Genomic DNA, 72,089 nt, shown 5'->3' with positions numbered 1-72,089 from the left:
GAGAAAAGAAGAATTGCCCAGAGATTAACTACAGCTATTGCAATTAATTAACTAGGGCATATGAAGTCAGTGATCCCAGTGATGTAGGGGAATACACCATCATGGCCCTTTGGTTAGATTAGAGGTTAGGAGGACACATAATAAATGAAATTCTGACTCAAGTTCATCTCACAGTGGACACATGGGTCCATGTATCTACCCAATCTCTGAGTACATAAGTGGGATGAATATACTAAACTGTTGATATATTGCTCATATCAGTCCCTGACCTGTGGAATGAGCCATTGAAGTAGAAAAGGCTGAGTAGAATCTACAAAGCATCCCATCCTCCAGCCAAGATAGAATATCAGAGAAGTATTACCTACTAGGAGAAACTACAGTGATTAGCTACAGTTATTAACTGTATAACTTCAGTTATTAGCTATTATCAGAAACTAGCCATGATTACCTGGCAGGTCCAAGGGGTGGACTGTAGCAGATGCTTTTTGGTACTGTGTCACATTTCCATATTCCACTTTTGATTTCCACTGCAGCTGTGGTGGACAATTCTGACTCACTTACCAAGGAGAGCATCTCCCCTCAAACATGGCGAGCTGTCATTCTCCACATGTCACTCTTTTTAGCCATAGACTCTTCTCCAGTCATGGGAACCCAGTCAGTTTATGAGCAAATGTGGCTCAGTTTTCAAAAGTCTGCAAAATGTCTCCAAGGGAGAGGGGCACTGGTACATAAATGCTGTAGCTGATTGTCCTTCAGGCTATTAATTTTGGAAAGCATTCTGCTTGCATTCCAGAAATTCCAGTGCAATCAAGCCTGTTGGTTACAGCAGTAATTATCCATTTGTCAGCCCTCTCTCCTTCCTGCTCCCGTCATACTGATTTTTGGGATCTCCTTTTGCATAAACTACCTACACCAAAGCCCTTGTCTCACTGCCTGCTTTCAGAGGAAACCAAGCCATGATATAGGCCTGGTGTTGCCAGATCTTCCTACTGTTAAGCAAACTTGGAAATCTGGATTTCTCTGAGAAACTCCTGATTTTTAATGGAGGCAATTACTTAAGAAAAAATACTATGTTGGCCAATCATAATACATCTGCTATTCATTCTTGTTTTCATGAACCACTGGTGTGCAACGTTTTCTCCACAAATTTCTGTAACATGTAGAAATTTGGTAATATGTAGAGGTTTTGGTGGCATAAGTATTTAGGCTGATAAGGTGGAGTAAAGGGAATTGTGCTCATGGTCTTCTTCCTCCTCTCAAGGAAAAGGGTAGCTAAAATGAAAGGGAAAGTTATTAATTTTAAAATTTATATTTTAAAAGTTATTTATTTTCCAGTTGTATTGGGGTATAATAGACAAATTAAATGGAACATAATTAGTATATGCAATGTAATCTTTATATATATGTACATATATGTGTATAAATATGTATATACACATATATACATATATGTGTATATACATATATGTATATAGTGAAATGGTTACCACAAACCAGCTAATTAACCTATCCATAACCTCAGTTATCTTTTTAAATTAAAATATTTAAGATCTATTTTATTAACAAACTTCAAGTATACAATATAGTACACAAGATGCCCAGAATTTATCTTATTACTGAGAATTTATACCCTCTGACCAAGAGCTCCTCATCACCTTGCCATCCGCTAGTCTCATGCAACAACCATTCTACTCTCTACGTCTATGAGTTTGACTTTTCTGGAGTCTGCATACAAGTGAGATCATGCAGTCTTTGTATTTCTGTACCTGGTTTATTTTACTTAGCATAATGTTCTTCAGTTCATCCACATTTTCACAATGGCAGGATTTCCTTTTTTATGGCTGGATAGTATTCCATTATGTGTGTATATACAGATACATATATGTGTTTACACAATAATTCACCCATCAATGGACACCTGGGTTGTTTACACATCTTGCCTATAGTGAATAATGATGCAATGAACATGGGAGTATAGGTATCTCTTTGAGATACTGATTTTGTTTCCTTTGGCTATATACTCAGAAGCAAGATTGCTGGATCTTATGGCAGTTCTATTTTTAATTTTTAAAGGAAATCTTCATGCAGTTTTTTATAATGTCTGTACCAATCTACATTTCTACCAACAGTACACAAGAAGTCCCTTTTCTCCACATTCTAGCCAACACTTTTATCTCTTGTCTTTTTGATAGCAGCTATTCTAACAGGTGTGAGGTGATATCTTGGGGTTTTTGTCTGCATTTTCTCAATGATTAGTGATGTTGTGCACCTTTTCATGAACGTGTTGGCCATTTGCATGTCTTTTTTTTTTTTTTAACTGCCTTTTCAGGTCCTCTGTCCATTTTAAAATTTATTTATTTATTTGTTTGTTTATTTATTTATTTATTGCCATTGAGTCGTATGAGTCCCTTATATATTTTGGATATTAACCTTATCAGATATATGATTTACAAATATTTTCCCCCTTCTATAGGTTGCCTTTTCATTTTGTTGATTGTTTCCTTTGCTGTGCAGAAGCTTTTTAGTTTGGTGTAGTCCGACTTATTTATTGTTGCTTTCGTTACTGTGTTTTTGGTGTCACATCCAAAAAATTCATTGTCAAAGAGTTTTTTTCCTATGTTTTCTTCTAAGAATTTTATGGCTTGGACCTTAAGTTTAAACCTTTAATCTATTTCAAGTTAATTTTTGTGAGTGGCATCAGATAGGTGCAATTTATTCTTTTGCATGTGAATATCCAGTTTTCCCTGCACTATTTATTGAAGAGACTATCTTTGAGGCCCTTGTCAAATATTAGTTGTACTTATGTATGGATTTATTTCTGGGGTATCAATATAGTTCCATTTGTCTACATGTCTGCTTTTATGCCAATGCCATACTATTTTGATTACTGTAGCTTTGTAATATATTTTGAAATCAGGAAATGATTCCTCCACCTTTGTTCTTCTTTCTCAAGATTGTTTTGGCTATTTCTTTGTGGTTCCACATAAATTTTAGAATTGTTTTCTATTTCTGTGGAAAATGCCATTGGAATTTAGATAGAAATTACACTGAATCTATGTATCACTTGGGTAGTATGGACACTTTAACATTATTAATTATTCTAATCCATTGACATGGGATGTCCTTTCATTTATTTGTATGTTCTTCAATTTCTTTAATCAGTGTTTTATAGTTTCCAGTGTACAGATCTTTCACTTTCTTGGTTAAATTCATTCCTATGTATTTGATTGTTTTTGATGCTGCTGTAAATGAAATTTTCTTTATTTAGTTTTCAGTTAGTTCATTGTTAGAAATGCCATGAATTTTTGTATGTTACTTTTGTATCCTTTAATTTTACTGAATTCCTTTATTTGTTCTAACAGGTTTTGGGTGGAGTCCTTGAGATTTTCTATATATAAGGTCATGCCATCTGCAGAGACAATTTTACTTATTCCTTCCAATTTGGATGTATTTTATTTCTTTCTCTTGCCTACTTGCTCTGACTAGAACTTCCAGTGCTACATTGAATAGAAGTAGTAAGAATGGGAACCCTTGTCTTCTTCCTGATCTTAGAGGAAAAGCTCCCAGTTTTTCACCATTGAGTAGGATGTTTCATGGGCTTGTAATATATGGCCATGCAGTACTGAAGTTTATTCCTTCTATATTCAGTGTGCTGAGAATTTTTATCGTGAAGGAATACTGAATTTTGTCAAATGCTTTTTCTGCATCTATTTGGACTATATGATTTTATCCTTCATTCTGTTAATGTGGTGTATCACAGTTATTGATTTGTTTATGTTGAACCATCCTTGCATCCCAGGGATAAATCCCACTTGATCATGGTGAATGATAGTTTGATGTGCTTTTGAATTTGGTTTGTTAGCATTTTGTTGAGAATTTTTGCACGTATATTTATAATATGGTTTGGATGTATGCACCCACCCAAATCTCATGTCAAATTGTAATTGCCAGTGTTGGAAAAGAGGCATGATGAGAGGTTACTGGATCATGGGGATGGATTTTCACCTTGCTATTCTCGTGATAGTGAGTGAGTTCTCATGAGACCTGGTTGTTTAAAAGTGTGTAGCAATTCCTCCCTTACTGTCTTCCTTCTGCTCCAGCCATGCTCAGTCCAGTCAAGTTCAGTTATTAATAAGATATGCTTGCTTCCCCTTCCTCCATGATCAAAAGTTTCCTGAAGCCTCCCCAGCCATGCTTCCTGTACAACCTGAAGAACTGTGAGCCAGTTAAACCTCGTTTCTTTATAAATTACCCAGTTTCAGGTATTTCTTTATAGCAGTATGAGAACAGACTAATATAGTTTATTAGGGATATTGGCCTGCAATGTTGTTTTCTGGTGGTGTCCTTATCTGGATTCAGTATTAGGGTAATGCTGGCCTTATAAAATGAGTTTGGAAATGGTCCCTTCTATTCAATTTTTTGGAAAAGTTTGAGAAAGATTAGCATTAGTTTTTCTTTAAGTTTTATATTATTTACCATTGAAGCCATTAGGTCCTGGACTTTTCTTTGTTGGGAGATTTTTGATTCCTGATTCAATTTCTTTACTCATTATTGGTCTATTCATATTTTCTATGTCTTCATGATTTAGGCTTTGTAGGTTGTATATTTTGAGGAATTTATCCATTTCTGCTATGTTACAAAATTCATTGGCATAAAATTGTTTTTTGTTTTTTTTTTTTGAGACGGAGTCTTGCTCTGTCACCCAGGCTGGAGTGCAGTGGCCGGATCTCAGCTCACTGCAAGCTCCGCCTCCCGGGTTTACGCCATTCTCCTGCCTCAGCCTCCCGACTAGCTGGGACTACAGGCGCCCGCCACCGCGCCCGGCTAGTTTTTTGTATTTTTTTTTTAGTAGAGACGGGGTTTCACCGTGTTAGCCAGGATGGTCTCGATTTCCTGACCTCGTGATCCGCCCGCCTCGGCCTCCCAAAGTGCTGGGATTACAGGCTTGAGCCACCGCGCCCGGCCCGGCATAAAATTGTTAAAGTTTGTTTTGATCCTTTATATTTTTGTGGCATGGATTAATATATCCTTTTTTCATTTGTGATTTCATTTATTTGAGTTCTCTCTCTTTTTTTTTCTTGGTTAATCTAGCTAACAGTTTGTCAATTTTGCTTATCTTTTCAAAAAACAAAATCTTTTAGTGTTGTTGATCTTTTCTAGTCTTTCATTATTCCTGCCCTAATCTTTGTAACTTCCCTTCTTCTGCTACCTTTAGACTTAGTTTTTTGACCTTTCAAGTGTAAAGTTAGGTCATTTATTTGAGATCTTTCATTTTTTTGATGAGGTAACATATAGCTATACACTTTCTTTATAGAACTACTTTTGCTGTGACCCATAGGTGTTGATATGTTGCATTTCCAGTTTCATTTATTTCAAGATATCTTTCCACTTTCCCTTTTGATGTTTTCTTCGATCCATTGGTTTTTCAGAGGTGTGTTGTTTAATTTCTACTTATTTGTAAAGTCTTCAACTTTTCCTCTTATTGATTTTTAGTTTGATATCCTTGTAATAGATAAGATGCTTGATGCAATTTCGATCTTTCTGAATCTATTAAGACTTGTTTTGTGGACTAACATATGATCCGTCCTGGAGGATGTCTATGCATACTTGAGAAGAATGTGTATTCTAATGCTGTTGAATGAAACATTCTGTATATGTCTGCTAGGTCTGTTTGATCTGGAGTAATGTTCAAATTTGTCATTTCTTCCTTGATAGATTATTCTGTCTGGGTAATCTATCATTGTTGAGGGTCAATAGTGAAGTCCCCTACTATTATTGTATTGCTGTTTATATTTTTTTCAGTTCTGTTAGTAGTTGTTTTATATATTTGGGTGTTCCAATGTTGAGTACATAAATATTTACAATTGCCCTACCTTCTTGATGAATTGACGTGAAAGGGAATGCTTTTAGGTTAGCATATTAAGTGTGACTTTGTTCCATGCATAGAAGAATGGGGCATTTAATTTTTGTCTGATTATAATAGTACACATACAACAAAATGTGAATGAATATACAATTACATCTTCAACAGACTGGAGCCCATACATTCCCTGGGCTTGGATGTAAACATTTGGTATTGGGGCTGGGCATCTTGTCCACTGATATTTTGGGTCTGGCCCTGGAGATCAAGCCACTGAGCTGATTGTCAGAGTCTCAGGCCATGGCTACTTGAGCAAGTAGAAAACACGCAGCTGGTGCCTTAGTTTTCAATACCCATGTCCCCTGGGAGAGTCCTGTTTGGTCATGTGCATCTAAGCACACAACCTCGGTTACCCAGGAAACCAAGGCCAAGTGGATCTGGATGCTTTTTCTATGGCCCTTGTATTTAGCAGCTGAGATGTTGCCAGAGCAGCTCAGCTGTGAGCATCTTGAAGATGAAGGATTCATGCAGATTCCTTCACAAATGTGTGTGATGAGTGTGATTGGAGCAATTTGAGGTGACAAACCCACTGAACACTGGAGCAAATTGCAATGACTCTGAAAGTCTTAGGTTTCATATACAAAATGAAGTGAACACTCATTCATTCAAAGACATATGAAATGCCTACTATGTGGCAGGCAGCATGCTGATAAAATAGATGAGACAGACGAGGTCCCTGATCATGACTTTACATTCTTTTGGGAAAGACAGATGTTAATTAGTCTAACAAACAAACAAGACAAGCTCAGTTGTTAATAAGGGCTATAAAGAAAATAAAATGTGGAAAAAGGTGCCTGGCATGTGTTTGTAAGGATGGTAGAGAAGCCACTTTATAAAGGAAAGGCAGGAAAAACTTCTCTGAGATAACACTGGATCAAGATGTCAGTGCCACAAAGAAGCCAGCCAAATGAACATCTACAGGGAGAGCCTTTCAGCCAGAGGGAATGTGTAAGACCTCGAGGCAGCAGTGAGGTCCCTCAAAGTGTTGGAGGCCTCTGCCCCTTTAAACTGATGCCCCTGCACCTGAAGCCAGGTAAGGCATTGGAATAGGGAGGAACTGGAATGTTAGGAGAGTGTGGAGGAAAGATCCTTGGACTACTGGGAAAAACTACTAGATCCTTGTGGTTTGTCTGGTCTCTGTTAGCTAGGTGGCCTTGAGCATGTCACTCTTGTTGGGCATTCACTTTCCCCACCTAGACCTCAGTTTCCCCAATCCCCAACTAGAAATTAGGGTGTTGAAATACTTCAGTGATTTCCTTTTGTATTTCCAGCTATTGAGCTTTCTATTCAAAGAAAAATTTTTTTCATTTCCTTTTTTTTTTTTTAGACTCAGTCTCCCTCTGTCACCCAGGCTGGAGTGCAGTGGCACAATCTCGGTTTACTGCCACCTCCACCTCCTGGGTTTAAGCAATTCTCATGCCTCAGCCTCCTGAGTAACTGGGATTACAAGCATGTGCCATCACACCCAGCTATTTTTTTTTATTTTTTACAAAATACAAAAATGTATTAGTAGAGACAGGGTTTCACCATGTTGGCCATGCTGGTCTGGAAGTCCTGACCTCAAGTGATCTGCCCTCCTCTGCCCCCAAAGTGCTGGGATTACAGGCGTGAATGGCCATGCCTGACCCCAAGGCAAATTTTGTCTGATGGTTAGTATATAAAACAGCGAGGATACGGAGCACAGTTAAATCCTGGATGAGATGATGCTTAAAGACCCTTCCTCCATCAGCCTGGAATTTCAGAATTCCAAAGATCCAGGCCTCTTTGCTGAACTCTCAGATTCAAGAGTGACCCTGCTGGTTTCTTCAATGTCTTCATGTCAAACTGTGACCCCTAAAGCTTGCCCCATGGAGGTCCTGGCTGTCTTGCCTATATGCTGGCATAGTGTCTGGGGAGTGTAAGGTCTGATAAGTCAGGGCAAAAGGGCTCCTCTCAACTCTGAAGCATCACAGAGCACAGGCCCAGAAGAGAACTTGGTTGAGGGCAGGCGGGTGTTGCCTCTTCTAAGACCAGAGTCATATGGTCTCCACAGCGCAGCAACACAGATAGGCAAGACCTCAGCCTGGAACCATTTACTCCTGTATTAAGTCATGGAATATGACAGTGTGGTGCGAGAACGTGCCCTTCCCTGGACCATGTGGAGGGTGCACATGGCAGGTGAATATTCTTTATCCCTTCCACAGTGGAAGCGGGGCTGGGACCTCTTCGAGCTGTGGAGCTGCCACCCTCCCACCACCACCACTTCCTGTTCTCTGACTTTGCTGGTGTCAGCCAAGGAGAATGCAGCCACCGGTTGCAGGGAAGTGGGGACTGGTTCTGCTGCATCAGCAGCTTGGCTTTGTGAAGCACCTGGGAGAAACCTTCCCATCACTGCCCTGGGGCCCACATGCTCCTAGGGGAGTGATGAAGAGCCCATTAAAGGCTTAAACGTGAAATATCATGTAGCTACATTTTGAATTGGTTTCTCTGAGCATAGGGAGATCAATCTGATTATGTAAATAATGCATAAATCCCAAATGTGCAAGGTAAACTTTCATCAGCCTCAGCAACTCAGGTTGAGCTTTAGGCTTGAGATGTGAAGAGAAAGCTGATTTCTTTGACTAAACCCATTTGGTTATTTTTTTTTTTAATTGCAGTTGAGGCAGGCAGAGTGACATGGTGCAAGCTAAGGAGAGCACTGGTGTCTGGAGCCCTGCATCCTACTCCTGGCTTATCCCTTTGTGATCTTATATAAGCCCTTTACTTTTCCAGGCTTCCACTTTCCTTATCTGATTCAGAAGGGCCACCAAGCCTCAGTTTTCCTACCTCCTCAGGATGAAATACAATGAGACAATGGAGGTGGAGCAAAAGCCACTCAGGGTGTGATAGCACCCTGCCAAGTGTGTGTTACCAGTCTGCAGGAGGATGATTGCAGAAAGTAAGAGTAAGTGTTTAGAAACTTCTATAGCAATTTAATACTGTGGTGACATCCAAGCGTGTGATCCAGGGACATGCTTCATTCAGTAGATCATGAGGCAGTTTGGGTATTGCCAAATTCACAGGATACAGCATACCTGGCCTGAGTTGCATGCCAGTGGTCCATGATGGGTGAGAAATAAAAACAACAAAACAACAACAACAGAAACTTGTTCTCCTTCACAAATACTTTGAGAAACACTGATGAAGATTCCTGCTTTCAGAAGTCCCCAAACATTGGGAATCGAGTGAGGTGTGTAGCTGATAAAGGAAAAGAAATGACAGAAGGGAGTGCTGGTCTTGGCCTTGCTGCTTCCTTGCTGTGTGATCTTGGGAAAGTCACTCTCCTCTCTAAGCCCATTCATAATCTCCTTTTGAGGGTTTCTCTTTTTACCAAAGATATCAGTATAAGATCAAGGAGAACAGAATTCCTGTTAAATGGAAAGGAATCCCAAATTGGCTGATGAATTAGGCGAGGGATTGAGAGATGTGGTTGATTGCAAAAATAGCCTCCATCCCTCATTACTCCCCATATCCATGTCCTTTGCAATATGACTTTATCTAGCTCGTTCCATCAAGAGGTGTATTTTTTTTAGATAGAGTCTCCTGCTGTCACCCAGGCTACAGTATAGAGGTATAGTCATAGCTCACTGCAGCCTCAAATTTTTGGGCTCAAACAATCCTTCCACCTCAGCCTCCTGAGGAGCTGGGACTACAGGCACGTGCTACGACACCCAGATAATCTATTTTTATTTTTGTATAGACAGAGTCTTGTTTTGTTTCCCAGGCTGGTTTTGAACTCCTAACCTTAAGTGATCCTCCTGCCATGGCCTCCCAAATTGCTGGGATTGCAAGTGTGAACCACCATGCCCAGTCTAAGAGATGGAATCAATTCCTCTTTCCCTTGAATACAGAATAGCCCGTGACGGTGCCACAGAAGTGATGGTGTGCCAATTCTGAGCCTAGGCCCCAGAAGCTTTCTCTTGCTATCGTAGATTCCTGCCCAGCTATCCTATGAACAAGCAATGAGCTGCCCCACTTGAGGCCAGCCCAGATCAACCAGCCCACAGACAACTTGGCAGTTAACTGTAGATTCACTAGTGAGCTCAGCTGGGACCAAAGAATCACTCAGCGTAGTCTAGTCCAAATTGCTGACCCATAGAATCATACAGTAAATAAATGCTATTGTTTAAGCCATTAGGTTCTGGGATGTTTTGTTATGCAGCAGGAGCAAATTAATCCAGGGATAAAATACAAAGCTGGTTGTACTAGGTGTATTGGTTGAGTGGTTGGGCACCAGGCAAAATGATGGCAGAGTCAGTTTGATTTGCTCATCCTTCCAGCTCTTCTGCACCCCTCCCTCCAAACTAACCCCAAATTTGCTCCTGCCTTCCTGATCCCATGCAGGGAGTTATGCTCTTGCATGACTCCCACCACCACAGGTCAATGCCTCATCAGCATCCTAAACAATGGAACTACTTGAGAAACTGAGGAAAGCAAAGACTTTGTCCCTCAGGGAAAATGCACAACTCTACATTTATGTATGCTTTGTGTACAATTTTAAGACTCTGGGATCCAGTTGTGAGTTCCTTTGCCCAGGTTGAGTGTTCTAGGTACAGAACTCATAGTCTCTTTCCAACTCCTCTTGAATCTCTCTTCTCATGCTCCCCTGTTGAAACTTCCCAGTCCTCCACCTTACCTCCTAAGGGACTTGTAACCTTATCAATTAATTCACATGAGGCAATGTTAGAACAATAATTCATTAAAATGTAGAACCCTTGGAAATGATTTCAAAACACCCTCATCCATAGTATCCCAGTTAATCCTTTCGACAGCTCTGTAAAGGATGTGGGCATGACCCATCCTCTTTATTTTTCCAGTGAGGAGAATGAGCCTTAGTCCAAGCATGTCATTGTCTTAGATCACTCAATCAGTAATGGAAAGCATCAGGATTCCTAGTGTCCTTAGCTTTTCAGAGACATTGCATGTTGATGGTAGCAAGTACAGATGGGGAAGGTGTATCCTGTGTGAGGAGCATCTGTAAGGCCTCTGTGGCTGTATGGAGAGCAGAAAAAGAGTGGTAGGAGCTGACATCAAGTTAGAATGTCTAACAAATGTAGGATTTTCCCTTTGGAAGCCTACACACCTTGAGTATGAGCAGGGGAGGCTGTCTGTAATATATTAAATTTACCCTCGCTTTGGAAAATTCCATCATTAATTGCATCTGTCTATATATATCCTCCCCTTCTTCCTCTTCTGAAAAAAGAAGGAATCTCAAGAGTCTTTAACACAGTCCAAACTTAGAATGATTTACACTTCAACTTAAACATGCCAGTCTATACCTTTCACAGCAAAGCACAACTTGTTGAATTTTATTTTTAAAACAAGCAAGTCTGACTTTGAGACTTCATGTTCTTTGAGCCAGTTTAAGAAACATTGCACCTACTGTGTGCAATGTCCTCTCCCAGGACCTGAGATTGGTGAGCATGAAAGAAAATTCAAAGTTGAATTGAATGTTTCAAATCTTCATGACATATGAGGGGAAATAAGAAGCATCTCACTCACCTTGTAGACTTTTTCAACCTTCAGGGATGGATTTGGTGTTCTATTCTTCCATGCCTGTTCCTACTCCAGAAGGAAACATTCTGTCATTTGGATCTGTTCTCCATTGCCATAGGACTGGAAAATATATCAGTGGGAACCCACAGGATATTATTATTTGGCTATTAGTATTTCTTTTCTTCTTTTGTTTTTGATCTTTCCCATTCAGCTGTGAGCTCCCTGAGGGCAGGCACATGTCTAATTACTCTTCTGTGCCATTCCCCAATTTTAGTTTCCCAAAATCCACACAACACCACAGCTAGTTAAGAGATGATTGATTGAGCCAGAAAACCACAAAACCCACAGAACATGCTACATGTCCAAAAAGAGGTGCAAACAAGGGCCTTTAAAAGTGTATCTATGGGAGAATCTAGTTATAGTACTTGACTATTGTTCTTCTTAAGGGCATGAATGACCAATCCATTAACAGAAATGACTAATCTTAATCACTTAATCTTAAGCATTTAATACAGAGCTAGAAATGTAGAAACTACTTGAAGCAGTTGAGCTCTTGTTAGTACTCATGTTGCTACTGTTATATTAACATTACACTTTCAAATAGGAACATTTCTAAGGAAAAAGACTTCGAAGCCTTTACACACACCCTACCCAATTTATGTGGTTCAGGCTGCTGCCCCAACCCGTTCCCTCACTTAAACAGAGAATTTCCTTTTCTTTCTTAATCCAGGGAAAATGGACTGCAGAATATCCTTGCTCTAAAATTATCTTTGGCCCTGCAGCCCTGGGATTCAGTGAGTATATCTCTCTGTAGGATTCAAGGTAATGGAGCACACATCTGCACGGTTACCATGGCTCCATGGGCTCGTTTGGCTTGCTGCGAGAGCATTTGCAACCTTAGACTCCTTGTATTTAAAAATTATTCTATTATCCACTCAGGAACTGGAGAAGAGGGCATGGATGGACATAAAGAGTCTCTGTGAATGGAAATGAACTGACTAGAGACACTGATCCAAGGCCAACACACACAGCTCACTTGGTGCACACCAACTCTAATCTTACAGGTTACTAATTTCTTATGGGCTACCCAATTGATACTTGGGTCTGTTTCAACGGAGGGCCAAGGTTGAGGTTAATTTCTTGTAGAAATGGATGAATGGTGTCTTGGTTAATAAATGTTTGATTGAAAGTAACATAAACCAACTCGTGTCAGCTTAAACAGAAAAAGGAATTTGCTGGAAGGAGAGTGGGGCCTCTCGTGGAATCACAGAAAGACAGAAAAATCACATCTCTAGAAAAGGCTGGAGCAGGACATCTTTGAGTACTGTTATTTTAGGCTACCCAACATTGATTCCTCTTTTTAACACCATTCCAAACTTCCTTCTGAAAAAGTATTATTTCCCTTTCGAACACAGCCTGGTGGAATTATAAAAAGAGGCCCTGGTTAAGAAAAAGCCATATCACACAAGAGAGTCCAATTGGCTGCTTAATCCCGAAAGTTGAACCCTAATCAGAAATTTAAGAGACTCAAAACAGTTGGAATTTATCTCTTTTGGCTGTAGTGCCTGGAACAGCTTGTTCTTACCATGAAACTATTCCCAAAGTTACCACTTATTAAAGGGTCACCTGGGTTCTGTGTCTTATCAAGTTTTTTAGCTTTTCCAACAATTATATGAGATACCTATATTATCATAAATACCCATTGCAATAAACAACCAAAGTCAGTCTCTTCTGCTGGCAACAAAGGAACCCTGATCAATACATAGGCCACCCCTCTAGAAAGTTTCCACTGACTTGAGTCTGCTTACCACCTTTATTCTATATCTCACAATCAGAATGTTCCAGGAGAGAGAATTTGGCACATTTGGCATCCACTTGATCCAAATATCTGTACCTCAGGGGGGCGAGGTCATATAATTAGGAACATACCTGCCAGATGCTAATCCCTGGCAGGGGTAGGGTGGGCAGTTCTCAGAGAAGAGGATGGGTCTAGCAGACTGGACCAACACCTTTTACAAGGACAATGGACACAGAGAGAAAAGCTCTGCTGACCAAGCTGCACGTTATGTTTTGCAGAAGCAAACCTCTTACTGGGAACCAGGTGTGAGCAAGTAACATCAGAAGCCAGAAATTGATGAGATCTAAAGAAGGACAGTTGATCACAAACCCCACATATTCTTACGACAATAAAACTACATTTATTCCAGGCGAACTATTACAAAGAACTTAGCTAAAAACTGGATATAATGATGTGAATAAACTTTTTATTGAATTTACAATTCATTTTTCAATACATTTGCAAACCAGTGGAGGAACTTACACTCTATTGGGTACGATTAACTCATTATCAAATGTTATTACTAAACTCCTACGGAGGGTGCACTATTAAATTGAAAAGAGAATTCCATGAAATCAAGATGTTTACAATCTTCTTAGGACCACATAATAAAAAATGACATAATTAATCTTGGAGAATTAAAAACTATTTAATCTAATATTATGGTTCGATAGATAATTACATCCTTTAGCAACCTCTTTTTAGAACTTATTGGGTTCCCCTAAAATGGCCTTTCCTCTTCTGAGTCTTCCCCATGTGGTTTTCTATTTAGTGTGCTTCTAAATCACCTTTCATCGAATTTCTATCTATCCTCCGTTTCTCATTCATGACTAATCATTTCATAAAGTTTTCTCTTACTTCTCAGTTTGAAATAGTACTTTTCTCATACATTCACACCACTCTGCTCATGCTTTGTTTATAGGTGTTTATGTATTCTACATTATATGGCATTAGTATGTAGATCTCGCTTATCTCTACCCCTTTATTAAGGGCTACCTGGGAACAACATCTGCTTTGTTCATCTATCTATTCTCAACAGTATTTGGCAGAGTTTGCAATAACAAATAGATGTGCATTAAGTGATTATTGAATCGAACTCTGCATTTTGAGTGACAATCGAGGCTTGGATTAAAGCAGACCAGACACTCTAGTTTGAGCTGTAGTTTTCAGTGGAAAGCACATCTATATGCTGTTTATCAATAGTAGCTCTAGCCTGTGAGAGTCTAGTGCATACACATTTGTCAGATAAAAGACATGATTTTCCAGTATTAGATTTCATAACTTTGGTGTCTTTGTCCCTAAAGCTATGTTTCTTTCCCACTCTCATCTGCCAATCCAGTCCTGTAATAGCAGATATGAATTATCTATATACTCTATTTGGTGTAATTCTCTACTTCACTTAGACCAAAGTAGTCACTGGTTATTTTCTTCCAGTGGCACTTATTTTTTCCATCATTGATTAGGTCATTAGAGGAAGGAGTCTTGCAAAAATTCAAAATCCCAAATATGTTTGCCTTCTTTGGTCTGTTTTACCCAAATATTTGTTCTCACTGTCTAACGAACAAACTTTCCCTGTATGCTTGACGTATACACACTTCTTTAAGAAGCTGAGCCTCTGATGCCTTTGAAATCAAAGGCCACAGAATAAGCTAATCGTAAGTAGAAGCAACATTTTTCCTTGAAAGAAATGTCCTGGGCATCCATTTTCAGCTTGGTTGGACTGCAATTTCCAACTTATCCTGTTTTGTCAGCAAAACACAGACAATATGCAAATATACAATCTTGAGGTCATTTTTGACTCTTCTCACTTTTTCCAAACGATGCTAAGTGAACTTGAGCTCACATGATGGGCTGGTGGCTATAGGTTGTCAATATCATAGGAACCCAAAATCCCTTTACTCCTAGTATTCATGGTTAGAAACCAGTGCTTCTTTCCTTTTTGTGCATGACCTGCATGGTAACATGTATAAAATCTTTAAAATCAACATTTCTCAGTTAAAAATCTCTGTGTTTAAAAAATGAATAAAGAAACTGATGTTACCTTTTGCCTAGTCCTGTGCATTGTGGGGGAGATGAAGGAGATGCAGTTCTTGGACTCAAAGAGCAACAATTTGGGCAGCATTTTCTATAGTCAGGCCCGGTGCTTCAACTTTTATGCCAGCACTGTGGCTAGACACTACAATGATCCCCATTTTGTTGGTGAGGTAACTGAGGCTTAGATACATCCACGTGACTACTGACTAATAGAGCTGGGACTAATAGATGAATAGAGCTCAAACCCAGGACTGTCTGAAGGCAAACTCCATGCTTCTTAGTAAGTACATGAACAACCTGAACAAGACAGGATGTTGTGGGTAACTAGGGCGGGTCAGACACAGAGCACTGGGGTGGGAGGGAGGATGGCGAGGATAAGGAAGAGAGAAAGACAGTGTCGGATAAAGGAAAAAGAGATGACCTTCTGGAGGAGGTAGAGGATTTCTGGATCTTTTGTGTGTGTTTTGAAAAAGAAATAATTCAATCAACATTTATGAAAAGGCTTTACCAAGAAAAATGGATTTATGTCTTTGTCTTAGTCCGTTCAGGCAGCTGTAACAAAATACTTTACACTGGGTAACTTATAAGCAACAGAACTTTATTTCTCACAGTTCTGGGGGCTGGGAAGTCCAAGACCAAGGCACTGGTGCTGCCTAATGGGCATTTGCTTCCTGACACTGTTCTTCTAACTTTGTCCTCACATGGTGGAAGGTTACAAGGCAGCTCTCTGGGATCCCTTTTATAAGGCACTAATCTTATTCATAAGGGATCTGCCTCTGTGGCCTAAGCACCTCTCAAAGGACCACCTCCTAATACCATCACTGAGAATTTTGACATAAAATGTCAGGAAGAAGCAGACATTCTGATCATAGCAGTCTTTTTTAAAATCACATCTGGGAACCCAGAACCCCACTTCTACACCATGAGAAGTGGTTGCACTGAGTTGGGGTTCCTTCCTTTAGATGGGGTACACACTTTCCAGTTTGCCATTCAGTATCTACCCACTGGGGCTGCTTCATACATTGGCAATTCCTACCTGGCCCCTGTAGGTTTTAGAGTTTGAGATCCTCTAAAGCCTATGGTGGTTCCTTTATATTGTCTCCTCCCCACCCCTCAGTTTCATGCCAGGAAAGAGAGTTAACTAATTATGGCTCAAGGCTGAAGGACAACATTTGACCAGAGCATCTGGATGTGTATGGTTTGTGTCCTTTTAAAATTCGTATGTTGGAACTTTAACCCCAAGGTCATGGTATTAAGAGCTAGGGCCATTGGGAGGTAACTAAGGCATAAAGACTTGGCCCTTGTGAATGGGATTAATGGTCTTACAAAAGAGGCTAGCCTGGCCCTCCCATCTTTTCTGCCACATGAGAACATGATGTTCACCATTTTTGCCTTTCCACTCTTCCCCCATGTGAAGAGGGTGCAGCAAGAAGGCATCATCTTGGAAGCAGAGAACAGCCCTCACCAGGCCCCAAATCTGCTGACACCTTGATCTTGGACTTCCCAGCCTCTGTGGGAAAACAATCTTCTGTTCTTTATAAATACCCAGACGCAGGTATTTATAAATCCCTGTTATGACTGCACAAATGGACTAATGCAGGGGATGAGTAGGCACAACTGCTGATGAAAGTGGTGAAGAGCTTTTACCTCTGGCTGGTGGAATTCCTTACCTTAAACCAGAATGTGTGGCCACTTTCAGGAACAACTAGTAATGAGGTTACAAAGATAAAAGTGAATGATCTTAAAATATTACACATGAAATTTAAGCATCAGTAAGCACTCTTTTTATTGATAAAAATGAATATGGGCTGCTGTGGAATTATTGTTCTTGGAGTAAATCTTCATTCTAATTCTCTTAGCTGAACTGTTCACTACAGAAGCCCCTCTAATATCATAATTATGACAATAATGCTAATAGCATCAACTACTATTTACTGACCATTTATAACATGCTAGATCTGACTAAGTGCTTTACACACATTAGCTCATTTAATTCCCCCAACACTGTAAGGCAGGTATGGTCATCCCTATCCAACAACATGAAGAAACTGAGGCTCGGAAAGAGTCAGCAACCAGGCTAGGGCACATAGCTGGAAGGTGACAGAGGTAGACCCAGCTTTCTGAGTCCAAAGCTCATGTCTTTAACAGTAATGCCAGTTTCACTCAGCGCGTGTTGGCCACAGGTTCCCAGCATCTTAATTACCTGGAGTAGCCAAACTGTAAAAATGCAGATTTTTAGACTCCACCCTGGGTCAGAATCTCTGCAGATTCATTGGGCATTCCTTGATGTTCACTAGTTTAAGGACTCCCAGCCTCCTGGGCTTCCTTCCTCCAAGGTACTACTTCTGCCCAGACAGCATCTTCTTGTACTTGAAAGGGTCAGCCTGGCTCTCTGCTCCACTCCAGTCCAGTTCTGCAAGCTGATGAATTACTGAAGTCATTTCATGGGAGCAAAAGGAATCTTCAAAAACATCACCTTCACCTGCTTATATTTTAGATAAGGAAACTGAGGCTCGGGGAAGATGACTGACTTGATCTAGATCACAGAACAGCCCAAGTACTTTGCTTCTCCATCCAATGTGGTCTCCCCTATGCTGAGGGTCCCTTTACTTCCTCTGGCCCTTCTTTTCCCTCCTTTTGAGGCAGATGCATCTTTTCTCATTCAAGCAAGATGGACTGAGCCTAAGTTTTTCTTTGGGGCTGGCATTTACAGAGACAGAAAAGAGTGCCCACAACTGGATCACATCAGTAGAGTTCAGGAAGGCACGAGGCCTGTCTTGCACTTACGGCAAAAAGTTCTCACCTTGCGAGCATACAGCCACAACATTTGCATTTGGGCTGCGGAACACAAACAGACTTCGCCTCCATCTGAAAATTTAGAACTTCACCCAACTTGTCTCCTACCATGTCCCCATGTGAGCCTCGTCGAGTGCCCTTTGCTCTCAGCAGCCCCAACCTTAGACTTTTAAACACTAAGAAAAATCTTTAGGTGCCACATTCTCCTGGCTTTGTGGTTGTTTTTTCCTCCTCCCTCTCTCTCGCTTTTTCAGCTGCCTTCAAAACAGAGAGGAGAAGCCTCTATTTGGTTCTGACAACAAGATCTCCTGGTGCATATTTCGCCTCGTGTTTTCCTTCTGTCGTTGATCAATAGACTCAAATGCCAGGCCTCCATCACAGCTGCAGACTTTGATAGCCCAAACTGTCTTGGCCCAGCGGAGCTTGTCTGCTTGAGTTCTGATGCTGAGAAATGTCACAGCAGGGAGGGGCCAGGAGTCCCTGTCAGCATGCAAGGGAGGAGGGTGGTGACAGCTCATTCAGGCATCCCCTGTGGGCTGGAACTCATTCCTGTCTGGGGCTGTTTGCAGCCACAGGTAAAGTCTGTCACTGTGCAAGCACTAGGTGAGTAAGGCATCCCCAGGGCTCATGGTAACCAAGTCTTGTTAATTATTTTGCCATGAAATCCTCAAGGAAAAAGGACATCCACAAGGAGTTTCTTGAATCCAGGTCTCTGCTGGGATGCTTACCATCAGTGTGTCCTTTGGGCTGCCACTGAGCTTATCTGGGCCTCAGTTTCCCCAGCTCTGTAAAAGCTCCCCATCCTTGCCAGCTGTCTGAGAAATAAACAAAGCAGATGTGAAAATGATTTGGAAGATGCAAGCGCTCTATGAGTGAGGAGTGGGCCATGATAGAAACTAGCTAAGCAAGTACTTTTTCAAATCTCTGTTTCTTCATTGTCTGTCTCTACAAAAATGAATCTGGAGCTGTGCTGTTTGCAGAGCAATTCTCACTTACTAATGTACTGCGAAAGTTAAAATTATAGTAGATGTGGAAGAAAGGGGAGCTAGGCAGTTGCTAAATTATTCACAAATGTTCCTGTTCAACAATTACCTTTTACTAATCTTCACCTCCCTCTGCCTCAGGTCCTAAACTCCCCTCCCCATAAAAACCCACTCACAGGAAGATGTAGGACTAGAAGGGAAGGCAAGAGATGGGTGGTGGGAGCCACCTGCCTCCTTTGCCTGGTTGGGATATGAGTGTGCTCTTGTCAGTTTTCTCTGCCAAGCAGGGGGCATCACTTCTTGGCCAGTTGGAAGTGAGATTTCTGCTCAAATTTCATTAGAAGAAAACTTCACAACCAAGAACACTGATGCCTTCTTCAGGAAATGGCCCAGTATTCTATTGGGGGCAGACTTCAAAGCAGATATATCCAGAACCACTTTTTTTTTCCCCACATGCTCACTAACTTTCTGCCATCAAGGTTGCTAGTAGTGTCCCCTTCACCTGGCCATCAGAGACAGGTTGATAATGAAAACAAGTCTATCTGGATGGGTGGGATTTTCTCTAAATCAGAGTGATCTCCCTACTTCCCCAGGCTGTCTCTCTGATTGCAGCAGAAACTACTCACACTCCTTCTTACAGCAGGACCCTTGACTAGAATATCTGTGCCTAGCAGTTGCCCCCTACACTGTCACTGGATACAGGCACAGCCCCCACCATGAATGTTAAATGCAATGCAGAAACTCACATTATAAATCATGCTGGTGGTTGCGGGAGGTGGTACTGCCATAATTTTCAGCAGCTTCCCAGCCATTTATACGGAGTTCAGTGGAGCTGCATTCCACATACATACCCTCTATGGTAAGGAAACTATCTACACTTTATATAGAAAAAATTTCTAAAGAAGAAAAGAGCAATTTGAATGGTTTCTATGATTCTGCTCAGGAGTGAATGAGCATGAAACCAGGGGCATGCCTGGGGTGCTCCTCAGCCGCCAGCGTTTCAAAATGCCCCTTGCCACTAGGAGTGGGATTCCACCTCCAAACTACACGTTGTCTGAAACACCAACTGAGAAGTGCCACTCTCTATTTTGTGCCTATTCCCATATGACGTTGAACCTTGGGCTTAATGGATGATTTAAGCTGTATTCGAGAGTTATTTGGACTTAACTTGATTTTTACCTTAGTCTCTAGAACCCAACATCTGGTGAGAGAACCCAATCCTGTCTAAGCTCAATAGAAGGTAAGATTAGACTTCTTCTATTATTATTATTATTTAGAGCTGATGCAAACACACAAGTAGCACCCCTGCATCTTGCATCCCTTGTGATAGCAAAGACATGCTTGAGTCAGAATGGAGGGAACAGAGGTTCCATTAGGGCACTGGGAACCGATACTTCATTTACCAGGCTATGAGGTTGGCTGTGGGATTACAGAGTTGTGCTTCAGTTTTCTATTTTGTCAGGGTTTACCAAAATCAGGGGTGTGGAAATTACCCATCAAGTGTCTCAGGGAGAGAATACAATGCAAAGATCAGGGTCACGTCACCTCTCTGAGCCTTTTACTCTTTATCTTCTGTCTCCTGGGAAATAAATTGGCATAGATGCAACCAAGGGCCCTTTCCTTTGCTACCTTCCTCCCAGTGTCCCCTTCCTCTCCAGAGGCACTTTTTGTTGACGTTGTTCTGTGTTTCTCCCTTGCATAGTTTTATACTTCACTCATTAATGCTGACATAGATTACCGTTTTATGTATGCTTGCGTTTGTATAATGATACCAGACATCACATGCTTCTTTGTGGCTGGCTTTATTGCTACTTTTCTTTGCTCTACTGTAAAGAAATCTGTCCCAATTCTCTGAGCCCGTTTGGAGTCTGCAGTCTTTCAGGAGGTCCCATGGGTGCCCCAGCTCTTACTGACTCCCCTCTTGTCTGGACCCACTCGGTACTGGCTGTCCTGCCCTGCCCACCACTGGGCTCATTTGTCTTTGAGGGCAGCCACTGAGACTCATCTGTCTTTGCAACTCCTCTCTCCTACCCCACCTCACAGCACAATACCGGATTTGAGTGGGAGTTGCTAAGTGATCTCATTTAGTGGGCTGTGGGCAGTGAAGGCATGAGGGGGTAAATTGTCTCCCTCATCTAGTCTTGGGTAATTTGTACTGTAAGTTCTAGGCCTTAGGAGGGCCCAAGGGGAAGCAAAAGACACCGACTTGCAACAGCCAGCAACAAACATGCGCGAAGAGGACTGTGGACTCACTGGTGCATTCTCTCCCCTAACTTATGGCTTACTCACACATTTGGGGGAATTTTAGGAACATGACTAGCCAGAGTTGGGCTGAGATTTTCTCTCTTGGGGCAGATGTTTCCAAAACTGATGATTCTCACAACTTCCTGTACTTCATAGTCATGCAAGGAGTTTGTTCAACCTGAGGTTCCTGGTGCCACACCTGAGTCTGATCTGTATGTGAAGTTGTTCCCACTGTCAGCGTTCACTGAGTTGTATTTCTTCCTTCCATCCAACATCAGTTTCTCTGGGGGCAAGTTAATATAACCCAGTGTTTCCAGATCTTCCTCATCCTCGGATTCCCTGGGGAAGACTCAATAAAAACGCAGATAGCCTGCCCCAGCTCTACTGAACCTGAATCTGCAAGGAGAGGTGCTAGAATTTGTATTTTTAAAACAAATACTGCAGGAGATTCTAATCGGCAAAGCTTGGGAAGTACTGATTTAATAAATGTAATATTTTCTCTCAATATCTTATTATGAAAAATTTCAAACATACAGAAAAAGGCAAAATGTTTAAAGTGAACTTGAGTATTTCCACAGCCTAGATTCTACCACTGACATTTGAAGGTACTTGTTTATTACATATCTATCCATCTATCCATTTCTCTCTGTATCCACCAGGCTGTCTTTGTTTTGGGGCATTTTAGTGTAAATTGTAGGCATCAGTACACTTTCCCCTAAATACTACAGCATGCCTATTGTTAACTAGAGTTCAGTCTTTGGGTTTACAGTTATTTTTCTTTTCAGATTAAATTTATATAGCGTAAAATGCATCAATTTTAAGTGTACCATTGAACTAATTTTGACAAATGCATATACCCAAACCCTCTTAAGCTTTAGTGCATTTATTCACTCCCGAAGGTTCTCTCATACCCCTTCCTGGAATATCTCTGCCTCTACTCCTCAGTTACAATTTTCTCATGTATTCTACCATAGTTGAGTTTTGCCTTAATAAAAAACAACCCTTAAAAAGCAGTAAAACAAAAAATGGTTTTCTAGCAAACTCATATCCAGATTATCGGTATTTCCAATGACTAATGTGGAGATGCTGCAGTTACAGCTGTGTGTGAATTCAGAGTCCTGGGCCCTGGGCCTCCATGTTGTTCCCCAAATCCCTCGAGTTGTCTGTTTTATCCTCTAGTGCTCCAAGGAACTCCACGTGAAACTGCGGCCCTGGGGGCTACGGCAGCAAAGATGGTCTTAATATTCTTTGGTCCTTAGAGTGTTGCTTTATTCTTGGGAAACTTGCTTTCTCTCTCTCTTTTTTTATTTTTATTTTTGTTTTTATTTTTTTTGAGGCAGAGTCTCACTCTGTCCCCCAGACTGGAGTGCTGTGGTGCGATCTCTGCTCACTGCAACCTCTGCCTCCCAGGTTCAAACGATTCTTCTGCCTCAGCCTCCCACGTAGCTGGGCACCTGCCACCACACCTGGCTACTTTTTGGATTTTTAGTAGAGATGGGGTTTCACCATTTTAGCCAGGATGGTCTCAATCTCCTGAACTCGTGATTCACTTGCCTTGGCCTCCCAAAGTGCTGGGATTACAGGCATGAGCCACCATGCCCAGCTGCTTTCTCTTTAAGTGGGAAAAAGATTCTGGGCTCCTGGCTATAGCTTGCTACAATAATTCTACAAAGAAGAAGAAGGAAAAAACATAGCTTCAGTTATTGTTTTTGTTTGTTTTTTTTTGTGGGATGGGGAGTTTTCTCGTTCAAATTTGGGCACATGGGTAACGTAGTTTCATTTCACAATTCTCAATAAAGCTACCTGAACTCTGATTGTTTCAGGAACCTCCGGCTACTTCCTTATCATACACCCTGTAATATCAGCCTATAATTTTCACTGTGGAGCAGGGGCAGGCTTTATGGGCTGGGGGACGCAGTAGAGTTTCATCTTGCTGCTTGGTTGCCACAGGCTAGCAGTGTGGAACAGAGCTCATGCTCAAAATGTCAGAGAGAACGTGAGAACAGCCCCCACTCCTGCCCCACTGGAGCTTAGGATGAGGAAAGTGAGGGGTCTCCAAGCCCTTCTTTCCATGAGCCAACAACCAGGTTCTCCTGGCTGGGCTGCTCAGCAATCCTTTCAACCACCCAGGCTCCCTGGACAAATAATTGCTCACCCACAGTCTCCTGGGGAGTGTTACTGACCTCAGCCCTGCTTCTTAGTCACATTTTTCTGCTTCAAAGTTGTTTCTCCAAAGCAAGCTGCTAAGTCACAAAAGACAACCAAGGAGCAGGGGTTAGCTCCAATGAGGAGTTCCATCCCAATCTGGGCCCAAGTTAGGATGACCATAGAATTCAGAGTACAAACAAAAACAGCTTTCAGAATGCGAAGGGACACTATATTATGCTGATGTAACATGCAAAATTGAGAAGGAGTGTCACCCTAACTGGGAGCCCAAAGATGTGGTCAGATCTGTCCTGAGTTAGGCCAGGCTCCAGACCCTGTTTTCATCTTGTTGGCTCTTCCCTTTATTTAATTGGCCAACCAGTCTCCACTTTTGGCTCTGGTAATATGAGCAGATTTATCTGCCAAGAGGCAGGCTGCCACAGTTGTGCCTAAACCTACATACTTTGGCTTAGCACGGTTCCCAGTCACTTAGGAAGCTGAGGTGGAAGGATTTGAGGTCAGGAGTTCAAGACCAGCCTTGGCAATGTAGCAAGACCCTGTCTCTAATTTTTGTTTTTTTATTTAGTTGGGCATGGTAGCACGCACCCATATTCTCAGCTACTCAGGAGGCTGAGTTGGGAGGATTGCTTGAGCCCAGGAGCTCTAGGCTGCAGTAAGCTATGATCATGCCACTGCACTCCAGCCTGGGTGACACAGCAAGACCTTGTCTCTAAAGAAAAAAAAAATGGTCGGGGGGGAATGCTTTGAAGTAAAAAAACCCTTGGATTCCAGTCCCAGTTTTGTCTTTTATTAACCACAACACCCTAAGAAAGTCACTTTTGCCTCTCTGACTCTCAGTTTCCTCACTTCTAAAGTAGAGATAATTATATGCTTATTCCACTGAATTGCAATGAGGACTAAATGAGATCATATGTGGCAACGCCTGACAGAGTGTTCAATAAATGTTTAATACTGCCTTGTGAGGCTAACCCCTAGTGCCTCTCTCTGTGTCTCTCCCTGTCATTCTGTCTCTGTCTCTTGTCCTCCTGAGCTTTGTGTTTCTATTATTAATACACAAAGCATATTTGCAATGATTCTTTGCTGAATTATTACAGAAGAAATTGGATATATGGCACTTGCATCTACACATAGTCTCCATTCTGTGGCCCCATGCCAGATCACTTTCATTCATTTTAGGCAGTCAATTATTGCTTTTAGAACTGAAGAAGGGACTCTCTTGACCCTAAAGAGTGTGGTTTTAATCAGTTCAAAAGCAGACGACTATCCCAAGCCTCTTGCCTGTTCATTTTTGGACCTTGGTGTTACCAGTAAACAAAGACACATGGGAAGAACAATGAATAGAACAAGACTCATTCTTCTGCTATGAAGAATGACCTTTTGTTAGCTTATAGCACAGGCTGCACTTGATTATAATATTCATTTGTGGAGTGTTGACTAAGCCTGAATCTCTGGTATGAAATTCAAATGCATTTGTTACAATTCAGACATTTAGCAGGGGTAAACCTCAGTCCACAGAAGCCTGAAACCAGAAATTATGTTTATCCTTTATTTGCTTTGAACTCTGAGCTCCCATCCCACCAGGTCAGTGGGGAATTCAGTCTTGGTCAGGATAGGAGATATCCCCACATTCCAGAGTTGGCTGATCTGCTGGTGCTTTACTCATTGAGGTAGTTGTCAATACTGATTGTCAACTATTCTGCTCCCTTTTCTCTTTCTGGACTATGGCATGATTTCACTTTCTGAGTCCATTGTGCTTGGGTGTGGCTTGATGGCTCATTCAGGCCAATGAGCTGTAAGTGGAAGTGATGAAGCTGGGGCAAGGATACTGAGAAACTGATCCTTTATGAGCCTTGGCCCCATGAGACAAAACTGGCAACCTGTTTGTATCTCACCCTCTTCAGATGGTGCAGGAAACCAACATGATGTGGAAGCTGGGGCTTGAAGCAAATCCTGGCTCTAACTAACCTGTTGTGGGGCACTGGGCAAGTCACTTAACATCCCAGAGTTATCATTTTTATGGATACAAAATGGTACCCAGGATTAAGTGAGATATTCTAAATAAAGCTCCTACTAAAGCACCTAGAATGTAGTAGCGGCTTAACAAGTACAAGTTACCCTTTGCTAGCCAGTTGTAGCCTCACAGCTGTCTCTCAGATGTCTTGATGAAGTGTGGGTGGCACTTAGCTCTAGATAACAAATGTTTTTCCCTCTAAGTCTGCCAGATTCTGTGGCAGAGTTATGTCAGACACAGAACCAAGACATTTCCTGGAAAGGAAGCAGTCAGCTGCTGAAAATGCACTGGTTCTCTACATCAGGTTTGCTATTTCAATGAACTGTTAAATGTCAAGTGAATGTTTTCCTCCTGCTTTCAGACCTCACCAAGATCATCTCTCTGTGACCCTAGAGAGAAGGGCTTGGCAGTCTTGATTCACTTGCAGACTGCATGCTAGGAGTTGGAGGAGGGGAGTTTAATCAGGTTCATGTGTTAACACAAACTCACATTTTCAGCTTGGAGATTTGTATAGCTTATTTTATTTAAAGTATATATGCATGTATATTATGCATTCATTCAAAAATATTTATCAAGACCTTACAATTCATCAAACACTATTCAAGAATCTAAGGATACAAGGAAAAACAAAAGATAAACATTCCAGTTCTCAGGGAGCTTACATGAGCTTACATTCTATGAGGGATATAGACAACAAGCAAGATATGTAAAATAAATAGGAAGGTAGATATCAATAAATGCTAAGGAGAAAGACTAAAGCAGGGAAGAGGAATAAGAAATAAAGTGAAGGTGCAATTTTAGATACGGTGATTTGGGAAGTCCCCATGAAAAGAGAACTTTTGAACATATCCAGGTATCAGCATCTCCAGACTTTGAAAATGCCCCTGCCCTGGCCCATCTCATGCCGTCCTTTCTGATAAACTCAAAACAATGGCCAGGATGTGCACATGACTGGTACAAACAATAGCAATAGAAAGGGTGAGCAGAGAAAAAAACCCACTGAAGAACGCAGTGGTGGGAGTGTGGGGTGCAGAGATGACCCTGAAAACGTGGAGCTGTTTTATTCATTCATCAATCCAATTTTCAACAAATATCCATTTATACCAATAATATATATTTATCTTGTAGTTAGATTTTAAAAATGTTCTTAGAAATATGACTAAGAGGGAATTAACAAAAAGAATGAAGACCTTTATGGGGTGTTGGCCCTGTCCATGGTCCTGAAGCCCTCAAACCATGGAGTCCCTGCCATGAGGGAGCTTGCTACCTAGTGGAGGAAAGAGGTCCAGATGTACATTATTAATAGCAAACACTCACAATAAAGTGTGCTTTCTGCCAAGTTCTAGTGTAAGACTTTAACTATATTAAGTCATTTAATTCTTACTACAACTCTATGAGGTAAGAACTATTATTATCCTAGTTTGCAGATGAGGAAACAGAGGAACAGAGAGGCTAACTGCTTGGCTCAAGTCACACACCTAACACGTGGCAGAGCCAGAAATTTGAGCTCATGCAATCTTGCTCCAAAACCTATACCCTTAGTCACTACACTGCCTTTCTACAAACAAATAAAATGAATGATTATAATATAGAATGATATGTACTGAGATAAAACTTGTACTTTTTATGCCACTGATATTGAAAGACACTAGAGTAATCAAACTGTGACAAAGGTCCAAGGATTCAGATGTGGGAAGAGGCACCTCCCTTGTGCTCAGCTTTCTGGGTCTGGGGCAGACCTGACTTGCCCGTGAAGAAAGGACTTTGAAAGTCATAGCCTAGCAGAAGCAGGAGAGTCCTTGTTCACACATCAATTCTGTCACCCTGTGGGAACCTGAAGTGTGTCTAGGAGGAGCTGTTAACAGTATTTTTTTCTGGTAAACACCTTTGTTCCTTGTGTTGACTATTTTTAAACTTTTCAAGCTGAGCTAACTTCAGGTGTGACATTTCAAAGCAGCTGCCCAGTTTTCTATTAGATGAGAGAGGGGGAAGGGATAAATGAGTGAAGAAGAGAACCTGAGAAAATATATTTAAACTGCACAAAATGGCAAAATAGAATGTAGGAGTGATGTTTCCACCATCTGGTATACCTCTGGAGACATTTTGGTGTGGCAGAGCAGGAGGTGAGAAAGGTGGAAAGGAGCATCTTTTATACCTTCTTTCCCCAATTTAACAAAGGTTGATATGATACTCTTCATTCAGGTTTGTGGTGGTTTCCTACCCTCCAAGATGCTTATGGTTACACTACCAGATTGTAGTTTTTGATGTGTATTCATTACCCAAACATCTTGTTTTCCTAGTCAGTTTTGAATCTCAAAGTTGACTTTTTAAGACCACAGTTAGGTTGAGTTCCAAGAGCTGCCTTATTTATAAATCAATAACCAGCTCTAGCTACTTTGGACCCTACAGCTTCATTAGTAACCACAGGCAGAGAAAATTCAGCAGCTAAAATAAAGAGTGTTCATCAGGAAAGAAGAGAAAGAGATCTTCTTGGGAGAAAAAAATGGTGGAAGGAAGGCAAGAGATCACAAGTTGGGGTTCTAGGTACCCCCTTGAGGGGAGGAGTTGTGGAGACCTAGACAAAATTAGAAAAGCTCTCATAGGTTTGGAGAACTTCTGGATTAGAGAATTTGCTTCTTACTTCATGGGGGTCAACCTGAAAAATATTGCAAGCTTCTGAGAAAAATCCTCATGTTTAACATGGAGCTGGAATAGCATGATCTCACGTAGACTGTAGTTGGGACCAGCTGCAGTGATGATGTAGGAAGTGAGAGGGTTGACATTGGTGTCTCTCAATCACCCTGACTATATTGAACCATGAAAGAAGCACCGAGATCTCATAGCCTTTCAAAGGGAGTGATGCTGGCAGTTGAGTTGCACTGCAGGGATCCCTACAGCTTTGGAGGGACTGTGTCAGCTGGGACCAAGACAGGCTTGGTTCTTTGGGGCACTATACATTTTACTACCACGACTTTAGTGGTATGTGCCAGAACATGGCCACCCCAGAAACAAATGGTCCAGAATTCCCTCCCCACAAACAAAACAATGGCATTTGGTTCTGCAGCTCCTACCTCATCATCACTACGTTGCCACACAAAACTCCCTGGAATTTAGCTTCATTAAAATACAAAGCCAGAAAAGATGTAGCAGAGACAGCCCTGACTAAACCTGAATTTCCTAAATGTTTACTCAACAATGTTAGCAACCATTTGATACTGAGATGTTGATTGGAAAGCCTAAATTCTGTATGCTCCATTATCAGTCAGTAGTAAGGGATTCATAGGAAATTTAACTCAGCTACAGAATGTAAAAAATGCCACATGTTTGAACATCTGAGGATAGCATTTGAATTGTTGTTCTCACACTTTAACCTAATTGAGGGGATCAGACAAGCAAGGCAGAGAAGGGGTGGTAGGTGTGAAAGGAATGGGGCAGACAACGGTGAGTGTGATGGGGTCTAGGTGAATTGAGGAGAGCGTGCTGCTGGGTAGGTGGGAGAGTGGGCAAGTCACCTCTGGCCTCTGGGCCTTGTGACTGCAAGCTGGTCTGTTTCTCTCTATCCCAGCTGGCCCACAGTTTATTGTGAGAATCAAATAATATTACAAATACCAAAAAGCCAGAAAGACTGTAAATAATGTTGATGTTTGTGCTTCTTCATTCATACTTTGGTTTTCTATTCTCACTTTGCTGTTTTTGTATACTTTCCACAGAACTGCTTACCAAAAATATTGTTTAAGACATGTAATAGGTGGACTCTGACTGGATGTTTGGGAGAGAATAAGTGTAAAGGCGAAAAGACATGTTCTCCATCCTCAAAAATTAAAAATAAATAAAAATAAAATTTAAAAAATCTAAAAGAGCTTCAGGTGCCCTCTAAGTGGCTGGCACACCTCCTGGTGAGTTTTCTGCTTGCACGGAGTTGGTAGATCACCCTTCCTGGCTGGTCTCTGTGCTTGGCATAAAACAGACCTGGACACAAGCTGCTCCACTGCTCTCTTATGAGGTCATCATGGGGCTCCTTCTTCCCATGGAGGCTGGTAAACACTTCATAGGCACTTGGTGCCCTTGGAGAAGAAGATGGCAGAGGTGGGAGCTCTGGGGAACAATGAGGAGGTTGCTGTACAAGGAAACTGAACAGGCTGTGGAGAACCCTCACTCCTCTTACTGGGATAGGGGCAGGCTCCATCTTGTGGTTTTTATGCTTCTATCTCAGAGGCTTCCAGGGTCATGTCCTGAGGAGCCTGGGCAGGGTTGTTAGTGCTGAGAGCCTTTTTCCTGAAGCATGCACATTCTCATCTCTCGCGGCCCTCCCACCGACCCTTAGAGGTCAAATGATTCAATCCCATCACTCCCCAGAGTATCAGAAAAGCCAGGGAGACCAAGGGTTTCCTTGATGATCCCTGGCCTCTTTTCTTCATTGCCCAAATCATGGAAAATGTCAGAAACAGAGAAGAATACAGAGTATTCTACGTAACACATATGTAATCGCCTCCAGATGGAACAAGTACTGATGGCTTGCTATACGTGCCCCAGCTTAAAAAATGCATGATAGATACAGCAAAGTTTACCCTTTGAAATCTTCACAATTCCATCTTTCTTTTCTTCCTCAGAAGGAACTATTGTGAAAGTCGTGTTTATCCTTCCTGTCTAAGTCTCTATCATTTATGAATTAATAGAAAAATGTAGGATATAAACTTATATGTTTTCAAACTGTTTCATAAATGATAGTGTAGAGAATATCATTTATCAGCTTGCTTTTTCTTTCTGTCTACAATTCTTTGGAGATCTTTCTATGTTAATTCTTGTACTTGGACTCCATTTCAGGCTGAATTGTGTCACACACTCAAATTCATGTGTTGAAATCCTACCTCCAGTACTGCAGACTGTGACTGTAGTTGGAGATAGGATCTTAAAAGAGGCAATTAAGTTTAAATAAAGTCACAAAGGCAGTCCCTAATCCATTATGACTGATGTCCTTATAAGAAGAGGAGACTTGGACACAGACCCCTACAGATGGAAGGCCGTGTGAAAATGCAGAGAGAAGATGGTAGCATCTATATATAATCCAAGGACAGAGGCCTGGCACAGATCCTTCTCTCACAGGCCTCAGAAGGAAGGAGCCAACCCTATCAACACCTCGATCTCAAACTTCCAGCCCGAAGAACTGTGGGAAATAAATTTCTGTTGTTCTTCATCCAGTCCGATGCTTTGTAAAGGTAGTCCAAGCAAACGAATACTGACTCCTTCTCACAAGGGAATCCTAGGGGAGGACCAGGGGCTGGTCGTAGATTAGTATGTTCCTTCTCCTGAGATTTGTGGATTTTATCAGAGGAATTTATGAAAGCCTTCATATCTATCACCTTGATATCTTGTTAGGGCAGAGCTTGAGGCACTGTCACAGGTTGTTGGAGAATAAGTTTTGGGGCTAGGGATTGTTCCCAGTGCCCCATAATTATCTCCAGGACACCAGCCTCTTATGACTACACAAAAGGCCTGGAATTAGAGACTGCAACATCACTGGCCACATCCCAAGAACATTGGCCACTGCTTCTAAGTTCTTTCTAGTCTGGGGAGTCTGATTGACGCTCCCAGGGGCTGCTCTCAGTTCAGAAGCTTCCTATATAACACAAAGCCTGCCCTGCAGGTCCTGAAAAGGCAGAGGATGGGAAAACACATCATAGAGTCACCTTGTGATATCACGCATCATCTTTAAGAAAGCATTTGTGGAGCTTCACATAATGCCCCTGTGCCTGTAACGTGGGCCCACACCTGAAGAATACATGTGGATAGATTTCATCTGGCAAAAGGCCAAGGAAGCCAGCCATGCTGAGACCTGCTCCTCAGACTCACTCATTGTAGCTCTGCAAGGGCTGACCTCATGGACATGCTGCAAGAATAGGTTCATGTAACAACAGGTGAGAAATCTCCTTGCTGGAGGAGGCAGCTTGAAGAAACCAGACAGTTTGCTTGAAAACTCAGCATCTTATTGTAGCCCAAAGGACTTAAAGTGCTCAGAGGAAAAGGTGGTATTTGGTCCCGTTCAGAAGCATTTTGAAGCCATTGTTTATAATGGTGAAAAATTGGAACCATCCTAAATGTTTCCAATTTTTTAAAAAGTGGAATTTATTAAATAAAATAAACAAGTGAAGCTCTTAAAATGATATGTAATGTCATGGAAAGATGATGAAGAAATGGTGTTATTTGGATAAAAAGTTACTTTTTAAAAGAGTAGGTATGCTATAATTTCATCTTTATTTAAAAATATTTATAAGAAACACTAAATGGTTATGTAGAAAATGATAACTTATTTATCTCTAAGTGGTAAGTTCATAAATGCTTATATGTTTTCTTCTTGTTTCTTTTTGCCATGATATATACAGTCATGTGTTGCTTAATGAAGGAAATATGTTCTGAGTAATCCACCATTAAGTAATTTCATCATTTGTGTGAACCTCATGGAGTGTACTTATACAAACCTAGATGGTATAGCTGACTACATACCTAGGCTATGTGTTATAGTCTATTGTTCCCAAGCTATAAACCTGGACAGCATGTTGCTGTGATGAATACTGTAGGCAATTGCAGCACATTGTGTCCTTAAACATATTTAAACATAGAAAAGAACAATAAAAATGTGATACTATAATCTTACAGGAACACCGTTATATATGCAGTCCATCATTGACCGAAATGCCATGTGATGCATGACTGTATATATGGATATCTCTCTCTATCTATCTATCTATATACGTATATACAGAAGACGAATTTACCCTGTGTTTTGGCCCTCTTTATGTAGTGAGAGAGAACTAAACCAGACAATCTTTAAGCTCTCTACCAGCTGTAACATTCCAAGACGATTCTGAAGCATTGGAAATTAGCTGGACTTAGTGACATACAAAGTAATTATGAAAAGAATGTTTGCTTGATTAAAAACAAAGTTGTTGGAGAATGTGGAGCTGGCTGCTACATCCACACAACCCATGGGCTTTCATGATGGTTTGGCTGTTCTGATTGTAAAGGAAAAATGATGATAGCTCACAGCTACTAAATGCATTACGTAGTTGGAATTGGGCCAACTGTTTTACATGTATCATTTTACTTAATCCTCACAGTAACCTTATGAGGTAGATGCTCCCATTGCAAGCTGTAACTCTGGAGAGACCAAGTCAATGCCCAAGGTCAGTAGCCAAGACAGCAGGGTGTGCGTTTGAAGTTCAAACCCTGAGATTTGAGCCCACAGCCTTCATCTTACTTTCTACTGTCCCCGGTGGAGCACTTCCCTTAGCCTTGCCATGGCAGGAAAACGTGGTGTCCTGGAAGAGACCAACGGGGCAAGTGTAAGCCTTTTGGGTCATGAGCATTAGTAGAGAATAACCCACTGAAGTCTCCTTAGGGCAAATGAAGTGACTCCACAAACCAAGAGCTGAGCTTGGTGGGAAATGAGTCACGAGCCTCAGCCCAGGAAAAGGTCACGGTGGTTCTCCTTGGCGTCAGGCTCAAGGCAGCTGGAGCAAAGTGAAGAATTGCTAGGAATGGAGGGTGAACGAGGGAAATAAGCTACACTGAAGGGTTTGCATTTCCTTAAAAGTATTATGTAAGGTTTCATGCTGGAGATGAGTTAATGAAACACGCTGTTACTTTAATGAAGTGTTCTAGTTTTAGAAACATGAGGTATTGCATGCGAGCTGTGTAGTTCCCCACTCCTGCCCTGCCCTGCTCTATATCATGGAGCCAGGAGTCTCAGGTTCCCACGCCAGCTCACCTCCATCTGGGTTCAGCCACAGGCAGCTCTTGGGGCGAATCAGATGGTGAAAAGAGGAGAGAAGCAGGGCATCTCCCTCCATGGCCTCCAGCAACATCTCTGCTAGAGGTCACGTCTCCTCTGAGGCTCTAGCCCTCACTGAATGACCTACCACATTTCCAGCTTCTGCTGGATGACCTGAAACCAGGGCTCTGGTAACCACACTTCCTGCCTGCCCACCAGTCTTGTGGTGGTAGCAGCTTCTTGCCATCACCAATCTTTGGCTGACTTGCATCGTTTGCTTGATTTTTCTGTTTTTCCATTACTTGTGTAACCAATTATGTTCCCTCTGTTTGACATATCAGAGTGGTTTACTTTTTAATCGATACATAATGATTGTACATATTTTAGGGGTACATGTGATATTCTGTTAAATGCATACAATGGGTAGTGATCAAATCAGGGTAATTAAGATATTCATCACCTCAAACATTTATCATATGATTCATTTATTTTGATTGAACCCTGACTGATATGTTCTTTTGGTTATCAATTTCTGAGTTATTCCATGATCTATAGGGTAAAGTGTGTCAGGTAGTGTAAGGGGACTTCAAGGAAGGTTCTATGGCAACATGAAGGTGGGTGAATGATAATACCACGAGGAGCATCACATGTGACATTTAGCTTGGCCATTAAAGAATGAGGGAGCTGGAGAAAAGAGGAGCATTTCGGTGAAGGGATTTGTGTAAATGAAGGCATGAGCAGTAAGAATCCTGGTCTTGTAAATAATGGCCAGTAATGAACAAAAAAATAGATGAAAAGTCTTCAACACTGTGCACAGAAGTTCTTCAGTGAAGGTGCATTTGAGGATGGAGATATGCAGGGAGTATCAGAGAACTAGCGGGTTGTGGATGTGTCTAAAGCACAACATTTTGAAGGAGGATCATCTGAGTCCAGGAGTTTAAGACCAGCCCGGGAGCATAGCAAAACCTCATTTCTACAAAAAATAAAAAAGTAGATAGGTGTGGTGACACACACCTATGGTCCCAGCTATTTGGGAGGCTGAAGTGGGAGAATTACTTGAGTCCTAGAGGCCGAGGCTGCAGTGAATTGTAATCACATCATTGCACTCAGCATCGGCAACAGAGGTGAAACCCTGTCTCTAACAAATAAATAAATAAAAAGTACAAGATTGGAGGGAGGAGGGATAAACTCAGAAGGGTACATTGAGGTATGACTAAATGCCAGATTAAATATTTGGGCTTCATCTCAAGGCAGCCTTAGACATCATTGACTCCCGGGGCTTGGCCATGTAAGGTATACAATCGATCTTGTTTAATAAATAAAGAACTACTGAAAACCTTGGTAAAAGGAAGAGACACAAACAAAGCCATGCTCTGCAAAACTTGTTCTGGCAGAAATGTGTAAACTCAGAGTGGTGGGAGGGCAGGAGGGGTGGGGACCAGTTAATAAGCTGGCTGGGTACAGTGTCTTATGCCTGTAATCCCAGTGCTTTGGGAGGCTGAGGTGGGATGATTGCTTGAGCCCAGAAGTTTGAGACCAGCCTGGGAAACATAATGAGACCCCTTTCTCTACAGAAATTTTTAAAATTAGCTGTCCATGGTGGCACACACCTGCAGTCCCAGCTATTCAGGAGGCTGAGACAAGAGGATTACTTGAGCCCGGGAGTTTGAGGTTACAGTGAGGTCACGCCACTGCACTCCAGCCTGAGCCACAGAGTGAAACACAGTCTCTAAGAAAGAAAGAAAAAGACAGAAGAAAAAGAAAGAAAGAAAGAAAGAAAGAAAGAAAGAAAGAAAGAAAGAAAGAAAGAAAGAAGAAAGAAAGTTACTGCAAGCAATCATGAGCCTGAGAAAGATAAGGAGGACTCAGATATCTTAGATATCAAAAAATTAGAATTGCAGATCTCAGATGTGGGTAACACAAGAGCACCTCTGAGACCCAGCACCCAAGAGACTGGGTGGACAGAAACGCCAGCATGAGCATATGCATGTTGATCAAGCAGGGTCCCAAGAAGGGCAGGAGTGGAGAAGATGAGGGAGACGCATGTTTAGTGGTGACAATTATTTAATAACCACCCTTGGATCTCCTGGCCTTTTCTCTGCTGTTATTGTAAAGACATTCATTTTTCTTTAAACCCAATAAATTATTCTCTGTCAGCAAGCTGGGGGGAGGGGATGAAGAATAGACCTCGGTTTGCTCTTGGCTTTCCCTCTGTCTAGTCCAAACACTGGAAATGTCAAGTTTGCCCACTAATTAAACATGTCTGTCTTGGACTGCACTTGTATCTTTCACTGAGAAGCTGTAGATTTCCAGGGAGACATTACACATTCATGTTTCCAAATACAGCATTTTACAATCTCCCTGTGTGACACAAATACCAACTTTGTGACAGCATCTCCCGGTAGGAAAGACACCTGAGTCAGGCAGCCTGGGTCTGGTGGAGAGCAGGGTGTGCCCAAAGCCTTCCCTTTGATTCGTTTTCTTGGGGAGCTGCTCTGGACCTTGCCGGATTTCCATGAATTCTGCTACACAGCTGATGTCTCCCAGGACTGGATCATGGGAAATCTTGTTCCCTGGTCATGCTGACACTCCCTGCTACAGTCCTTGGTGTCTGGGTGGTAGGGAACTGACAGTTTGCAAGTGTACCTGTGGCCATAATTATCATAATATTGCAAAGCTTTCCTAGAAATGTAAGAGAAAGGTATCATTATCACATCCATTCCACAGATGTGGGCTTGTAGTCTTGAAACCTTTACAGAATGAGGTTTTTTTTAAAGTGTATTTTCTAGGTGCTAGCTATAAGCCTGGCCCTGTGTTAGGTGCTACAGACAGATCTGTAAACAAGATTGGCACAGTCCCTGCCCACCTGGAGTTTTAGTGGAGTAGAGAGCAAATAAATGATCAGGCATTGGGGAATCAGAGAGGTTAGGAAGCTCACCGAAGTCAAGTTTCTGTTGGTTAAGTGGCCAGGCCAGGCCTGCTTAACTTCAAATCACTGGTCCATCTTCTTGGGCAGTAAAGCATGAACCTTAAAAATGTGAGCTGAAGATGTGGATGCCATCTGAATCCCGTGGAAGTCAAGGAAGAAGAGAGCGGGAGGGGCCACAGCCTGATTCTAATGTGGTGAAGGCATTTCTGTTATGCTGCTCCTGGAGTGCCAGGCAGGGGTGACTCACTTGGAGGAGGCATGCCCCAGCAGAGGTCGGGGGGAGCTCCCAGGCTCCCTGCCTCCTCTCCCCACTGTTAAGTCACCACAACCTTGTGGGGCCTGGGGAAAAGCAGCAACACTGTGGGATGACAGTTTTCCACCTACCTTCCTGGACCTGTTTTAAGTCTCAGAATCTCATCTTCCCCATCTGAACATGGGCATCTTGACACATCGTTAGACCATGAGTGGCCAGTGCTTGGGATTTCATGGACCACTCATATTTCTTAATGTGTATGTGTGTGGTGGGGGGGATGGAGCTCAAGTTAGGAAACTACATTTTTAAAAACCCTGACTGTCTACTTTTAAAATCTCTTGTTAAACAAAAGACAGTTTCACATCAGGCAAAGAAAGAAGGAATAATACAATGTATAAAAATACAAAATTTTAAAAAGTTCGTTAAATGGAATTACATTAGTGGTGGTTTTTTTTTTTTTGTTGGGTTTTTTGTTTTGTTTTGTTCTTTTTTTTTTTTTTTTGAGACAGAGTTTCGCTTTTGTCGTTCAGACTTGAGTGCAGTGGTACCGTCTCAGCTCACTGCAACCTTTGTCTCCTGGGTTCAAGCAATTCTCCTGCGTCAGCCTCCCAAATAGCTGAGATTACAGGTGTGCACCACCATGCCCAGCTAATTTCTTTTATTTTTAGGAAAGACGGGGTTTCACCGTGTTGGTCAGGCTGGTCTTGAACTCCTGACCTCAAGTGATCCACCCACCTCGGCTTCCCAAAGTGCTGGAATTACAGGCATGAGCCACCTTGCGTGGCCAAATTTTACATTAGTTTTAAAGAGCTGACTTTGCTGTCATTTTTCTCACTTCTTTTTGGACTGTGGTGAAAACTGCACCATGGATCCAGCCCCATCTTTGGCCCTGGGCCAGCAGCTGGGAAGATGGTCCATTTCAGCTGTGTGAATTCTGGGCTTGCGGTGTCCACAGGGCAGTCTGGGGTCTGCAGCTATTCTCCTTGGAAGCAGACAGTCTTGGCTTCATTTCACTCCAGAGTTGCGTCTGGAGGCTTCTGTTTGGTCTGTGATCACTGAAATGGCAACGTCCTGCCAGAGCAGCTCCCTCCAAGTCTCTCCATATGGAGACTGCATTTCCACTGGGCCTGGCAACTCTTTTGCTCATAACATCAGTCCCTACTGATAGATTCCTCCCTGTCACACTATTTACTGAAACTAGGCCACTTAATTAAAAGCAAGAGATTTTGCATAAACTCCAGCAGTGGCTTTATAAATTCCAAGCATTGTAAAGGGACCAGATGGAAGAATGTGCCAATTATCATAGAGCCCAATGTTCCCACCCTTTCCAACATGCTCCTTAATCATGGAGGCACCTGCTCTCCTCAGGGAGTAAGGATGCTACTTTCATTGTCAGCTTACCATGAACACGAAAATGGTCAACCCCAGCACAAACACGATTTGCTTTCTTGGGATATTTACATCACAAAGTCAATGGTTCAGAGATGCACTTTTTAGACAGCTATGGAGCCATGTTAACCGTATAGGAGAAGGACTGCAGATGGGGCAGATGTCCTGTCAGCAGGGATTTGGGTACCAGGCTGGGAGGAGGCACTAGAGAACTAAGCAGGCTTCCAGCTCTGAGTCTTACACTGTAGAGTCTATTGGCTTGTCCAGATTCCTTCTCTACTCTTCTCCACTCTGCTGCAGCTCAGGGGCTGACCTATGTGAACTGATCTGACTCCCCTGCCTTCTGGCTTCTGCTTGCATTTGGCCAATGAAAGCTGCCAATGAAGGTAGGAAGATGGGAGGAGCAAGAGGCGAGGGTTTTATTCCTTGTTCTCTCCTGCCAGGTCACTGTGGCTTGGCCCTGCAGGCCACATCACCCATCAGGTGGCTCTTCCTTTACATTCTTCTCTCCAGTTTGGGAAACTGCCAGCTCCCTTTGCTCCTCCAGGCCTCAGACGGTGGGGTGCAGGTGGGGGTATCGGCTCCCTGCTTTAGCCAGTCCTGGACACCATACTATCCTTTATTAGTTTCTCTAAACTCTGCAAACAAGTTCCTTTATTAATACTCCTCAAATAACCCCATCTGGGTGAGCCATTTCTTGACCACCAGGACTCCAACTGTGGCAGGGGTCTTTAGGAACGTCAGAAGTAAGTATAACACAGTCCTTGCCCCCGGGAGCTTACAATGGAGTTGGAGACATGAGACACCGATAGAAATGGGACCAGATTTCCTGCTATGAGGTGTCCTTGATTCAGAAAAGCCATCAGTGTGGGCTGCAACATCAGGGGAGGCTACTAAGAGGACGTGGTGGCTTGGGTTGGCTCTGAGTATAGTCCATGTTTAGGGAAGTAGGGAAGAGGTGGTGGCATGCTGGGTAGGAGAATAGCTTAAGCAAAGAGCAGGGGTCAGGAACACCCTGGGGCATGTGGTTTCAACTATAAACTCCAGTGGCCTGATGGGAAAGGAAAGTGGAGGAGGAAGAAGGGAAGCATTTGAAGAGGTGGAGGAGGCATGATGAGTCTGGACTTGGTGAGGATGAAGAGAACCACAGTCTGTGCGAATATCTCCTTCCCTCTGTCCAAGGTGCTTCTTTCAGGCTCATTGTCGGAAAGAGTCAGCTGCCCTGGAAGAGCTGACTGGACTGTTCTCATCATTGAGCTCTCAGATCAAATATCCCATCTTTTGAGAAGCCTTCTGTGGCAGCCAGCCTCCGAGGTGGCCCCAGTGATACCCATCTCTTGGTATTCACAATCTTGTGCAGTAACTTCCTGTTGAGTGAGGGCTGGACTCAGTGACTTGAGTCTAAACAACAAAATAAGGTGTGTGTGTGTATGTGTGTGTGTGCCCATGTGTGTGTGTGTTTCAGAGACTGTTATAAAAGGCAGTGTGGCATCTTCCTCTCCTGCAGATCATTTGCGCTGGGGGAAGCTATTCCAGCTGTCCTCTGCAGAGACGTGCTTGGCAAGGAGCAGAAGCTGCAGGCCAACAGCTGCATGTGGGAGGAAATCCACCAGCTTCAGTCAAGACTCAGATGACTGAACTCCCAGCTGACAACTTGATTGCAGCCTTGTGAGAGACCCTTAGCCTGACCCACTCCAGGTAAGCCACTTCCAGATTCCTGACCCTTAAAAACTGAGAAAACAAACATTTGTGGTTTTGAATTGCTAATGTGTTGTACAAAAATAGCTAACCAATACACACACCTTCTCTGACCACAAAAATTAAATCAGCACCTCCCTCTCCACCCTGCACCTCCTGTTACCATCACGCCATGCCCCAGCCTCACATGACCTGGCTGTTGCTCTCTTTGAGGGGCCTTCTCCTTCCTGCTTTAGACTTTACTGCTTTCTTTGCTGCTCCTTGAACCTGTGGGGCATGCCCCCACCTCAGCACTTTTGCACCTACTGTTCTTTCTTTCTAGAAAGTTCTTTCCTAGTTACATGCATGGCATGGTCTCTCTCTTCCTTCAATTTCTCAGTGAGTCCTTCCCTGACCACTCTATTTCAAAGTATAACCACATTCCCAATGCCTCCCTAGACTTGTCTCAATATATCTTTCTCCATAGCATGTATCAATGCCAGACACAGCATATATTTCTACCTATTTATCTTGTTTTTTGGTGTCTTTTTCTCACTAAAAGGTAAGCTCCAGGACGCTAGGCATTTCTGTCTGTTTTGTTCATTGTTGTATAACCAGCACTTAGAACAGTGCCTGGTGTATAATAGGTGCTCAATAAGTATTCGTTGAATGAATGATGATCACATTATTTTTTTCTGTGTTTTTGGCCCTCTTTGCCATTGGTATACCTATGAAGGTGTAATTTTATGGGGAAAAGAGACTCAGCAGATGTAATAAAGGTTACTTGTCAGTTGACCTTAAGATAGGGAGGTATTAATAATTTTGGATTATCCAAGTAGATGTAATACCAGCATATGAGCCCTTAAATGCAGAGAGTAAGGGCAGAAAAGGAAACCAGCACGATTCCAGCATGCACAGTAGCTGATGAGAAGAGGTGTAGGGTCCATGAGATGAGAAGGAAGGCGGGCAGCCTCCAGAGGCTGAGAGAGTGGCCCCAGGCTGATGGCCAGCAAGGAAGCAGGGACCTCCGTACTGCAGCCACAGGGAACTGTATTCTGCCAGCAATCGGAATGAGCCTGGAAGATTCCTTCCAGAATCTCCTGAGAAGAGCCCAGATGGTTGACCCTTTGATGTTGGCCTAGTGAGACTTGCAGCAGAGAGCTCACATGCGCCTACCTGGACTTCTGACCTACAGAACTGTGAGATAATACATGGTTGTTGTTTTAAGCTGTTAGATTCATGGTAGTGTGCTGTGGCAGCAATAGAAAACTAAGACAGAACCCTCTTAATTATTGTCTGTTTTATTGCTAGTTTGTTTAGTGTGAGCTCAGAGCTATTGTCTGTCTTGTAACCCCAGTGCTTACAACAGTACCTGGCACAGAGTTTAATAAATATTTGCTGTATGAATGAGTGAATGGATGGATGGATGGATGGGTCTCTACTTTGCAGTGGGGTAGGGGTATCTGTTGGCTTGTCTAGGGGTCCACTAGATTGTGAGAATCTCAGGCACCAGAGTCAGATGCATTCAGCCGCCCAACCTCAGTGCCCTGCCCTGCCCTGCCTCAGAGCGGGCTGCAGTACACTTTTGGCAAACTCATGGGCAGCCTAGGACCAAGCTACAAGGGAAGAGCACACAACACTGGCAAATAATCTGACTCTGTATGCAAAGTCCTTATCCCTGTACCCTCTAGAGTCAGATTCTGGCTATATTGGTCAGAGATATGAGGCAGGCTTTGGTGACAGATTCAAATGCAGCTGAGCTTTGTACTAACTTCATTTCCTCTGAACTTCAGTTTCAAGCTCTCAAGTGGAGATGGTGATGATAATACCCACCTCCTAGGGCATCTTTATGAAGATTAGTGAAACTGTACAAGTAGAAGACTTTGCACACAGTAGGTGCCTAATAAATAGTAGTTAGTATTAGTTTGCCTTTTGTTGAATACTGCACCTTGGTGTTTTCTTGGGGAAAGCTTCAGGTGAGTTTTTAGAGAATTTCACTTGAAATGGATGAGAAGTCTGGTCAGTGACATCTGCTTTGACTTCCACAATGAACTCCCCCAACCCAACTCAGTGTTTGCGTTGACATTCACACCAAAGGTGATCAGCTTCCTCTGGGTGCAGCCATCCAGGGACCAGCAAATACAATTGATGTTAATGGAAAGACAATGATTATAAAACATATGGCAAAAATGACAATGTTGAGTTGATCCATTTAGAAATGATGGAATGAAATATATGGTGTTATCAAACATACACACACAGACACACACAGATACTTACACACAAACACATATATTTATACTCATACACACACCCCTCACTGAAAAGGTTAAAGACAGTTAAACTATCACGGGAATGGATACAAAATATTGCATGGGGATTTAGAGGCAAGAAATACAAGGAAACATAATGCACTGTAAATTAAAGTCATTTATAAAGTGCAACTGGCACCCAGATAGAAAGGAAAAATGATTTGTCAGCAAAAGTGGGGTGTCCTGTTATTTATTTACAGACTATTTTTATGGGACAGGAGAGAACGTATTTATTAAGGGCTTGCTGGTGTACAAATACAAACATATTAATGCCAGGCACTGAGGACACCTACCTAATTATTTGTCTAAAACTGACTTTGTTCATTTGTTAGATTTAAGCCCACGAGGCCCCTCTGGCATTCCTTGGAATGTCTGTTCTCCCACCAGTGTGAATCCCTTTAGCTCCAGGGCTGGCCTTGCCCTGCTCTGTGGACATGTGGCATGGAAAAGGTTACTCCCAGAGGTTACCACAATCTCCCCTGACTTACACGGCACTGCCACTCTCATTCAGCAACATTGACAGGGTCTGTGTGTTGGATTTTCTGCCCTGCCTCTGCAAGTGAGCATGGCTTTTGGTTTGAGGGAAGCCACTTCTGGCCTAAGGAGCTGTGGGTTTGATGCCTCTTCCCTGCCTCCTGCATTCAAAAGGAGTATATGTTACCTGGGTATCACCTGGCCACTTGTGACCCTAACAGAAGCAATGAATAAATCTGGAAGCAAAAACAAACAGAGAAACCAGAGAAGAAGGTGAGTTATATATTAGAAAACACTGGTCACAAGGAATAGAATGGTGCAGATGGTGAAAAGGGAAAGGAGAAAACACAAGAACCTCCAATACTCAGACTGGAGAGAGGGCTTGGGACCTTTTTGAGAAGATAAAGTGAGATTGTGTATGTAAAATATTTTGTACGGTTCTTGGCACCTAGGAGTATTCAACAAATGATACATAATAATTATTATTGTATACTAAAAATATTAACAGTGAGAATTTGTACCTTTCAATAACCCTTCTGTTATCTAAGCAGTTTATCTGAATTTTAGAAGCACACAGAATGTTTATTGTCAGAAAGATCCTGCTTTCTAAAGCAATATTACAAGTTCAAAAATTGGAACCCAACTGAGACCTTATGGGGACAGCTACACAGAAGAAATTTAAAACCAACACCAGCGGCTGATATTTAAGAAGGAGGCATCTCCTGAGATCAAGGAGAAATGTAACATGTCACTGATGTGTTACTTGATGTGAAGTAATTTGAAAAACTGATTAGGCAATTTTTCTACCACACAATAAAAATATAAACACTCATTGCACCTCAATGCAAACATAAGTCAGTTCTGAACACTGCAATGGATACTATAGTGAGTACCCTGGGAAGTATCCAAGTAAAAGTACAGAAAATTAGGATTCAAGAGATAAATCTCCACAACAAAGAAACAGCAGCAAAGAAAAAGATGACTTGTTTGAGTCCCTAGAAATGATGAAAGCTAGGGCCAGGAAACAGACTCCACGCTGCTAAAATCCTAGATGTACTGGCATCTATTTCTTTCTGCCTGACCTGTTTCCTTTTTCTGTTTGGTAGCAACATCACCTCCTAACTTTCCTTATAGAATCACGCTTCTCTTATTTTCAGTCCATGTATTTCGAATGCAGTTGACTCCCCCAAGCTCCAGAGAGAAGCAGGTGAAGCAGGAGTCCCAGGCCTAGCCAGCCAGAGCACCATGACAGTGACAGGCTCAGGAAGAAGCACACAGTCCAAGTGGAGTTGGCAAGATTTGGTTCTGGGACTTTTGTTGAAATTGTTGAAAACAGAAAATCTCCCATTCTAAAGGGATTGTCTGGAAGCCACCAAAAAGATTCTATTTGAGAATGGACATAAGACAAGGAAAACTGGAACTGAGAGACAGTGTGAGGTCAGGTCCTGATACAATTATTTAAGCTTCTGGATCCAGCAGAGCTTGAAACCAGTCATACTACTAGAAAGAGGGAGGAATTGATAGCTAGCTAGCTAGCTAGCTAGCTAGATAGATAGATAGATAATAGATAGATAGATAGACAGGTGATAGATAGTAGGTAGGTAGATAGATAACAACTAGATGGACAGACAGACAGATAGATGATAGGTAGATAGATGATAGGTAGGTAGATGGAGAGATGATAGATAGCTAGATAGATAGATAGAGATGGATAGATAGAAGATGATAGAAAGATAGATAATAGATAGGTTGATAGATGATAGGTAGAGATGGACAGATGGATAAATAGATGATAGATAGGTAGAAAGATAGAGATGGATAGATGGCTAAATAGATAGATAGATAATATATAGATCGATAGATCACAGGTAGAGATGGATAGATGGATAAATATATAGATGATAGAAAGATAGATAGTATATAGATCGATAGATGATAGATAGAGATGGATAGATGGATAGATAGGTAGATAGAGCAATAGATAGAAATAACTTATGCTGTCTTGGGTTGATGTCATTTATTTGTACCTGAATGAATCCTAACTAATATAAAATATAAATCCTTTCCTCTTCTGATACACCACTCTGCCTCTTAAATGTTGCCTTTTGAGAAAATACTACGGTACAGTAACCACTAAATACTTGAATGTGTCTCCCTAGGGAGAGTCCTCCCATGTAAGTCTAGCACCTGTGCTTGCGGGAGATTCTAATGAGATGCCCTGGCCCCCTATGCAGACCTTGCTGTTGGAAGGAGGAAGGATGATGGGGAGCAGAGGCCAGAGAGTGCCTGCAGGCAGGAATGAGCAGACTTTCCTGCATGCCTGGCAATGACATGGCACCTTAGCAGTGAGAGTTGTCAGCTTAGGCATCAGCTGTGCCACAGCAGCCTTCATCGGAAAAGGCATCTTAACAGGAAACAGTGAAACCATGTCTGAGGTGGTTGTGAGTGTCATGACTGAGACATAGAGGGAAAGTGGCCATCGTGTATGGAATAACAGGAAATCAGGAGTTGCAAGATCCAAAGTCCAGGGTGGATTACTGCTGCTGATAAGGGCCTTGAGAAAGTCTACAGCTCCAAGTTCCCAGCCTGTAAAATAGGAATAAAGATACCTTCCTACCTCTTGGGATTTCCTGAGGCTCAAAGGTGGCTAGTAATAGTAGTAAAGAATGACATTTTGTGTTCATTGATGTGTCAGCCACAGTGTTCAGCATCTTGCCTACCTTTCCTCATTGAAACTTCACAAGGTCCCTATGAGGTAGGCCATGTTGCTATGCACATTGTGCAAATGAGAAAACTCAGGCTTACAGAAATTCAATGATTTTCCCAAGGTCATACAACAAATGAGTGGCAGAGCCAGGATCTGAACTCACAGTGCAAGTCCAGGCTGTACCCTACTGTTTCCTAATGTGGTCAGAGAATATGGACCTTGAATAAGGACCTTGAAGATACAGACAATGGGAGCTAAATGTTTAGAGTGTGCTGTGTTTGGATTAACTCTTTCTATTGTCGATTAGGTTTTCTGTTATTAGTACAATGACTCTTTTCTAAAAAGTTTTGGCATCTGGGATGAATTACTGTCTTTGTCCAGGCAGAAGAGTTGTAATAAACAGCCTTAAAATCTCAGTGGTCTAGCACAGTGGAATTTTATTTCTTGCTCATATAATGCACTGTAGGTGTTTGGTTGTTGACCTTCACGTGCTGATCCAGGGACACAGAGTCCTTCTATCTTACAACGTTGGCATCCTCTGTGGCCCTAGAGTGGCCTGTTGCATCCTTTAAATTCAGCTGGAAGACAGGAGAAGAGAGAAAAAATTGCATATGGAAAGGTTTTTATGGGCCACTGGGACAGACACATTCACTTTACACACATTTCTTTGGCCAGAATTCAGTCATGACTACATAACTACGAAAGAGATGGGGGATGCAATCTAGATGTGTGCTCAGGAGGAAATGGGTTTTGTTGAACAAATAGAAGTCATTGCCACATTTATAAAATAACCATTGTTCTAGCTTACAAAATTTTTGATGATTTTATTGATTTCATGTTCCCTGTCTGGACTGCCCAGGAACCACGGCAATCAATGTTTTTGGCTCAGCCTCCACATGGATACCTTGAAGAAGACATAATTCATGAAAAAGAGGAAAACAAGACTTCATCCCAGTGAAGCCTCTGATAATCCCCTCTCTAGTGGATGCTGGGATGCGCCACCCAGGTTCCTATAGGATAAAGGTGCTCATCCCCCAGGTGCTGGACTGTCGTTGGCTGACAGATGTCAGCTGAGATGCTCTCCAGAAGTTGTCCTCAGATGAAGAGAGCAGTCTCACCCAAGGTTATGACTTCTTCACAGGAACAACTTCCAGACAATGACTCCATTATTATGTGGGATATAAAGACCCAACGCCCTTGCCTCAAAGTGGGACAAAGATGGTGCTCCCAGCCCCAGAGCTCCTTTGGGGTTAACTGAAGCTAATTGATGCTAACTGTGGCTGCATCATAGCCCAGCCTATCCTTTTGAACAATCCTACTTCTTCCCCTCCCCAACAGATGTGGTCCTGAAGATCCTCCTCAATCAGCTTCCTCTGAGGAAACTCTATTTCAGAGTCAGTTTCCTTAGAAACCAAGCCTAAGACAATTGGTGTCAAGAGCAGTTTAAAGAAGCAGACTCTGAAATGGAGTTTTGGAGCTGGATCCCCTGTTAAGCACCTGACAGTGAGAACACTGCCACTGGCTGTAGGTGAAGCATGGATAATGCTGGAGCAGTGCAGTTATTAAAAATCACCAGTGCTGAACAAGGTGGGATAGCAGTGGAAGAGAATATCCTGGAAGGGGCATTGTCTCAGGCTTTTGAGAAGTGTAAGGGAAGTCATGATTATAAGGACTGTGGAATTAGATGGGGGGGGTGTGTGTGTGTATCTGTGTAGACAGAGTCTTACTCCATCTCCCAGGCTGAAGTGGCAGTGGCCCAATATCGGCTCACCACAACATCCGCCTCCCAGGTTCAAGCGATTCTTGTGCCTCAGCCTCCTGAGTAGCTGGGACTATAGGCATGCACCACCACACTCTGCTAATTTGGGGTATTTTTAGTAGAGACGGGGTTTCTCCATATTGCCCAGGCTGGTCTTGAACTCCCGTGCTCAGGTGCTCTTCCAGCCTTGGCATTCCAAAGTGTTGGGATTACAGGCGTGAACCGCCATGCCCTGTCTAGAATTGGATGGTTTTTGTGACAGTCCGTGCATTAAGAAAAGACAATGAATGGCTGGCGGAGTTTGTAAAGGCAAAGTTGAAAGTCATATGGCACCTTTGGCTGCATGTAAAAGAGCCTTCCATCTTTTGTGACCTAATGACATAAAACGCTAAGCATCAAGCCTCATATTTAACTAATAGGGCATCAAGGACTAGTGGTGGTTGAATTCTCAACCTTGGCAAATCTGCCCTACAAGGGTCAAGTTTAGGAAGGAATGGGACACTAAGATGAGGGATGTGGGAACATCTGGTTGAGGCATTCAAAAGTCTTGAATCCACAGATTCCTCTTAATACCCTGAGCTGAAAGAAGGGATCCACTCCTCCCCATTAAAGGCTAGCACCTCCTTGGTACCAAAATCTGTCTTAGTCAGCTTGGACTTCCTGGGTGGTTTAAACAACAGAAATTTCTTTTCTTACAGTTTTGGAGGCTTGCAGCCTGAGATCAGGGTGCCAACAAAGTCAGGTTCTGGGGAGGACTCTCTTCCTGGCTTGCAGACAGCTGCCTTCACACTGTGTCCTCATGTGATGGAGAAAGAGAAAGAGAGAAAGAGAGAGAGAGAGAGAGAGGAGATTATCTTCCTCTTTTTATAAGGCCACCAATAATATCAGATTAGGGTCCTACTCTAATGACATCATTTAACCTTAATTACTGCCTAAGAGCTCTATCTTCAAATATGGTTACATTCAGGGTTAAGGCTTCAACACATGAATTTGGTTGGCGGGGGGGCGGGTACACAATTCAGTCCATAGCATTCTCCTCGCTTGATGATTATGTAGAAGCCCCTACTTTGCATGAAAACATACACTGCCTCCCCCCACCTCAGGATCTACCCTCACCTCATCTCCTTGTCACCAGACAAATTACTAGGGTTAAATTACAAATGAAAAAAGTCAGCAGAGGAAACCCTGGTCCTGCTAAGAGAGGACAGGCATATACCTTGAAGGAGCCATAGGACCTGGCAAACGCATCCCAGCAGGAGATAGAACAGTATGAATGAAACTGGATACTGAGGGTACCGGGTCAAAGGGACAGTTGAATAAGGGATAACTTATCAATATGGGAACACAAAAGATTGTAACACACGCATGCACTGCTCTTGGAAGAATGGACAAAATCTTGGTCCAAGTTGAGTAAAAATGATAGAACTTCTAGGATAATTCTGAAGGAAGGGATCGAAAAGCTTAAGGAAGTTGGCAAGTTCGAATTGATATATTACTTAAAGCCCAAAATCCATCAGCCAACTATGCTCTGCAGGTGGTACCAGAAGGCACCCTATTTACAAAATGAAAAGGAATGCACTGGTGAGAGGGGCATGAACATTGTTCAGAAGTCCAGTGATGGCTGACCTCTATAGTCCAGGGTAATGGTAAGAAATGCTGTCATTAGCCTATCGTATTTCCTTGATAGCAGTAGGGTTGATGCCGACAGAATCTCCAGTCAGCCGAGGTGAGATGGCAGTACTCAGCCATCAGAAGCAAGGAAGATGCAATTATTGTAGTAAGTGACAAGGTCAGAGTGGTAGTCAGGGCGCCTTGACCCTCTGAGAGATATGAAGAGGGTTAATAGAACCCAGTATTCCTATTGATGAGACAGATGGACAGCCAACAACTACATTGCTCAACCTATACAATCAAAATAAATGAAGAATGAATGATCAGGAAGTTGGGAGCAATTGACACAATAAAAATTTATAGTCCACAGAGGAGATTTGCATCTGACTAGTTTTTAGACCTGTAACTGACTTAAAGAGAGGCCAGGGTTCCAGGAAGAAGTATTCTGTAATACAGTGGCAGGGATATATGGAAATGATTCACACAGCTCTTCTAAAAAGGGACCTATGACCATTTAACAGTCATGCTAAAAAAAGAGAACATCCAAACACTGGAGCTAGACACAGGGTTGGAGTTGACATTGCACCAGGAACTAAAGCAATGTTATAATCCTTCTTTTAAGTGAGAGTAGCTAGGAACCACGTGTTAAATGCAGTCTTAACCCAGTTGTAGATCATGTTGGGTTAACTGGGTCCACAGTTTCACCCAGGGGTCATTTCCCCACTTTCCAAATATATAATGCCAACTGACATATTTGGTAAATAATAGAGCCACCATACTGGTTCCCATGCTTGTGGAAAAGCCAAGTGGAGGCCACTGAAACTGTCCCCCAATATAGTATATCAAACAATATCACAAACCAGGTAATTGGCATAAATGAGTACTACCTTTAAAATCTAAATGATGCAGGTGTGGTGGCCCCCATAATATTCTGGTTCATAGGTCTGGCTCCTAAAAAAGCCAGACAGATCTTGGAAAAAGAAAATATATTGTGGAAACTCAACCAGATAGTAATCCCAATTGTAGCTGTTATGCCAGATGTGGTATATTTGCCAAAGTAGATTAACCTAGTCTCTGATGTGTAGCATGGTCCCATGTATTTGGTGAATGAGTGTACTCTTCTTCATTCCTGTAAGTAAGAAGGGTCAGAAAGAGTTTTCACTCAGTTGGGGCAAAAAACAGCATTCATTTACAGTCATGCCCCAGGGCTATGTTAACTCTCCCACCTTCTGTTATAATTGAGTGTCCAAAGGGATATAGATCATTCTGACATTAACAGAACATCATGTTGGTTCACCATATTGATGACATCATATTGGTCATACTAGGTGAGCAAGGACTGGCAAATCCATTGGAGGCACAGGTACTCAAAAGGGTGGAAAATAAACCCCTCAAAGTTTCAGGTCCTACAATATTAGTGAAAATTTTAGGGGTCAAGAAGTTTGAAATATGCTAGGACATCTCATCCAACTATAAAAAGAAATATTGCATCTTCCTCTTCTTACAATGAAGAAAGCACAAATCCTGGTTGGCCTCTTTGGGCCCTGGAGGCAGCATATTCCATACTTAAACGCTGATAAATGCTACCACCCATTTATCAGGTAACATGAAAGGCTGCTAACTCTGGGTAGAGCCAAGAGCAGAAAAGGGCTCTTGGTACAGGCTGTAGTGTAAGCAGCTCTGCCACTTGGGCTATATGGCCCAGCAGACTCTACGGTATTAGAGGTAGTGGTAGTGGCTCTCAGGATTTCACTTGGAGTTTGTGTCAAGTTTATCGACCTTGGAGTTTTAGAGAAAAACCATGACATCTGCAGCAAAGAATTATATACCATCCCATATATATATATATACACTTCTGGTGTGCTGCAGACCTCTGGCAGGAATGAAGCTCCTGAACATGAGATACAAAGTGAGCCTATGACCAGGACTGGTTATTGTGAACTGGATTGTCAGACCCACCTAGCTATAAGGTGGAGCAGATCCAGGAGCAATCCAATGTATAATTGAAGTGGCACTTTCAGGCATTATCAGGGACAGAGGTACAAGTAGACTGCATAAGTGTGACCCAGACCCCCACTTATTAAAACTGTTGCACTGACACATCTCCCTCTGTTTATACACATGGGCCCATGGGAAGGTTTTTATAACCAGGGACAGAGGAGGAAAAGGCTGAGCTTGGTTCATGGATGTACTCACTCATCAGGTCACTGTGAGTCAAAAATGGATTGCCACTTAACTACAGCTCCACGTAGAGGTGTCTTTGTAATACAGAAATTCTCCCAATTAGTGGAATGTTGAACATTGCACTAGGTTTGAATGGAAAGAGAAGTGACCTGAAGTAAGAGTGTGTATATATATGGACTCACGCACGGTGGCAAATGTCTGAGTTAGGGATCTGGAGGGAGCAAAATGGGAAGATCAGAGTCAAAGGGGTTGAAGGAAGAGGCATGTTGCTATAAATAAATAAATATGAAGTTTGAAGGTCTTTGTGCATCATGTGAATGCTCATGAGAGAGCATCCACCATGAACAGGCTACTAAATAACCAAATACATAGAAGGGTTATCCCTGATGGTTGAAATCACCCAGTGTCTGCCATCAGCTGCCAAAGTGCTGGCACACTAATGGAGGAACCACATGGCAGAGACTGAGGCTATGTATGGGCCCAACAGGACTGAGGCTATGCATGGGCTCTCACTGACCAAGGCTGATCTTGCTACTGCCACCACCAAATGTCAACTTGCAGCAACAAAGACCGATACTGAGCCCCCAGTGTGGCACCATCCCTTGAGGAGACCAATCATCTGCCATAGGCAAGTTGATTACCTTGGACCTCTTCTCCCCAGAAGGATCAGTGGTTTGTCCTGACTGGACATGACACATATCTGGGTAGTAGTTTGTCATTCCTCCTCTCAAGGTCTCAGCCGATATCAGGATCTGAGGCTTACGAGTGCTTGATCCATTGACGTGGACTCTATATACTACCACCTCTAAACAAGGCTCCACTTTATAGCAAAGAAGTGTGGGAATGGATCCGTGACCATGGGATTCACTGGTCCTATCAAAACTGGACCTTTCAGAAGTTTCCACCAGGAAGTCATACAAGGGTTTTTTGAAAGCACAATTGAGGCACCAGCTTGGTGATGACTCCCTGAGAAGATGGGGCATTATCCTCTAGGTCACAGTAGAAATCCCAAATTAACGGCCATTATGTATTGCTCTGTCTCTAGTAAGTGGAACCCATGGATTTGAGAACCAAAGGCTGGAAGCAGAGGTGGTCCTACTTGCCATGGCCCTCAGTGGCCCTACTGGGGAATTTGTGCTTCCAGCCCCATGACTCTGGTCTCTGTGGGGATAGAGGTTCTTGTTCTGAGAATGAGATGAATGTTTCCACTAGGTGACACAGCATGCGGTCCAGGCCCATCCAACTCTAAAGCTGCAACTTAGTCACTTTGAGCTCCTCAAGCTGAGAGACAAGCAGCAAAGCAAAGGAGACCATTCTGGCAGGGATGTTGACCCGGATCATCAGGTGGAGGTCATGCTGATGTCAATATGAAGGCAGAAAATAATATGTTTGGTGTCCAGGTGTTTTATGTTTCTTGGTACTTCCTTTCCCAATTTTTGGTAGTAAGTAAACAACTACAGCATTCTAATTTGGTTAGGGTATTGGACCTCTCAGGGACAAGGGTCTGGGTCACTGACCAGGTAAGTCACCTAGACCAGCAGAAGTGCTCATCCAAGGATAAGGGGAATCTAGAATGGGTAGAGAAGGGAGATAATTAGTATCAGGTGTGAGCAAACAGACCAAGTGGAATCTTGGAGAAGCTGTTCCTAGAACTTATTATGTAAAGAGAGTAAATCTGAATGGTGCAAGAAATGGTCTTTGTGGTCCTGTGGTATGTGGCTCAGATTTCCCCTTCAAGATGAAGGCATGCATTCTCTACTGCTGGAAGTTTTGGAGGCTAATGGATATCAGCTAAGTCCCTTTCCAGGAATCACCCTCAGCCAAAGAGAGGCACCTTACCCTATATCACATACCACCTGGAAAAGGAGGGTTGCAGTCTGCATTCAGTGACATGTTAATAGGGATATAGCAGCCCCAATCTTACTGTCTTTATTCTTCTACAGATGCTGATCCCTAGGTCACTCCCTGATCAACTTCCTGCATGCATATCTCTGTCTTATAGCCTACTAGCCAGGGAACTAGACCCAAGACAGTCTCATCCATTATTCAGTTCTGTGAAATCCATTTTGTAAGCCAGGGAGTGGGAGTCACATTATCAGGGAAGACTTGAGAACTGCCCCCCATGACATTTTTCCTACACCCTTGTGAATGGCCCCTTCTGTTGTCTTCTTATGGGCCCACAAGAAGCCACAAGACTATACTCACAAGCCTAGAAAATGCAGACATTCCTAAAAAATCTTGGCACCAAGAGTATCTCTTGGCTTCTTTCCCTCAGGTCTAATATTAGTTGAACAGAGTAATAGAAAAATCCGTAAATCTAACATAATGGCTGGGGAAAAGTGAAAGGCAAATTTTCTAAGTGCAAAAAATGAATGTATATTAGTATTATTATTCAGAAGCTCTGGCAAAAATTAGCAAATTCTGAAATCCATGGTGGTAGTAGAGAAGAATTGGTGACCACATCAATGCTTTGATTCATTGTAGGCCAGAATCCTTCTCCAACATAGTTCTGATGCAAGATATCCAGTATCTTGAAACATTCTAATTTGAGCTTCATAGCTCAGATAACGATTTTGGTTTTTTTAAGCCAGCATTTCCTCTTTGAGGAAGCAGGGGATTCTTCTATGAATTAAATTAAATTAAATTAAACTTTTATAAAATTGGCAAACATGTAGGAGAATAAAACTGGATCCTTATCTCTCACCTTATACAAAAACCAACTCAAGATGGATCAAGGACTTAAATCTAAGACCTGAAACTATAAAAACTTCAGAAGATAACATCAGAAAAACCTTTTTAGACATTGGCTTAGGCGAAGACTTCATGATCAAGAACCCAAAAGCAAATGCAACAAAAATGAAGATAAATAGGTGGGAATTAAACTAAAGAGCTTCTGCACAGCAAAAAGAACAGTCAGCAGACTAAACAGACAACTCACAGAGTGGGATACAGTCTTCAAAATCTATACATCTGACAAATAACTAATATCCAGAATCTACAATGAACTCAAACAAATTAGCAAGAAAAAAAATCTCATCAGAAAGTGAGTGAAGGACATGAATAGATAATTCTCAAAAAAAGACATACAAATGGCCAACAAACATATGAAAAAAATGCTCAACATCACTAATGATCAAGGAAATGCAAATCAAAACCACAATGCAATACAACCTCACTTCTGCAAAAATGGCCATAATCAAAAAATAAAAAAAAATAGATGTTGGTGTGGATGCAGTGAAATGGGAACACTTCTACACTGCTGGTGGGAACATAAACTGGTACAACCACTATGGAAAACAGTGTGGAGATTCCTTAAAGAACTAAAAGTAGAGCTACCATTTTATCCAGCAATCCCACTACTGGGTATCTACCCAGAGGAAAAGAAGCCATTGCACAAAAAAGATACTTGCACACGCATGTTTTAGCAGCAAAATTTGCAATTGCAAAAATATGGAATCAGCCCAAATGTTCATTAATCAATAAGTGGGTAGAGAAATTGTGGTGTGTGTGTGTGTGTGTGTGTGTGTGTATATATATATATATCTGATGTCATGGGGAATTTCAACCCTTACCACCCCCTCCTTCCCTCCCCCTATTTGGAATCTCCAGTGTTTATTGTTCCTGTCTTTGTGTCCCTGTGTACCCAATGTTTAGATCTTACTTATAAGTGAGAACAAATGGTATTTGCTTTTCTGTTTCCACATTAATTCGCTTAGGTTAATAGCCTTCAGCTGCTTCCATGTTGCTGCAAAGGACATGATTTCAATCTTTTTACGGCTGTATAGTATTCCATGGTGTATATGTACTGCATTTTCTTTATCCAGTTCATCTTTGATGGGCCCCTGGGTTGATTCCATGTCTTTGATATTGCGAATAGTGCAGTGAGAAACATACAAATGCAGGTGTCTGTTTGGTAGAAAGATTTATTTTCCTTTGGATATGTACCCGGTAATGGGGTTTCTGGATTGAATGGTAATTGTGTTTTTAGTTCTTTGAGAAATAGCCAAACTGGGAGCAGGATTTCTGACACAGATAAGCTCACTTAGAAGATGTATATATTTGAACTCTGCCAGACCCTACACCAAGCACAGAGATACCAAGGTGAACTGTGGCCTTGCTCTGGAAAGAATACTGCCAAGAACTGTGGCTTCAGAGCTAGGATTGCCCGTCTCTGTGTCCTGAGAGGCTTAGGGACCTTTCTGTTCACAAGACATGGAAAGTACTTTCCACAATGACTCTTGGTGAATCTTTAAAGTTGTAAAGAGCTGAATAAACCCATCAATCTTCCAGCACAATAGTCACTTTAGGACATACCTCTCAGATTGGCCCTTGGATTTTATGTTGGTCTAGCCTGGGAAAGCAGAGGACCTTATGACAGTAGAGGTACAACACTCAAAGCTCTTCCTCTCCCTGTATAATCCAGGACCTTGGATATGAAGAGTCAGCCTGCCTTCCCAGCACGCAAGTTATTGGGTCCTGTGTGGTGCTCTCAGATCCGTTGTGGTGTAATCAGGCAGGCAAGTACTCATGTCTTTATTTCATTTATGTTTTGATTTAAAATTTTAATAAGAAAGAAAAAATACTATCTTATGTAACTGAAAAGTCTGGAGCACCAGCCTGCAGCCAAGACTGGATCCAGGTATCCAAGTGATGTCACTGGGAATTTGCCTCTATCTTTCTCTTGGCTCTGCTTGGCTCTGTGCTGCCTTTGTTCCCAGGCTTTACCCACATGGGGCGAAGATGCTCCCCAGCAGTCCCTGGCTTACATGGTCCATGTGTCTCCAGCTTCCCACTGTCTCCTGTTGCCTCATACACCTTCCTGATTCCTAGTCTTTGGCTCCTTTCGAATAACTATTTATTTCTCATGTCAGATCTCATCATTTATTTTGACCTCATGCTGTAACCCCAATGTCCTTCAGGCTAAGTCAGAGAGGTCTCTGGTTTTCTGTTTAATTTGGTCCACATGTTTTAAGTTGGATAAATGGAATATTAACGATTGTAATTCCTTCTTGCAGGAGAAATTCCACTTTGTTCTCTAACTATGTTTGCTCAATACAGGGTGAAATCCAAATCCTCATATGGCACTATTTGAAGTGAGAATGGAAGGCAGATGGGTGGATTTGAAGATTTGAAAGGGTAGATGGTCTGATACAGGTGCTGCCCTGGTCTTTGCTCTTGCAGTGGTGTGCCCTTTCCTATGCAAAGCCATCATTGTCTGCTGACTGGCAGAGCAGTGGGTCACATTGTGCAGCGATTGGTATTTGTTTAAGAGAAATCTCCCCGACTGACCCAATTCCTGTAATGCATAAAAAAATGACAGAAGTAATACTTTTGTTCTTGTTTCACTTTCATTCATCTTATTTGATCAGGGCTGAGCAAAACTGACATCTCATCAAACTCCAAAGTGTGTTTCAGTGCCAGGTTCATTGGAGGGTGGCATTTAAAACACAGACATTGCAGGAACAAATGTATTTGCCAATCCCGTCCAGCAATGTAAACCTGACCTTTCTCCTGTAGATTTATTGACACGCCTGTTTTGTATCATATTTCATTATTGTGCATGGAAGGATTTAAAGTTCTTCTCTTGGAAAACAACTCAGTTGGGGCCAGGGTGGCCGATATGCCTTCCCTTCATAGAGAGAAAAGAGGAATTCGTTAATCCTGGCAGGATTAGCACAACTCCTCAAAGAGTGTCTTTAATTAAAAAATACCTGCTACCAGCAGTATAGGCCAGGAAGAAATTGCCATTTGGCATGTGGCAGGAGCAGAGGAATTACATCCAAGGTGATTGTCATTTACTTGTTGTGAGGTACATTACAGGTTCCTTCCATCTGGGAAGTGCCCCGCTCCTGCTCATTGCAGAAATCCATCTCTGAGAAATGCTCACTCAGTCTGAGCTATGACACACTCTATGTTAGAAGTCTATCACCTCACCCAGCCAAACAGCTGTAGAAATTATCCATCTATGCATTCGTGAGACAAAATATCTATGCACCTAGAGACTCCCCAGGTACTGTGGATATCATAGTGAACAAGAGAAACAATATCACTGTTTTCAAGGAGCTTCAATCTTGTGATGGTTGATAGTCTGTAAGTTAATAATTAAACAATTTAAATACGACAATTTCAGAAAGTGAGGAGCATTGGTTATTGTGTCTAACAGGGAAAGATAATAGAGAATGGCTGTGGGGTGGTGGAGGTGATGTGTGCACTGACTTCTGAGGTTGCCGGTAGGTATCGAGCTGAGATCTGATTAGGGAGATGGAGCTAGCCATGTAGAAGCTAGACCAGTGACTGTTTCAGGTAGAGCATACCACAAGTGCAAAGGTCCTGAGGTGGAAATATGTTTGGCATTTTTGAGAAACAGAGGGAAAGCTAGTTAGCATGGTAGAAGCTTCAAGAATGAGTAGAGGCAAGCTGTGGAATGAACCCACGAGGTGAACAGGGACAGACCAGATACACCTGCCTTGGGAAATCTAAACTCTGCAATGGGAACTGTAAAGGTTGTTAAGCTGAAGAACCATAGAGGCTCATTTACACTTGCAAATGGTTACTCTGGCTGCAGGGTGGGAATTGAATTGTAGGGGAACGAGTCGGTAATAGCAGAAACCAACTGTATGGCTTTTGGAGCCAGTTCTGCAAGCGATGATAGTGCCTTGACCCCCATCTGATCTATTGAGCCAAAATTTATGTCTGTAGAAATCCGTTCTTCCCTCCCTGCCTCTGACACCATCCATGAAGACAGAGTGAATCTAGCCTTTCCCAACACTTGGTGACAGTGTTTATGATTCCCCATTATCTCCTCTTCTTTGGGCAGAGCAGTTCCATTTCTTCTAACTCTTCTCCACATAACAAAATTTTAAATCTCCCTCATCACCCTTACTACCCGTTCCTGGCTCTGTTCTAGTTGATCCATGTCTCATTAAACATAGAACCCAGCATGCAGCCGCACACCATGTATGGGTGTTGCCATTTTGCTGCCAGTCTCTGCCCCAGGGAAGGTTTCCTTCATCCCACTATTAGCTCATGTGCATCAGGTAGAGTGGGCTCCATTCTTGGCTGAGAAACAGAATGCAAGACCTGAGTCTAAGCCAGTCAGTGCCTTCCATCCCCCACTGTGACTGATCCAATCTGTACCAATGAGAGGGAAAGGGTATCGAGCTGGGAATGCTGGGTTCAGATTGTCATCCTCTGTCACTGAATTTAACTTGAAATATGGAGTCTTAGGAGCTTCAAGCTCTTAAGGATTGTGGAAAGAGAGCTTGTTCAAGAATAGATAACCATTCCAGTAAGTAGAGCTGAGAAATGAAGAAAGAGAGAATGAAGGCATGTCATTTGTACATTGGAATTAAGCAAACTCTAAAGTCCAGTTCTGAATAATTCAATGAATCAATACATTTTCTCTTTTTCTGCTTAAGCCAGTGGGTCAGGTTTTCTGACACTTTCTATCAAAAGAATTCTAGCTGACAGACCAATCAGAGAACAGTGGGGCTATCGCCTCCCTTGAATAGACCATGATACCCCAATCAATGCAGCTGCAAGTCCTCACTGTTGTCAGCAGCTGTGTTGTCTTGTCAGTGCCTATTGTTTGAGCCGATAGCCAATGAGAGCTCACACTTTCCTGTTCAGCCGTTTCCTTCTCAATTTCTCTCTGAGACATCCTCTGAGGGTTTATGTAAAGCCCTTTTATGAATTTAGTATTTATTAGGTCTCCCTCTTGCACTTGACACGTATCCATTTTTGCCTGAGTTGCAAACTCCTGAGAACCCAATACTATGATCCATTTGGGGGTAAACAGCAAAGAGAACCAATAAAACCTAACAAAGCTAAGTCTAATCATTGCCAAAAACACCCATTTGGCTCCCTAATGGGCCAAAGGGGAGGGGGCCGTGATATCTCAGTGCTTTTGCCTTTCACAATCGTTCCTGATGCCTAGAAAGGCTTCCATTAAGCTACACAGCACAGCCATTTTTTAGGGGCCACTGAGACTCATGTCTGTGCTGTAGCTTTTGCAGTTTAAGTGGCTGAAGTCAGAGAGCAGCTCAGAAATGGGCCAACTGCCCTGAGGACAATGGAGCCTGCAAGTCCAGCTCTCAGCCCTGCTGACAAAGTGAAGCATCATGGAAGAAAAAAGGAAACATCTACCTTTTGACCTTAGATAGGGCTTAGGATATAGACAGGGATGGTGCTAGCAACTGGCTAGCTGGCTTACAGTACCCTAAGATGAAGGGCCAGAAGGGCCTTTTAGGGGCTGCTAGTCCTGTTAGGGAAACTGAGGCCTAAAGAGGGCCAGACATTTTCCCCGGGGCACTCAGCAAAGTTAGTTCCTGAATGACTCTGGGCAGAGTCAAGGTCTTCTGTTACTTCAGCCACTGTTCTTCCCAATGGACAGGGCAGGGTAGCGGAGTGGCTAACAGCAGCAGAAATGGCTACTTGTTATATAGAACACTGGATCCTCTCTCTGGCTTCCTGGGACAGGTGAGTTGGGCCATTCTGTGGATGAGGAGGCTCCACATTCACATAAAGGACCCTGGAGACAAAAGCCCTAGAGATGAGATGGGTAGGGGCAAGTGGCTTCTGGCTCAGGAGATCAACATTCTAAACCTGACCCGATCAGTCACTGGGCAGTGCAGAGCAAATCACATCCATTTCGAGCCTCACTTTATTCATCTGCAAAATTGCATAAATAATAGCTAACTCTTACATGTCAGATGCTGCCTTATTGCTTTATATTATAAACTTCATGAATCCTGATAATAATTTTGTGAGGTATTTGCTGTTATCTCCAATCTAAAGATGAGGAAAGTGAAGCGCAGGCAAATTAAGTAATTGGGTCAAAATGATTCAAATCAAACCCAAGCAGTCTGGCTCCAGAATCCACTCTTAACCTCTATGGTAACTGCCAAATAATAATAATTAATAGTAAAATAAGATTGGTAAATAATAAAATATAAATAATAACAATAAAGCAATGCATCTCCCACAAGCTTCTTTTGACGAGTCAATGAAAAGACCTGAGTGTATTATTATGGCTTTTACTTTCTGTATTCCGATGCTTTGACATCTGAGGCTGACCCTGAGACTACCCCTCCCAGGGTTAGCCAATTCCTAGAGACTGCAAGCAGTTCACCTGAGGGTGTGCTCTTTATATACAAACCAACCAACCCAGAATCCACACCTGCAATCACCTCCTTTATGGGGCTCTCACACTCCGGGTCAGTATCCTTCTGCCTTAATCATCCCACAGTCCTGTGCTCCAGAGCCTGCTGAAATTATTTAAACTAGCCAATCCTAAACCTGCCCACCCCGTTTTGCCACTTCCTTCCAGTGGAAACCACAATCAAGGCTGTTGCTGCCATTCCTTACTGCCTCTGCCTCTTGACCCACCCTGGTGTCTCCCTGTGTGGCCCTTGTGCTATGGCATGCCCTCTCCTCTTGGGAACGGTGAATAACAAGCTGTCTCTTTAGTGGCAGTTGTCTCCCGATTTGCTTGCCTTGTTACCTTTTCGCACAAATAGTGCTACAAATGTAAGTTATTATCCGTTTACCCTACCCACAGGGGACAGAAATGATCAAACGCTCAAACGCTTACCAACTTTGTACTCAGTATTTTACATATACAATTTAATTTAATCATCACTACTGCTACTATTAAAACTAGGAGGGTTTTTAAAATTTAGATTCAGGGATACACATGCAGGTTTACTACGTGGGTATATTGTGTGATGCTGAGGTTTGGTCTTATATTGATTCCATCACCCAAATAGTGAACATAGTACCCTACAGGCAGTTTTCCAACCCTTGCCTCCCTTACTCCTTCCTTTCAGAGTGCCCAGTGTCTATCATTCTCATCTTTATGTCCATGTGCACCTAAAGTTTTGTCCCTACTTGTAAGCAAAACATGCAGCATTTGGTTTTCTATTCCTGTGTTAATTTACTTAAAATTATGACTGCTAGCTGCATTCATGTTGCTGCAAAGGATATATTCTTTTGTATGGCTGTGTAGTATTCCAAGGTGTATATGAACACTACAGTGTACATGGTGTATATGTAATGAGGATGTACTACATTTCATTATCCAGTCCACTGTTGATAGGCATGTAGGTTGATTGCATACCTTTACTATTGTGAATAGTACTGCAGTGAACATATGAGTGCAGGTGTCTTTTTGGTATCCAGTAAAGGGATTGCTGGGTCAAATGGTAGTTCTCTTTTTAGTCCTTTGAGAAATCTCCAAACTGCTTTCTACAGGGTCTGAACTAATTTACATTCTCACCAACAGTGTATAAACATTCCATTTTCTCCACAACCTCATCAATATGTTATTTTTTTGACTTTTTAATAGAAGCCATTCCGACTGGTGTGAGATGGTGTCTCATGGTTTTGATTTGCATTTCTCTGATGATCAGTGATATTGAGCTTTTTTTCATATGTTTATTGGCTGTTTGTATGTCTTCTTTTGAGAAGTGTTTGTTCATGTACTTTGCCCACTGTTTAATAGAGTTATTTGTGTTTTATTTCTTGTCGAGTTGTGTAAGTTCCTTGTAGATTCTGGATATTAGTTCTTGTTGGATGCATAGTTTTCAAATATTTTTCTTAAAACTAGGAGTTATTATTCCTACTTTACAGATAGGAAAACTGAGATTCAAGAGATATAAGCAGTTTTGTTGAGTCACTAAGTTTGCAGAGGGCAGTTTCCAAGTCTGACTCTTGGTTTTTCTGATCTTAAAGCTTCTCTTCTCTGCTCCACCCAAGAGCAGAGGACATTATGAAGTTTATTCTAGAAGGAATGAGAAAACAAATAGGTTTCAATAGCAAAGTCTCTGCTCTTTTCCTGCCTGTTTGCCTCCCTTTCTGGTGTGTCTTAGGAAGATTTTTCTCCCTAAAGAGTTTCTTTGCCTTATATGAATGAGACTTTGCCTCTTCATTTATTAATTCCTTCTCCAGCTCATTCTCAAGATAGTGGGGAAAGCCTGGCTTTTAAATAACACATGCTTTAATTTCACCTTGACCTGGATCAATATTTCCACTTGTTCAAAACTGGCAACTTGTCCTCTACTGCCATCCCTAGGGCCATTTATCCTGCCTCTCGCTGCAATTCCCTTAGCTAAGACAGCTCGTTAGGCTCAGCTCATACTCCCAGGCCAGCGACTGGCAATTAGTGTGGCATTCCCACATTCCATCTCCCCATGATATGTAACTCCAGTATGATAGACAATTCCTTTGGTGTGATCAAATATCCAAAGAGTGGGCATTCAGATGGAGGAAGGCAGTCTTGTTTCTATTTTCCTGCAAGGTGGGTCTCAGACAATGCAGATAGTATCAAGGAGGCAGGTACTGACTCAGTATGAGAAAGAGCTAGCTAAGAGTTAAGCTGGGAATTTTGAAGTTGGATTCTGTATTTACCATATTATGTATTTATATTATGTAATGCTATTTTATGTATTTATCAAAGTTTCCATGAGAAAAGTTCAACCTCTTGTATAGTCCTTTTACTCTATGTTCAAAGAATAGAAAACATAGATTCTTAGTTTCCTGGAATTGCAGGGTTAAGGATTATCATAGAAATCCAACTTCCTGCCCACCCCCCAGCCCCCACTGACATGACTCAAGAGTTGGTGTTCTGCTGGAGCAGTCCCTGTGATGAGGAACTCCCACCTCCCAGCCTTTTCTGAAAGGCAGGTCCATTTCCACTCTTTTGTTACACTTCTCGAGTGGGGTGACTTTGGGGTAATGCGTGAGCTGTGTCTTTAGAGCCCTCTGTCTGGTCTCACATTTGATGAGAACCCTTAGGAGTTAACACACTTGAGGAGGCAGCATGTGCTACCACTTAGCAGAAGTGGGATGAAGGCTTATCCTGGAGTAGGGCAAGAAAGGGCTATTATTTAGAGGTGCCCAAATAATCTCCACCTGTACAGTAGAAGCATAGTATATAGCACACAGAAGGTGACTGTCATGGACATTGGTGTTTTTGCCTGCTCTCTGTCCTCTCTGTGGTCTTAGCAGCTGTCTCTTGCTCTTGGGAACCACTTTCAATGCTGTGATTTTAGTAGGGTTTATGCCACCCCTGACCCCCAAACCCCCAGTACGAGCACTGACAAATTGGACTATTGCAGTTTCTTTGGGTGGGCACAGGAATGATTCAAGGCAATGAAGATCAGCCCTGGGATTTCGAAATAAATAATTGGGAAAGAGGTGCCCTTTCCTCTGGGGAAGTCCAGCTGGTAGGAAATGGGCATGGGGTTGCTGGTGGCCCTATTTGTACCACATGGGCATAGCTTGCCTGAGAATAGGAAGCCAGTGAAGAGGAAGAGCAGAGAGGAGATGGAAGACAATCCTCTTGTTGGCCTAGTTTAGACACCCAGATCTAGTTGAGCCTCAAATTAGATGCTCTGCATGACTCTCAGTTGTGTGAGCCATCACTGTATCTTTTAGTCATGAGCCAGTTTGAATTGGATTTTGTCCGTTGGACCCAAAATAGTCTGCACTAATTCACTGCAAGTCCCCCTCTGAGCTGCACAAGGTAGACCCTCTGCTGTAGCCACACTGGCCCTGGTTTTCCTTTGTTAGTTGTCCCAGTCTTGTCTCTTGAAGCTACCTTTATTAGGAATGTTCTCCCCCACTCCTATGTTGCCTGGGTGACTTCTGTTCACTCTCTGGATCTCAGCTCAGACATCATGTCCACCAGACCAAGGCAGGCAGGCCCTTCTGTGACACATTCTACACACCCTTGAGCTTTATTTACTTCAGAGCATGTAGCCGTTTGTAATAATGTATTTATTTTGGTAATGTTCTAGTTGTCCTCTTTCCCCACTAGATTGGCAGTCCCACGAGGGAAGAGATTCTGTTTTGTTCCTCAGCAGATCCCCAATACCTGGCATAGTGCCGGACACACAGTGGTGGCTCAGTGAGTCTTTGATGAATAACTGTATATGGGAAATAAGTATTGTACCTCTCTGTGGACTCCCCACAGTAATGAGAGGCATGAGACACATTGGAGTGGGGCCAGGGGAGACAAGACAGTGGTGCCTCATCTTGGGGGAGTGGGACTGCTGCCATCAAATACCCAAGTGGTGGGCCTTTGGATGGAGGGAGGCAGTCTCTCTGTGTGTGAATTTATGGGCTACATGTGCAATTTTGTTACATGCATAGATTGCGTAGTGGTGAAGTCAGGGCTTTTAGGTATCCATCACCCGAATAGCCTACATTGTACCCATTCAGTTATTTCTCATCCTCTAACTCCCTCCTACCCACTTACCCTTTCAAGTCTTCACTGTCTAACATTTTATTCTCTACTTCCATGTGTACACATTATTTAGCTCCCACCTGTAAGTGAGAACACGCAATATTTATCTTTCTGTGTCTGACTGTTTCATTTAATAATAGTCTCCAGTTCCATCCATGTCACTGCAAAATAAATGATTTTATTCTTTTTATGGCTGAATAGTATTCCATGGTATATGTATACCACATTTTTAATCCAATCATTTGTTGATGGACACTTAGGTTGATTTCGTATCTTTGCTATTGTGAATAGTACTGAGATAAATATATGAGTGCAGTTACCTTTTTTTTTTTTAAATTTATTTATTATTATTATACCTTAAGTTGTAGGGTACATGTGCATAACGTGCAGGTATGGGTGCAGTTACCTTTTTTATACAATAATTTCTTTTTCCTTAGATATCCATAGTGGGATTGCCAAATCTGATAGTAGTTTTTTGTTGCTGCTTTTTTTTTTAAGTTCTTTGAGAAATCTCCATACTGTTTTCCATAGAGATTGAACTAATTTGCATTTCCACCAGCAGTGTATGTGTGTTCCCTCTTCTCCACATGTTTGCCAACATCTGATATTTTTTGTCTTTTTAATAATAGCTGTTCTGACTGGTGTAAATCTTGTTTCTCTTTGCTGCAGGGCGGGCCTCTGACAATGCGGAGAGCATGAAGAAGGCAGGAAGTGTCTCAGAAGGAGAACAGACTTAGAGCCAAGCTGTGAATTTTGAAAGTGGATTCTGTAATATTTTATGTATTTATTAAAGTTTCCATAAGGAAATTTTGACTAGTTGTTTGGTCCTTTTGCTTTTTGTGCAAATCCTAGAATCACAAATGTAGATTCTTAGTTTCATAGAATTGCAGGATTAAGGATTGTCACAAAGACCCACCTTTCTGCCCTCTTCCTCCATATGCCATGACTCAAGAGGCAATGTTCTGCTGGAGCCATCCCCGTGATGACGAACTCCCACCTGCCAGCCTTGTCTGAAGTACGGATTTCATTCCACCCTTGCCTTATGCTTCTTGAGTGGTTGCCTTTTCAGTAATGTTTGAACTCTGTGTCTTCAGAGCCCTGTGGCTGGTCTCTGCATGGTCAACGAGCCACAGGGTTATAGCTTATATTGCTCTGAAATAGGATTTTTGATGAGATGTTGTTGCTAATAAAGATGGACCTGCTGGCAAAACCAGCTAATATCTTGGCTTCCACCGGGCCCTCACTACCTCCACACAGATGACTCCGATGAGATAAATTACTTTTCCACCAATAGAAACATGACCGCAATCAATATAGCTAGTAAATAACACGATTCTCAGAAGAAAAGAAAATACCAATTTTAAATACATTTATATCGACATGAAGCCAGGTTGGTCAAGGTGTGTGTGAGTGCAGGCACCCATGCCTGTGGCCCTTGGGAAAGGTACTCGAGCTGAGCATTGGCCAATGCCCTGGCGTGGCTGAGGACTCACCCTCTCCTCCGCCCTAGACGTAGGCCCTGGGGAAGCAGAGTAAGGATCACGCCAAGAGGAATTTTGTCCTTCTAGAAAAATGTGCTTTGGGCTCTCAGATCTCTTTTTTGCTGGAGGTCTGAGTCCTCTGCTCTTCCTTCCTTGGGCTGTGGAGTCTTTCTCCAAACATTTGGCCCCTCTAGGTTTCATTTGTGCCATTTGCTAAGCAGCAATAATTTTCCCCATGGAAGCACCCTCTGAGTACGGATCTGCTGACACATTGGAACAGCTCTGGAAATCATCATGTACTTGACACACGCAGTGTGGTCCTTCCATCTTACTTGTCCCCTTGCCTCCTTCTTTCTCATTTTATAACACTGCTAGGGCAAAGGGACTCCCCAGCTTAAACTTAACATCAGTTTCTGGGGATTAAGTTTGGCCAGAGCAGAGGCTGCAGGAGGAGGGTGGTTGGAAAAACAGAGAATAAAATAATAACAACATCAACACTATCAAATATTTATTAAATACTCATTATGGGTTGGCCCTGTGTTAAGCAAGCATTTTACATCAATTATTTAATTCTTGCAACCTTTATGCTGTATGATGATCCCTATTACAGATGATTAAACATAGGCTGGAGTGGGGATAAAAAAGTAAAAACTTTTCTTTTAGGAAGGGTAGACAAGACAGGCCTCTCTGAGGGAACCCTATGTGAGCCATGAAGTGAACCAGAAGTAGGGCATGAACCCTGCAAGCAGACGTCTGAAAGGGGCATTCCAGGCAGGGGCGAGCACACGCAAAGGCCCAGTGTCAGGACCTGCTCGGTGTGTGTGATGAACACCAAAGAGCATGTAAGGGAAAGAGCTGTAGGGGGTACATCAGAGAGGTAGGCAGGGTGAGACTTTTGGGCTCCTGAGGACTGGGGCAAGAAGTTTAAATTTTATTCTAGTGTGAATGTGGTGGCTGTGAGAATTAAATAATTAGCCCAAAGCCATTTATGAACTGTAAGACATTAAACTTACATGGTCTGTTATTTTAGTCATTCATTCATTCACTTGATTATTCATTCATTTAACACTCCCTGTTTGCTGCTCTACGTCCAGGGGTGCTTTTTCAGGGAACTCAGATTCAAAGCACTCCTAGCTGTTTCCTGGATTCCAGATGGGCTGTTAATGGACCAACTCTGTCCTTCAAAGATTTGTGAGCTAGGAACTGATCAGGTAGCAGAAGCCCAGAATAAGGTAGTCCCCAGGAATTGCTCCTTCTGGTTCCTTTCCAAACTAACAAGCTATTAAAATAAAGCCTGCTCCCTGGCATGTGGAAATGTGTAATGGGCCATTGCAAGACAGCCATAACCACTCTGAAGATGCGCTTGGGTAGCTCCAGGAGGAAAGCCTCATTTCTAAGCACCCAGAGATTTCCTCTTGGTAGTTGGTGTAGCCTAGAAAGAAATCACATCATATACTCTCCCTCTACACCAAAGGGAAATGCAGAACCGTGAATTTACAAACTTGCAAAGCAGGGTCCTGAGGATTTGCGCAGCCTCACGCTGGTCTGCAGGCCCTAACTCTGGATTCATCCTATGAATATTTGCAAAGAGCAAAGCAATAAAGTGTAAAGGTGCATCGGAGACTTGAAGTCATTCACAGATGCTGGCCGTAAGGAGTTCAAACTGGGATGGAATTCCTGGGCAGTCACCCAAACCTGGAATCTTCTTTTCTTAAAAAGTAGAGTGTGAGTTTATTATTCTTGTCCTAAGACTTTGTAATTTTGCCAATTTCATGGGTTTCATCATTTCTCACGTTTTCTTGATTACAAATAAACTTAAGCATTTTTTTAAAGGAGGAACGATATGTATTTGTAAATGATGTTAGGCACTGATTGTAGCAACATAAAGCCGATCTTTTTTTGGCCTGACATTTTCTTTTCTTTCTGGAGATAAATGAATGGAGGTAAGATATGTTATCAAAAGTAATACCACTTAGTCAAGAACATGTCTGATATGCCTATTTTTATCTCTTTTGCGTTATACCACTTCTGTAAGTCAAAGTAGTGAATATTGACTTCTGCAACAGAAACCTCTCACATCTCTGTGGCTTATAACAGTAAGGATTATTTCTCACTTGTACAAATTCCTGTGAAGCTTAGGTGTCCCCCATGTATAGTTGTGCTGCAGGTGGTGACACAGGGATCCAGGCCATTCCCATCTTATAGCTATGCTGTCAGAACAAGGAACTTCCAAGGCTGTGGTGGCAGGGAAGAGAGGAGTGGAAAATTGTATTGGATGATTTTAAGGAGTTAGCTTGGAAGTGACTTGCATCATTTTTACTCACGTTCTCTGGGCTTGAATTCAGTCACCTGACACTGCCTAGCTGCAAGGGAGTCTGAGAAATGTAGAAGAGCACATGGGTAGAAGTAAGCATATGGGTAGATGATGTAAGCACATGGGTAGATGTAAACATTTGGCAGTCTCTGCCTTACACTCATGTGCTGGCACTGGTGCTTGCTGGTGAGAGAGATTTAAGGGTATGAACACACCCACCAAGGAACTCACAGCCTAATTGGGAAAAAAAAGCCTTACAGAATTATGCCATATGGCAGAGTATGACTGATGCATTATGAGAATTATAGATCAGTTGCTATAAATCTCTCCACACCTTAGATGGTGCTACAGGTAGAGAGATCAGCAATAGCAAGGTGTGCAGGCCAGAAAGCAAGAGGTGTGTCTGATAACTGTGACACACACTTTAGTTAGAGACAAGGACATATGAAGGGGACAAGTGGCAGAAAATGACTCTGAAAATGTAATTTGAGACCAGATTGGGGACAGGCTAAGGAGTTTCAGAAGCCATTGACTGTTCTTGAGAAAGTAAGGAAAAGAATATTAAGTAAAGCAACTAATTAAACAGTTCCACCAAGATAGGAAAGGTCTGCAATCACTTTGTGCCTTCCTTTCCTTACGTATAAAATGAGGTTGTTAATCTTTACTTTTATGGCTTTTGTGAGGATTAAGTAAATAAATACATATAAAGTGTTTAGAATTATCCTTAATATAGTAAATGGCTCACACTAATACTAGCCAAAGAATATGTAGTCTTGATGTACTTATATCTCCAAGGGAGACAGACATAACTTGAAGGACAATCTCGACCAGGTCATTAAAGAGATGGCCCAAATTGGCTGACAATCAGGAGGAGAGAAACAAAACATACAAGGTGAGGACAGAAATGATTTTCTGGAAGGTTCAGTACTTCACAAAGGCCATATTCCCCTCCATGTACTCTCTTGCTTTGAGAGAAAGAGTATAAAAGCATATTCCAGACTACATGGGGGCCTTCCAAGGATCCAAGGAGTCTTGGGGAAAAGCATATGTTGGTTAAAAGAGTGGGTGCTGGTCTCAGATTGTCTGAGAGTGAATTCTGACTCTGTCATTTATTAGCTGTGTGACCTTGCACAGTTTATTTAAAACCCTGTTAAAGTCTCAGTCTCCACTGCTGTAAAACAAAAGTCATATTTACCTCATGGAGTTGTTAGGAGGTTCAATGAGAAAACATATGTAAGATGCTTAGCATGGTATTTAGTTTTTACTAAATGTTCACAAATGCTGGTTATTATATTTTATTCATTAGAACACATAATGCATCAATTAAAAACTAAATTCTGTAGCCAAATCAAGAGTTGACACAAATCCAAATATCTGGACATTTGAAAACAACTTGTGGATTTTCTTCCATTTCTATTCATATGTTTAGAAATGTTTAGGTACCATCCCAGAGAAGTAAGTATATCTGGTCAGTTTCTTGCTTTTCCCAAAGGAGAAGCTTTAAACACATGTCAGACTTAGGGAGTAATTTAACCCTTACCTTAACCTAGGTTAGCAAAAATCTTATAGCTCATTTTCTTTTTTTTTTTTTTTTTTTTTTTTTTTTTTTTTTTTTTTTTTTTTTTTGAGAGGGAGTCTCGCTCTGTCACCCAGGCTGGAGTGCAGTGGCCGGATCTCCGCTCACTGCAAGCTCCACCTCCCGGGTTCACGCCATTCTCCGGCCTCAGCCTCCCAAGTAGCTGGGACTACAGGCGCCCGCCACCTCGCCCGGCTAGTTTTTTTTGTATTTCTTAATAGAGACGGGGTTTCACCGTGTTAGCCAGGATGGTCTCGATCTCCTGACCTCGTGATCCGCCCGTCTCGGCCTCCCAAAGTGCTGGGATTACAGGCTTGAGCCACCGCGCCCGGCCATAGCTCATTTTCATATCTAATTAGGTTCCAATATGATTTTATTTTTCTATTTTTTTTTCCCAACAAAATCCTGGGTCCCGTGCCTTTGAAGGAAATTGAGCTAGCTCTGTCCATTTGGAAGGAATTTTGTCAAGCATTCAAAGGAAGGGCTGTGTGTGTTGATGGTGCTTCCTCCACCTCTCCAAAGCCACCCAGCCTCCAGGGCCTGAGCAGGACTGGCTTCTGTACTCAGGCACAGACAATGGCCCTTTCCTGACCCTGTGCCTGCCCCAGCGCAGCTCTCCTAACTCTAGTGCCTCTCCTAAGATATAAATTATAGTCCAGGACTTTATCTGCCTGGTCAAAACCCAAGGGGCCAGGTAGCTTAAAAGGCCACCATTGGCTAGGCGTGCTGGCTCGTGCCTGTAATCCCAGCACTTTGGGAGGCTGAGGCGGGTGAATCACTAGGTCAGGAGTTGAAGACCAGCCTGTCCAAGACGGTGAAACCCCGTCTCTACTAAAAATACAAAAATTAGCCATGCGCGGTGGCAGGCACCTGTAATCTCAGCTACTCGGGAGGCTGAGGCAGGAAAATCACTTGAATTTGGGGACAAAGGTTGCAGCAAGCCAAGATCACGCCACTGCACTCCAGCCTGGGTGACAGAGCAAGACTCCGTCTCAAAACAAAAACAAACAAACAAAAAAATCATTGTCCCTGCTGTACCCTGTTGAATCTTCCAGAATAAATCTCTTTACTTAAAGCACCTTCCTTCTCTGTTAGCCAAAATAAAAGAAGCCTCATTTCAGGTCAGGAAAATAGATGCCTATCATTCTGTAAACAGTCAAACTCTGAATCTAGTTTGGGCTCAGAGGCTCCTGTCCCAACCCTACCTGTATGCAACTGTACCCCTATGGTACACAGGACAAATTCAGGCAGGATAAAGGAGGAAGAGCATGAAAAAGTGAGAATTGCTGTGTTTAATTCAGTTCTGCAAACATGTATTGATGCCTGCTGCATGCCAGGCCCTGCTCTGGGCACTGGGAGTGAATAAAGACCTGTCAATGGCCTTAAAGGGCACAAGTAAAGCGGGAGAGACAAAAGATTAATCCAACAAAGATAAAGTCCATCTAGAAGGATAAGTACTATACTGAAAGTAATTATCACATGATGCATCCACACAGAGGATAGGGCAAGGGTATCAGAAAAGGTCTCTTGGGGAACATATTTGTTCTGGGTTTCCAAGATTGAATAGGAATTCTGCAGGTGGAAAGAGAGGTAGGAAAATAAATAAAGGGAAAAAGTGTTCTCAGATCTTCCTGTTCAAAGTGTGGTCCACAGACCAGCATCATCATCGTCTGGGAGCTTATGAGAAATGCACAACCGCAAGCCCCCTCCCAGATGTGCCGAATCATAATCTGCATTGTAACAAGATCTCTGCCTGATTCATGGGCACAGTAAGACCTGAGAGTGCTTGTGTAGGAGGAGAGAACAGAGCAGAAGAAGGGCGGGTAGAAATCTGGGCCTGTCCAGGGAATTACAAGAATCTTAGATCAGCCAGGAAGCCAGCCAGGGGCAGTGGTAGATGAGGCAAGAGAGGCAGATCCCACACCCACACTACATTTACAAGGGAGAAAAGATCCTTCTTAACCTAAATTTCTCCACATATAACCCCCAGACCTTTCCAACAGCAGTAGAGATTCAAACCATGACCAAGTGTGGGAAGCTGGGAGCTGACTCTGGCATCTGCCTCACTGGAGGCCAGAACAGACCTCGGTTTGCATTTACTCTTGCAGGCTGAGGTCTGTTAGAGCCGATTCAGCTGTTTACCTCTGCCCTGAGGTTGCTCTGATGAAAGTTCATACACACCAATCAATCAGGCCGATTTCAATTAATCCTAATTGTCCTGTTGGGATTCCTTGCCAGTAGCTAAGATGTGGTGAGACACTGGCATGACTTCATCACGGCCTTCAGAATTCCCACCGATGCTGGAGATGGCTCACCCTGTCCTGAACTCTGCAGACCTCTGTGCACAACGGTGTCTCTGTGTGTGTGTGTGTGTGTGCACACCCACCCATCTATGCAGCACACAGTGCAGCTCCTCAGAACAACTCATTGCCTTGCTCTTCTATGTGGTTCCTCTTCTGGGAGTAAGGGGAGGACTCATCAACAGACGAAAGACACAGGCGCTGGTAAATCCATGCACAATTGCTCGACCTTTGGGTCTCCTTTCCCCCACCTCTGGGTACAGTCATGGGGTGCTTTCCTCATCTCTTACTCATTCCATCCTTGTCCCCAGACACCATGTCCCTTCACATGGTCTCTGCACATGCTGTTCCCTTTGCCTGGAATGCCCTTGCCCTTCTGCTATCTTCCTGGATAACTCAGCTGCAGTTGTGGCTCCTCCCTGAAGCCTACTGTGATACTCCCGGCAGAGTTTGTGGAACTCTCCTGTCCTTGTGTATACTGCATAACTTGGCTTTTCCTGAACATTTCTCATGCTGAACTGCGGCTGGGCTTTGTGGGATTCCTCCAGCGCAGGGATATTATTTAACTTATTTTTGTCTGCATTTTTACACCAAGAACATTTCT

General features: G+C 42.5%; 1 long non-coding RNA gene across 4 annotated transcripts; it reads left to right on the top strand.

Annotated features, from left to right (window-relative positions):
- Positions 1-31,068: 31,068 nt before the first annotated feature.
- Positions 31,069-64,615, top strand: LOC105492239 (uncharacterized). 4 transcript variants are annotated; one of them, XR_003020539.2, is made up of 7 exons: positions 31,069-31,420; positions 32,621-32,686; positions 39,352-39,542; positions 41,315-41,413; positions 45,874-46,037; positions 54,992-55,085; positions 64,484-64,615. It is a non-coding gene; the product is annotated as an uncharacterized lncRNA (long non-coding RNA). The 4 variants fall into 4 exon arrangements; XR_011616428.1 differs by lacking the exon at positions 41,315-41,413; XR_003020538.2 differs by lacking the exon at positions 45,874-46,037.
- The last annotated feature ends 7,474 nt before the right edge of the window (positions 64,616-72,089 follow it).

Source organism: Macaca nemestrina, chromosome 18 (genome assembly GCF_043159975.1).
Source record: "Macaca nemestrina isolate mMacNem1 chromosome 18, mMacNem.hap1, whole genome shotgun sequence".
Lineage (NCBI taxonomy): Eukaryota > Metazoa > Chordata > Mammalia > Primates > Cercopithecidae > Macaca > Macaca nemestrina.
Note: the sequence above shows the minus strand (reverse complement) of the source record. Positions and strands in the feature narration are given on the sequence as shown.